This window comes from Myotis myotis, unplaced genomic scaffold (genome assembly GCF_014108235.1).
Source record: "Myotis myotis isolate mMyoMyo1 unplaced genomic scaffold, mMyoMyo1.p scaffold_m19_p_6, whole genome shotgun sequence".
In the NCBI taxonomy this organism is placed as follows: domain Eukaryota; kingdom Metazoa; phylum Chordata; class Mammalia; order Chiroptera; family Vespertilionidae; genus Myotis; species Myotis myotis.
In genome coordinates, this window is record NW_023416368.1 from 42,340,485 (window position 1) to 42,412,573 (window position 72,089).

Genomic DNA, 72,089 nt, shown 5'->3' on the forward strand with positions numbered 1-72,089 from the left:
AGACTACTTGTTTATATTTTTTTAAAAAAAGTAGGGAGAAGGCTTAAAATTTTGCATATCTGTATTTCTACCACTAAATGATTATGTTAGACTGCAATACTTCTTCCTCTAAATAATTATATATATTACATTATGTTATGTATGTTATAATATCATAAACTTATTTTCAACTCTGGAGTATTCAAACAGCAAACCAAGTAGTAGAAACATAAGACTGGAGACACAATGCAACAATTATCAAACATTTCCATGTAGTGCCTGCAAAGAATAATAATAGTCTTTCATGTGAGAACTAGCTGCACATATGGAATCTCATTTGATCCTCCAGATAACCCAAGGGGTACATAGGGAAGTTATTATGAACCTTTCACAGATGAGGAAATTAAAGCTCAGAAAGCTGTGATATATTCAAAGGCACCCAGCTAGAAAGTGAGAAGTAAGGATTCAAATCAAGTGTTCTTATATGGAAACCAGCATCCTCGCCACACATGCCTTCTAGGGCAAGCTCCAAATGTGAGAATGGAAGGTAATCACCACCCTTACGTAATTAAGAAGACACAAAAAAAGGCCTTCCTCCCCATCTCCCTGAGAATCCCTACCATCTCCACTACCACCACTTCTACTCTACTGATGAGTAAGCTCTTTTCTCCACTAAGTCTTACTTTTTATGAAAGCATTCCTGAGTTTCTAACAATTTAAGTTAATACTTTTTAGCATGAATTACTAAGACTTCCTAAAGGAAGTGATATCTAAAATGAAATCTAGAAAGTGGATAAGAGACAAATAGGAAGAAAGGAGCATGTGTAATATCATGAAAGTAAGAGAACATGGCACTAAAAAATAAATGTAAAGAACTTTAATATGTCTAGAGCTTAGAATAAAAAAGGTTGAGTGGTGAGTGGTGAGAGTAAAGAAGTAGACCAGGCCTTAAAAGCCATTCTTAAAGGTTTAGACTGTAACAGCAACTAGAAGTCACTGAGGGGTTTTAAACAGATGAAGAATATAATATGTGCATATGAATAGACTGAAAGGGAAAGAAGTGACATGGAGTAAAATAGAAGGCTCTTGTATTCATCCTGATGACAGATTGATGTCAACTTGAACTAGGAAAATACCAGTAGGGCTAGAAAGAAGTTGACAGATCAGAGAAAATATTTAGAAGGTGGAACAAATAGGATCCAATTACCTTCAGATATGGAACATGAGGGGAAAGGGCAAATGAAAAAAGATTTTCAGGTTGTGTCTTAGACTAACTGCACTATGCCACTTAATGAGACTGGAAATAATAGATGATAAGCAAGCTTGTGGGAAAAGATGACAAGATGTGTTGTTTTGAAATACCTGTGAGATAGCCAAGTGAAAACATCTAATAGGCAATTTTACAGACAGGAGTCCCCCCCCCCCCCCATCAGTTTTGCTTTCCACAGTTTCAGTTTCCTTCAGTCAATCACAGTCTGAAAATATTAAATGGAAAATTCCAGAAATAAATAATTCATAAGTTTTAGATTGCTTCCTATTCTCAGTAGCATGATGAAATCTTGTACCTTCCCACTCTGTCCCACCCAGGACGTGAATCCTCCCTTTGTCCCGCGTATCCATGCCCTAATGCTCCCTTGTCTGTTAGTCACTTAGTAGTTGTCTTGGTTGTAAGATCAGCTGAGTTGGCATTGTAGTGCTTGTATTCAAGTAACCCTTGTTTACTTATTAATGGCCTCAAATCACCGGAGTAGTGATGCTACCCATTTTGATGTACCAAAGAGTAGCTGTAAGGTGCTTGCTTTAGGTCAGTGATCAGCAAATGTGGCTCGCAAGCCACATGCGGCTCTTTGGCCACTTGAGTGTGCTCTTCCACAAAATACCATGTGCGGGCGCACACATACAGTGCGAAACTGACTTAAAACTTTAAGTAAAGTTTATTAAGTTCATTTTAGGGAACAATGTGGAGTGAAAGAAGATGTAGTGTCGAGGATTGAGAAAGGTATTTTGAGAAGGTTTGGGCATCTAGAGAGGATGAACGAAAGGAATTGACGAAACAAGTATACAAGACAAGTGTGGATGGGAGAGTTAGAAGGGGTTGACCTCAGCGAACGTACCTCAATCAGATTGAGGACCTTTTTAGCAAAGGCCAGCTTAGGAGTACCCTAATTGAGTTAATAACAATGTACCTACCTATATAGTTTAAGTTTAAAAAATTTGGCTCTCAAGAGAAATTTCAATCGTTGTACTGTTGATATTTGGCTCTGTTGACTAATGAGTTTGCTGACCACTGCTTTAGGTGAAAATATATTTATATGTAGGGAAAACACACAGTATATGTAGGGTTCAGTGCTATTTGAGTTTTAGGCATCCACTGGGGAGTCTTGGAACATATCCTGGTGGATAAGGAGGAACTACTGTATTGGTTTGGAGTTCAAAGCTGATTGGTGAGAAGGAATCAACCACTTGGGAATCATTATACAATTAATAATCATCATCATGATTAGTATTTTAAGTCATGGAAATTGGTGGTCTAGCAAAAGAACTAGAGAGTGAAAAGAGAAGGCAGCTCTAAGAGAAACTCCTCAGGGAAAGAGTCCTGCAAAGATGAGTAAGAAAGGACACCCAGGAGACATGATGGGAGAAACCAAGATGGCGGCATAGGTAAACACCAGAGATTGCTGCCTCACACAACCACTTCAAAAATACAACTAAAAGACGGAATGGACATCACCCAGAACCACAGGAAGGCTGGCTGAGTGGAAATTCTACAACTAGAAGGAAAGAGAAAAGCATACCGAGACTCAGAGGAGGTGCGGTGCGCAAGTAAAATACAAAGATGCAAAGGTGCATGCAGAGAGGGCTGGCGGCCGAGGTCACGATTGTCTTTTTCAATCGGGAGGGAGTCTCAGGCTCTGAGCTCCAGTTCTGGGTGAGTCTCTGGGGACCCAGACTCATACGGGAGAAACGGGACTGTCTGGCATCGGTCAGAACTCGAGGGCAGCTTTCTCTCGGAGGCACACGCAGCGATTGCTGGGGCCTCTGAGGACAGGACTGAGAGCAGCCATACTGCTCACTCTGCCCGCCCAGTTGATCCCCTGGGGCTCCACCTCGCCCAAGCCATGCACGGAGGCTTTTGCATATGAAAGGCCCAGCCCTTTGTAATCTGAAACTTACTTAACAAACTGCAGCTTCCCAAGGCCCCAGGGCAACTTGCATTGCTTTACAGCTGGCTTCTGCAGGGTAGCCTCAGGCAGAGGCTAGATTAGCACCTCCTTAGATCCAAGAGCCAGTGTACCCAGTGGTCAGAGTGGGACCATCTAATTATAACTCCGCAGATCCATAAGGAACACACTCAGGGGGCAGACTCAGTGAGCACCAAAGCCCCACTGAAGCAAGTCTTGCCCCATAAGGGTGTCTTCAGCACAGAAGTTCTCCCACCGTAGACACAGCTGATTCTCACAGCCAATTGGCCTGAGGTCAAATTCTCCCAGTGTTACCTACAACAATCAAGGCTTAACTACAACAAGACTGTGGACAAAGCCCACAAGGCGATGCACCAAGAGTGTCTACCTCAGGTAATTGGGGAGGCTGAGCCACCGGGCCCTATAGGACACTTAGCACAGAAAGCCACTCTATCGACACAGTGAAGCACAAAGAATGCCGAGACAAAGAAACAGGACACAAATGACAGAAATGGAGGAAAGCAAACTACTGGATATAGAGTTCAAAACCACAGTTATAAGGTTTCGCAAGAATTTTCTAGAAACCGCTGATAAATTTAGTGAGATCCTCCAGGATATGAAAAAGGACCAACTAGAAATTAAGCATACACTGACTGAAATAAAAAATATTATACAGACTCCCAACAGCAGACCAGAGGAGCACAAGAATCAAGTCAAAGATTTGAAATGCAAAGAAGCAAAAAACACCCAACCGGAAAAGCAAAATGAAAAAAGAATCCAAAAATACGAAGATAGTGTAAGGAGCCTCTGGGACAGCTTCAAGCGTACCAACATTCGAATTATAGGGGTGCCAGAAGAAGAGAGAGAGAGCAAGATATTGAAAACCTATTTGAAGAAATAATGACAGAAAACTTCCCCTACCGGATGAAAGAAATAGACTTACAAGTCCAGGAAGCGCAGAGAAGCCCAAACAAAAGGAATCCAAAGAGGGCCACACCAAGACACATCATAATTAAAATGCCAAGAGGAAAAGACAAAGAGAGAATCTTAAAAGCAGCAAGAGAAAGAAAGTCAGTTACATACAAGGGAGTACCCATATGACTGTCAGCTGATTTCTCAACAGAAACTTTGCAGGCCAGAAGGAAGTGGCAAGAAATATTCAAAGTGATGAATGCCAAGAACCTACAACCAAGATTACTTTAACCAGCAAAGCTATCATTCAGAATTGAAGGTCAGATAAAGAGCTTCACAGATAAGAAAAAGCTAAAGGAGTTCATCACCACCAAACCAGTATTATATGAAATGCTGAAAGGTATCCTTTAAGAAGAGGAAGAAGAAGAAAAAGGTAAGGATACAAATTATGAACAACAAATACACATCTATCAACAAGTGAATCTAAAAATCAAGGGAATACATAATCTGATGAACAGAATGAACTGCTGATTATAATAGAATCAGGGACATAGAAAGGGAATGGACTGACTATTCTTAGGGGGGAAAAGGGTGTGAGGGATGCAGGAAGAGGCTGGGCAAAAATCGCGCACGTATGAATGAGGACAGTGGGTGGGGAGTAAGGGCGGAGGGTGGCGTGGGAACTGGGAGGAGGGGATTTATGGGGGGGAAAAAAGAGGAACAAATGTAATAATCTGAACAATAACGATTTAATTAAAAGAATTGATTAATTAAAAAATAAATAAATAAATAAAATAAACCTTTCCTGCTAGCTATTTTAAAGTTATCATTCCAGCTTTTTAGAAGATGGTAGCTAATGGTATGGCAGGCTGCAAGATAGTGTGTGAATGAGAGAGCGAAAGGAGAGTGCGTGGACGTGTGGAAAGTGTCTGTATTTGTGAGTGAGGGACTGTTATATTCCACAAGACAGTTGGGGACTGGCAGAACAGGCTCCCCTGGCTGGGCAGCATCTACTATTGCTGAAATCTCTCCCGGAGCCGCTGGCTCTGCCACAGAGACCACGCCATCTTGAAGGGGAGAGCAGCTATGATCGGAAGCCCAGCCTTACCTTCAACCGGGGAGACCTCAGATACCTCCCGGGGCTCTACACCACAATGCCCAGGGACCAGCTGCCTCAGCCAAGAACTCACAAACACCGAGACTCCAGCCTCCCCAGCCATGGGTGCCTAAAAAGTTTCTCCAGGGGAAGACAAGGTGGTGGCTGAATATGTGGTCAGGTGCTACAGCTTCACAAAGTAGATAGAAGGAACAGCTGAATTGAATAACACCCACCTGGAATTGGTGAATTAAACACAGCTGGTGAGGCAATCTGTGGACGGAAAGGTTAGAGATCACCTGGAGCAGTGGTTCTCAACCTTGGATGCACATTAGAATCACGTGGGAATCTTTTTAAAATCCTGATTTCTGGGCCTCATCCTCCGGAAATTCTGTTCCTTTTTTATGGGGTGGGGCCACAGCATTAGTAACAAAGAAACAGAATTTCTGGAGGAAGCACTGGCCTGGAGAGAGTCAACGCAGGAGAGAGAGAACTACATAATCAGACACCCTGAGAGGAGTGAACACGGGGAGACCAAGAAACAGCCCCCATACAAAAGAAAAGGAGGAATCACTGGGAAAGGAAGTAAACAAAATGGAGGCAAGCAATTTGTCAGGAAAAGAATTCAGAGCAATGGTCATAAGGATGCTGGAAAGGATGGAAGACAAATACAACAATATGTGTAAGAATCAAGAGGAAATGAAGAGGAAATGAAGAATGACATTGCTGCAATAAAGGACATAATAGAAAGCATCAACAGTAGACTAGAAGAAGTGGAGAATTGCATCAGTGAGCTAGAAGACAAGGTAGGAAAAAATACCCACGCAGAGCCGCAACTGGAAAAAAAAACTTAAAGAACAGGAGGAGAACCTAAGGGAACTTTGGGACAATACGAAACAAAACAACATCTGCATAATAGGGTGCCAGAAGGAGAGGAAACTGAGCAATGAATAGAAAACCTGTTTGAAGAAATAATAACAGAAAACTTCCCTGATATTGGGAAGAAAAAACTCACACAAGTCCAAGAAGCTCACAGAGTCCCAAACAAGATGAACCCAAAAAGACTGACACCAAGACACATTATAATTAAATTGGCAAACACCAACAACAAAGTAAGAATCTTAAAGTCTGCCAGAGATAGATAGAAAGTTACCTACAAGGGATCTCCCATTAGAGTATCAACTGATTTCTCAACAGAAACACAGAAAGTTGTCAGTCCATCTGCGTACATCCCCAGCAAATAATCATTTTTTATTCAAGATTTCAAACTTAAATTATTCCTTTTTAATTGTAGATAAATTAACAAGTTAGGATTCTGCTGTGTTTGTTATGGAAAGGGTATACTTTGAGATGGGAAGGGGAAGGATATATTTCCCTTTTCAATGCCTACTTTGTTCTTCAAAAAGTAATTTATTTTTTTAAACATATTTTATTGATTTTTTACAAAGAGGAAGGGAGAGGGACAGAAAGTTAGAAACATCGATGAGAGAGAAACATCGATCAGCTGCCTCCTGCACACTTCCTACTGGGGATGTGCCCTCAACCAAGGCACATGCCCTTGACCAAAATTGAACCTGGGACCCTTCTATCCACAGGCCAACACTCTATCCACTGAGCCAAATCAATTAGGGCTCAAAAAGTAATTTCAATACTTCTTATAAACTCTCTAGTTATTGAAATAATCCAATCTAACCTAAAACCTAGCATCTTTAAGTTTTAAAATATAAAAGTAACTAACTGGCCCTAACTGGTTTATTCTGTTCATCAGATTTTTTTATTGACTTAATTTTTAGATTCACTTGTTGATAGATATGTATTTGTTGTCCCTTTGTTGTTCATAATTTTTATCTTTACCTTTTTCTTCTTCCTCTTCTCAAAGAATACCTTTCAGCATTTCATATAATCCTGGTTTGGTGGTGATGAACTCGTTTAGCTTTGTCTTGTTGTGAAGCTCTTTATCTGACCTTCAATTCTGAATGATAGCTTTGCTGGGTAAAGTAATCTTGGTTGTAGGATCTTGCTATTCATCAATTTGAATATTTCTTGCCACTTCCTTCTGACCTGCATGGTTTCTGTTGAGAAAACAGCTGGCAGTCGTATGGGTACTCCATTGTAGGTAACTAATTTTTTCTCTTGCTGCTTTTAAGATTCTCTCTTTGTCTTTTGCTCTTGGCATTTTAATTATAACGTGTCTTGGTGTGGTCCTCTTTGGATTCCTCTTATTTGGGGTTTTCTTTGCTTCCTGGACTTGTAAGTCTATTTCTTTCATCAGGTAGGGGAAGTATTCTGTCATTATTTCTTCTAATAGGCTTTCAATATCTTGCTCTCTCTCTTCTTCTGGCACCCCCATAATTCAGATGTTGGTACATTTGAAGTTGTCCCAGAGGCTCCTTTCACTATCTTCATATTTTTGGATTCTTTTTGCTTTTTGTTTTTCCAGTTGGGTGTTTTTTGCTTCCTCATATTTCAAATCTTTGACTTGATTCCTGGGATCCTCTAGTCTTTTGTTGGATCTCTGTATATTATTCTTTATTTCAGTCTGTGTATGCTTAATTTCTGACTGGTCCTTTTCCATTTTTTTTGGTATTCTTATTAAGATCCTGAAGGTCTCACTAAGTTCCTCAGAGATTTGTAGAAGATTCTTGAGTAACCTTATAACTGTGGTTTTGAACTCTAAATTCAGTAATTTGCTTTCCTCCATTTCTTTCATTTGTGACATGTTTCTTTGTCTCCGCATTTGGGGTGCTTCCCTGTGTTGATAGAGTGGCTTTGTGTGCTAGGTGTCCTATAGGGCCCAGTGGCTCAGCCTCCCCAATCACCTGAGGTGGACACTCTTGGTGCACCCCTTTGTGGGCTGGGTGCACAGTCTTGTTGTAGTTAAGTCTTGATTGCTGTTGGTATCCATGGGAGGAAATGACCTCCAGGACAATTGACTGCAAGGACCTGCTGTGTCTATAATGGAAGAACTTCTGTGCTGGAGACACCCTTCTGGGGCAGGACTTGCTTCAGTGGGGCTTTGGTGCTCACTGAGTCTGCCTCTTGAGTGTGTCACTTATGGATGTGAGGAGTTGAAATCTGGTATCTGACCACTGGGTACACTGGCTCCTGGATCTCCAAGGAGGTGCAAATTCAACCACTGTGTGAGTCCACCCAGCAGGAGCTACCGCAAGATCTGCAGATTTCTCCTCTTTGTTTGGGGTTTGGAAGTTTTTCAGCTACCTGACCCAGCTGCAGTTTGTTAGGTTAGGCTGCAAAAGGACAGGCGATTCCTTTGCACTACTGCGTACAGCTTCGGGGGTTGTAAATTGGGTGGGGCGGGGTCTCAGAGAATCACTAGGGCAGAGCAAACAGCAATGGCTGTCCATCAGCCGTTTCCAGGTCTCCAGGTCTCTGCGTCCCTGCGTCCCCGCATCCCCAAGTCCCACGCCCCCACAGTAACAATGATCCCTGCGAGCAGTTCTGCAAGAAAGCCACCCTCACTTTCTGACCCGATGCCAAACAGTCCAGTTTCTCCCCGTAGGAGTCTGGGTCCCTAGAGTCTCACTGGAAACAAGTTCAGTGCAGTCAGGAGCTTGTATGTCCCAGTTGAAAAAAACCACACACCCAGGTGCAGCCCAGTTCACACACCTCCGTACCTCTACTCTTGGCGCCTCCGCACCTCCTACCCAGCCTGAATGCGCTTTTTTCTTTCCTTCTAGTTGTAGAACTTCCACTCAGCCAGCTTTCCCGTGGTTCTGGATGATAGCCGTTTTGCCTTTTAGTTGTAGTTTTAATGTGGTTGTGGGGGGCGGCATGTACAGGTATATACCTTATGCTGCCATCTTGGTTGTTCCTATTCATTATGTTTTAATCCTAAGTAAGCCACCCTCCTCCTTTCCATAAACATTTATTTATGATTTGGCTGGAAAATTGGAGAATACAGTTTGTAGTGGTTCTAGACTTTTTTTTTCTTATAAGACTGCTCATATTAGTTCTCAAAAATATTACCTATATAAGGAATTACAGGCTAGTCTTCCCCCTTGCTTCCTAATTCCAATTCAATTTACGGATGAAGCAATGAGTCACAAATGGAACAGAATATGTACAAGGCAACAGAGTCTCTGAGTACTTAATGATGGTTGCATTATTTAAAAAGCTTCCCCACATATAGGCATGACTGAAAAAGAGGAAGCTTGATGCACCCAGGAGAGGTATAAAGGAGACAGTTGTGGCAGAAAAGCGGCCGGGAGAAAACATTTGAGAAAAGGGAGGAGGAAGGTGAAGAGTGCAGTCAAGTCATAGCCGTTGAATATTTGGAGAATTGGGAAAACGCTCAAATTAAACCATGAAGTATAAATACTCATACAGGAAATTGTATAAACAGCATAGCCCCAATTTTCTGATACAAGTGTGTCTGTTCTTGAAGAAAGCATACCAAATATTGAGGTATTGGTTTTTCCCTAGATTATACTTTTTATTTTTTTTACTTTTTCATTCTACTTGTCTATATATTTTTAACATAAATTGTGCCTTTTGAGACTGAAAAAGTACACAATAAGTGAAAATGTGGCTCTTTTTTTTTTCCATCTAACTGCTATCCTGTGGAGCTCTAGCACCCACTCTCTGTGGATCCTAGAAGCAAATGAGTGGATTAAGGTTAGTCCTCTTCTTCAGGTCGTAGGACACACAGTTCCAAGGTGGAACAGTAACTTCCAGGGAACCAGGGCCCCTTCCCAGCCCTCCAGCTCCCTAAGATGGTGACCCACGCAACTAAGCAGATGATGAATGCAGCGCCTGGCTGGCTATCTCCAGACCTGGGTCTCTATTTTGGGGCACCCCCTCCTACCCCCAGGACTAGCTGGGCTCACTTTTCCTCTCACTGTCCATAAATACTTGCCATCATTATCTATATACATAAAAGGCTAATATGCAAAGTGTCCCCGCGGGAGTTCGACCAAGAGACCAGGAGTTCAATCACTCACTATGATGTGCACTGACCACCAGGGGGCAGCGCAGAATGAAGGAAGGCCCCAGCCAGCAGCCAGAAGGCCCCAATTGGCCCTGATTGCCGGCCAGGCCTAGGGATCCTACCTGTGCTCTAATTTCATGCACCAGACCTCTAATTTAAAATACTTTGCCTTACAGTGAAAGGAATGGACCATATAAACATGATTTAAACCCAAGTAAGATGCTATATTACACGATTTGGCTATTTTTAGAAAATGTCACCCTAGAAATAAATAAATAAATCTACACTAATAAACGAGAAAGATGCAAATTGACCATCTTGCAACGCCCACCAGCCAATCAGGAGTGAGAATGCAAATTAACCAGACAAAGATGGCGTGTTTAATTTGCATGCACAGGCACCGAGCAGCCAAGGGCAGGGCGGCCGCTTGTGCACACGCTGGCACCAAGCGGCCTGGGTCCTGGAGACGGGCATCCTCAGGAACCAGGCAGCTCTGAGCCTATAGGCCAGCCTGTAGGCCTGGAGCAGCCAGGGTCCTGAAATGCCCCTGGCCACTCTGGGCCTACGTTCGCAGGCACCAAACAGCTGGGGGTGGGGCGGGAACATCCCCAGGACCCAGGCGCTCTGAGCTGGCGTGCATGCAAGCGGCTGGGGGTGGGGTGGGAACATCTCCCGCAGCAAGTGAGCCAACAGCAGACTGCGGGAGACTGCTTGGCAGCAAGGGGCAAGTAGTGTCCCACAGGGCCCCCACAGAGAGCAGACACCAGGGACCTGCTTGCCCTGTGGCGATGAGCCAGAGCGCAGACAGAAGGGCCCTGCTTGCTCCTGGCCCCAGCGGCGAAGGGCAAGCAGGCCCCCACAGAGAGCAGACACCAGGGCCTGCAGTGGCATCAAGCAGGCAGGTCCACAGAGAGCAGAGAACCACAGGGAGCAGGCCTAAACCATCAGTAAGACATCCCCTGAGGGCTCCCAGATTGGAGAGGGTGCAGGTCGGGCTAAAGGACCCCCCCCCCCATGCACGAATTTCATGCACCGGGCCCCTAGTAAATAAATAAACAAACTGTATACACTATTGGACATACAGAGTCCTGCATCCTATTAGACTGATTGTTGAGAGGGAAAGGGGGTAGGGGAGGTAGGAAAGGAAGAATTAAAGAATCTTGTTCACATAAACTCTAACTTGAGGGATGAAGGAGATGTGGAGGGGATGGGGCAGGTGAACTGTTGTGGAAGATGAGTTTGGTCAGAAAACAAAGAAATCAGTTTGGACAACTGATTTTTAATAGATTATCTTTTGATTTTATTCATTAAAAAAAAGGGGGGGCCCTAGCTGGTTTGTCTCAGTGGATAGAGCATCAGTTTGCGGACTAAAGGGTCCCAAGTTCGATTCTGGTCAAGGGCACATGCCTGGGTTGCGGGCTTGATCCCCACTAGGGGATGTGCAAGAGGCACACAATCAATGATTCTCTCTCATTATTGATGTTTCTATCTCTCTTTCCCTCTCCCTTCTCTCTGAAATCAATAAAGATATTTTTTTTTTTTAAAAAAAGGGGGGGGGGGGAGGGGGAGAACCCAGCACCTGGTCATTGAAGACTTTACAAGGCCATTCCTCATTAATCCAGGTCCACTTAAAAAGACCAAAGCAAGAACTCAAATTTAATGATCTGTAGATTTTTTTTCCTAAATAATCTACTATGAGATGACAAACATATAAAAGAGAAAATATGGTAAATTATTTGCAAGTTTATCAAACCAGCAACTACTTACTTCAAATGTTCTTAGGTTTTTATGTTGTATAAATGAAATCATAGTTTAAATGTTAACAAAGATGCTTCTTGATGCACTCACTGCTCAGTACATAGTCCTTCAGGAATGTTATTTTGAAGAGCAAAGCAATGCTTCTAACCACTTCTGTTAACTTGATTCCAAGATTAGCAGTCAAGTGGGAAATACCATCATGGGTGGAAGAAGAGCTTTCTCTTTAGAAATAATACAACTAAGGATGTCATTGAAGCTATTTCAAGTAAATTCTAAAGCACCTACTAAAGGCCCAGGTCACCCTGTGGGGGAGGAGGGGGGGACAGGGAAATGTGTTATATAAAGGTTAACAGTGCTTTAAAATCAATATAATGTAAATTTGTATTTCATAAATAGTGGTTATTGCATGTGGTGACTCAAGTAACACTCACAGCTACAATTCTAACATAAAATATTCCAGAGGGGAGAAACAGTGCAAAGCCTCAAGTCCAGAACACTGTCTTGAACTGGAAGGAAGGTAAATCAAAACATACCATTTTCATATTTTAAAAACTCCTAAAACTTAGATTTTCCTGTAACCAAGAGTATAAACTCCTGATCAGCTTATACACAGCTTTATATTAATTTATATTCACCTCCCAAACTCTTCATATTTGGTTACACTTTCGAAATGCCAGCACAAATCTTCACTGAAATAAAAAAATAAAAATAAAAAAATACCTTCCAAGCAGCTTTTCTTTCCAAACACAACTTCAAAACTTGAAGAGTCACAGTGCCCTCTAGCGACCACTGACAAGACCCACTTTTATTTGATTTCAGAGGACAAAAGTTTAAATGAATCTTATACATGAATCTTTTTCCCATAAATATTTCTAAATTCCAGTTTCTATTTCTGAGCAGGAAAAGTATAAGTTACAATTGGTTAACTACATTGCACACCAGAGAATGACTCCTTTTTTGATCCCCAGTTACATTGCATCTGGAGGGCAAAGGGGTTTAATTCCCATCAATCCTGTGAAACAAGATGTATTCAAATGTAAAATTATTTCCTTTTTAATCTTTTTAAAATTGATTTAGAGAGAGAGGAAGGGTGAGATAGATGGGGGAGAGAGAGAGAGAAACATTGATTTGTTGTTTCACTTATTTATGCATTCATTGGTTGGGTCTCATGTGTGCCCTGATGAGAGATTGAACCCGCAACCGTAGAGTGTCAGGACGACACTCTAACCAACTGAGCTACTCAACCAGGGCTCAAAAATATAAAATTCTTAAACAAGAACTGTGATGAAGACAAGTTTGTGGAGTTGTGGATTTGTATTCTAGTCCCAAATCTGTCAACGGCCGACATTAAGACCTGTAGCCAGAAACTTGATCTCACTGCACCTCACTTTTCTTCATCAGTAAATGAAGAAAGGTTGGCAATGTTGGCAAGTATGGAAGGAAATGGACTCAACACTTCCAGTGGGAGCACTGATGCTACAGCTATTCTAGTGAGAAAATTGGCAATAGCATGCAAACAAACAGGGGTTTCCTAAGCACACTGGCAATAACTCTCAAGAACCAGGAGTTTCCGAATGTTTGATGCCTCAGTGCCAGAATAATGGCCAACAGTTAACTCTTACCCTGTCCCATGCACTGTTCTAAGTGCCTTACATATATTAGCTCATTAAATTCTCACAAGTATCCTATGATGTAGTACAATAATTAACCCCATTTTACATATGGGGAAACTGAGACACTAATACTTGCCTAAGATAACACAACCAATAATTAGTTCACCCTGAATACAAACCCAGGCTGTATGATTCATAGTCATACTGCTAACCATTACACTATACTTCCAGAACTCATCTTCTAGGAATTTATCCTAAGAAAACAGTCAACGAATTTTCAATCAGGGTGTTAATCTCAGCATCATCTATAATAAGGAAAAGGAAAATAACCTAAATGACCAATTTTGTTAAACCAAACCACAGATTCTGCACCCTTAAAAAAAAATCTAATGACACCAAAAATTGTCCAAAATATATTAAGTGAAAATAGCAGATTATAAGCATTATTTACATGAGGGTACAATGTGCTCCCATTTTTAAAAGAACTATTAGTTTTTAAGAGAAAGGAAGGACAATTACCAAAGCATACAGAACAGTTATACTAGGTCAGGGGTGGGCAACCTTTTTGTGAGTGCGTGCCAAAACCAGCAAAATCTCTGACTCAAAATTCTTCTGCGTGCCAACCCTAATTTTTTGAAAACATGTTACGCCTACTTGATATCTCTTAAGGTGTACATACGTGAAGAGCCTTGAATAAATAATAAAATTCATTCGAGCGACAAAAACACAGTATATGATGATGAAAAATATATTTATTTTTAATGTATACATGTACACTGATAGTCCAACAGAAAACTTTATGACTCCGTTTGATATTATCAGTGGGACTTTTGCTGCTGCATCACTGGTGACAGAGATTTTACATCAGGTTTATATTTCGTGACCTTCAGAGATATGCACGAGCTACTACTTTCATCCGGCAGGCTACTCCTATTACAAGACTTAACAAAATTCATCACTGAGAACAAAGATTCACAATTGTAAATGGAAGATTATAAGAGAGGGTTTTGCGTGCCAGCAAAAGTTACTGGCGTGCCATGTTTGGCACGCGTGCCAGAGGTTGCCCACCCCTGTACTAGGTGGTAAGAATAAGGAGTAATGATTTTCCTGTTTTTGATGTTCATTTTCCAAATTTTCCATAATTCTAAAAAATATTTTTAATGGAAGTAGATGGCCAAATGTGCTCTAGGTTACATTCTAGCTCTAAATTACTATGTTTTTGAACATGAAAAACAGAGAATACTCATGGCATTTTAGAACGAGGGGGAAATTGGTTGGCATTGAGGCAACATGAATTGAGGGTAGCCGATGCTGTTGGTTTCATTGCTTGAGTAACTCGTCTGATAACGCTTTCCCCCAAGCAATAACTACAAACCCTGCTTCAATTTCCTTACCTGAGCTTTCACTCTGCTTGCATTCAATCCTGGAAAATGTTCTACTCAACACAGCAAGTATACACACAGCCCAGATGAACTATAATTAAGGTGGCAAGAAACCAAGGAAAAGAGCAGGCAGCATTAGTTCAATTGTTTCCTTTGCACAAGTAGCAGATGGACTCTACAGTTTAATAAGCCTTTTGTACCTCAGCAAACACTGACAATATATCATTATACTCAGATGGGAGCAAGAAGAGTGTGCCTAGCAACTTGAACTTGGAATGCCTGCACTTTTGTCAATTTACGTCATAATCTTAATATTAAACAGGCTTGCTCTCCTTTGCCAGTCATCACCTCATTTTATATTTTTCAAACACAAGAAGATTAAATACTCTTTCCTGAAAGTACTTTAGCCTCTTAGATATAGAACAGTAGTAGTATTTAAGAGTCTCCCCTTATAAATCCACACATAAAACTGCCATGAGCCTTGATGGAAATTATATCAGTAAGTTGGGGGGGGAGGAGGTCTACCATGGTAGTATTTTCATTAGCCACAGTATGCACATAAACCCAGGCTTTTGGGGGGAGGGAATTCAGTGGGATACTAAGAACTGTCCCTTGGGCTCATTTACTTTGTGTTCACGTGCTTTGTGTATATAAGAAATTATTAGAACTTCTATTTCTATTTATTGTTATCTTTTCTTTGTTTAATCTCTACTTGTCTGTATTTTATAATGCAAATAAAATGTATATTTGGGTTGTATATTATGGTGCATGCCCAGTTAATGGTTGATGAAGGAAGACAAGAAGAAAGCAATGCAGAAAGGAAGGAAAGCTGAGAATGAGTTGAAATCACCAGACCATCAGTGGACCACATGTCCTTCTTACAGCAAAGCACAGGGAGAGAATTCTACCAACAGGAGGATAGAAATGGCCACTTCTCACCAATATCCTACTGTGATGTCCAATTATGTCAATCTAGGAGGAAGACAGAGCTTGTTAATTTTTCATTTTACTCTGCAGTCAAGAAGACAAATATTGAGAAAAGTTCATTTCTAGCAGGAAACCCAGAAATGTTGGCTGGGGATATAAATAACATAGTCCTCAGGTCCCAGGTAAACAGCTTAACATATAGCTCACGTTCCCGACTTGCTTACTGAAGGTGCCAGTGAAAAGGAAGAAAGAGATCATTATGTAGACAACTAGAGGCCCGGTGCACAAATTCATGCACAGATGGGTTCCCTCGGCTTGGCTGGCGATTGGGGCTGATCGGGGCCAGCCAGTTGGGGAGGGACCGCAGGAGGCTCCAGGGCATGTCTGGCCCTCTTGCTGAGTCCCAATCTGCCGGAACCTAACAGCAAGCTAACCTACCAGAGCATCTGCCCCCTAGTGGTCAGTGCACATCATAGTGACTGGTTGAGCAGTCAACCAAATGGTCGACCGATTGGTCGGACACTTAGCATATTAGGCTTTTATTATATAGGATGAGTCCAACTCACCACTGCCAATCTTTTGAATAACAACAAAAATAAATGGAATGAAAAGAATGTTGCCAGCAGAATATATATGGTTATACATTTTTAATTAATTATGAAGAAAAATATATAACCATATATGTTATTCCTAACAGGATCCATCCTCCCCAGTAGTCATGGACACTGAGTGTATCAAGTGACTTCAAGAAGATGGAAAATCAGGAGACTTTATGGACCGTATAGTTCCCACCAAATTAGGGGAGAGGGGAAATGTTCTAGTTGAAGCCTGACTTGGTAGACAAAACATTTCCCAGCATTACATTGATGAAACTGGTCTAATATCCTATCTTCTCTCTTCTTCTCCCAGTGCTATACTCCTGCCATCCGGCAACCTCCAGAGAGAAAGGTTGTATCTATCACCTCCTGATCTTCTTCCCTATGCCCCTACAGTATATAACCACACACTTAGGAGATCTCAAGCTAAGCAAATGTCACAAAGGATAATAAAATGACACAGAAAGGGAAAATTGAGAAAAGCAGCTGTGTTGCAAAACAATTAGTGAGGCAGAGAAGAAACAGACAAAAAGGACTGGCACTGTAGCCAGGCCACTCAAGGCTCCTCAGTGGATAATGTCGTATTCCTGCTTCCGACGCAAAGCGGGGGTTGAATGTTTTCTTCCTTCGCTTTCAGAGCCATTCCGAATCTGCAGAAATATCGTTAGACCTTTCAAAATTTGTGTTTAACTTCTACAAGATCTAATATTTTAGAATTTCTTAGGAAAAGGAATAAAAATAGCCAAAGATCCTTCTCCAAGGTCCTCGTTCAGCTGGACAACTGACTTGCTGTGAAGCTTTGAGGATATGTTTTAACCTTTTGAGGTCAAGGCCATGGCTTTCTCATTGGTAAAATGGAGCTAAATTACCTTCCTTTACTTTTCTCAGAAATTGTTTTAAAATCTGCCCCCCCCCCCCGCCCCCCAAAAAAGGGAAATTTTTAAACATTTTGTTAATTTTTTTTCTTCCAAAGATAAAAAGGATCTTCCCTCCAATAAGGGAAACACATGAAATCTACAGGATTAAGTCATCTTTGATGCTTAATTGTACAGCATTCTTAAAAAGAAACCTCAGACATTCAGCCCCGGATAACCTCTCACAACTGAGCCACTGTTATAATATATTCTTATAATGCCAAGGTTTCAGAAAAGAGGGCAAAAATACCTTCTTTGGGCAATTTGTGTGCAAATGAAACAACAGCTTATTAAAGATTCCCTCAATAAGAATGTGTAAACACTGGTCTTGGCCACAAAGAAACAATTTCCTGGGGCAAACTTCATGGTCTGATTTCCCAGAAATACCCTGGAAATTGAACAGAAGGAAACGCCTTATACTGCTTTTTCTGCAGCCACAAATATACACATAGGGTCCCACCCAGCCGGGATTTAACCCCGTGCCCCCCAAAAAGAGCAAAAATAATACAATTCCCATAATGAGTCGATCGCACATGTAATAATGGTATCTGCACTATCTATACATGAAGGCAAATATAATTATAGTCCCGGAAGCCGAGTTTCTTCAGAGTGGAAATGTGAACAGGTCTCCCGTGATAAGTAATAGTCCTAGGCAAGAAACCATTTCAGTTACTCCTGCTCCCCTCAGCTCTACTTAGTTTGTACGCATCCTGGGGAGGGGTAATAAATAGGGTGGCACTTGCTAATATACTCAATTCAAAATATTTAGTGCACCTAAGTGAACATTTACAATAATACACTTATCAAATATTAATTTGAAAAAAAACATATTGTAATTTTGGATGTAACAGAGGACGGATTAGGACAAATCAGTCAGACAGGGAAAAGTCTATTCTTGCATTAACTCTATTTCTATCACCATCTGATATCCAAAACCAGGCTTACCAATGTCTTTCTATCCTATTCCGAATCCATCCAGTCAGGTTACTGCCAAGATTAGCTACTTCTGTTAGCAGATTAGAAACTCTAGAGCAGGGGTCCTCAAACTACGGCCCGCGGGCCACATGCGGCCCGCCAAAAACATTTATCCGGCCCGCCGGGTGTTTTTGTCGCCGCTGTGTGCATAGGAATTTGTTCATAGTTTGTTTTTTTTAACTATAGTCTGGCCCTCCAACGGTCTGAGGGACAGTGAACTGGCCCCCTGTTTAAAAAGTTTGAGGACCCCTGCCCTAGAGTCAGCATAGACTTCTTCCTCTCCTTCTCTCCTAGTATTCAACTGATCAGCATTCCTTTGAACTCTCTTGGAAATGCCTCTCCATTTCCTCTGCCACTGCCATGACCCAGGCCTTTGTCATCATGCTCTGGTTACTTACAACCTGCCTTTCCACCACTGGCTCTCAACCCTGGTGGCACTTTAAAATCACCTCAAATTTTTTGAAAAATACCCCAACCTTTCACACAAATATCCCTAGGATAAGTTCTTGTTGCTTCCCTGCGTCAGTCAGAATAATAAAAATATTTAGTGTAGAATCATATGGATTTTATTTTTAAATTGGAGTACTTTATAGTAATATTTGTGTTTAATTACCAAAGGACACACAAGTATTTCTGGTCCCTCATTGTAAAATGCTGGGCCATTTATTCTGTAGGTGAAATTTTTCTTCACCCAAATCACCCACAGGTTATGAGTAGCTGTAACTGAGTTGGGAATAGTTTATTGCTATTGTAAGATGCAACTGAAAGCGCAAAGGACAAGGAGATTTGAATTTTAGCTCAGGTTTTTGGTTAAGTTATTCATTCTGCTGAGCTGCATTTTCTTTTTTATAAATGGGAATAATAATATTGTCCCTGTGTACCTCCCAGAATTATTGTCAAGATTAAAGTGGTCACATTTGTAATACCTTAACTAATAATAAAAAAAAAAAAAGATTAAAGGGGTAATATACTATATGAAAAAGTATTAACAACTACAAATCCCAAAGCCCTCCTCTTGAGTATATGCCTTTTATTTCTAAACTTTCACAATAAATCAGTTTGTTATAGGTAAATGTTGTAAATTAAGCAATATCCTACAAAGCAGAAAAAGCATTTTCCAATGGAGCTATTGTCAGTGCTCACAGCTTACCAGAGGCAGCCCTCTCTAGGCAAAGAAACTGTAGTTGAGTGGATGTGAAACCCCTCTCAGGCAACCAGCACTTTCTCCCTCATCTGTAATCACTCCCCACTGTCCTTGGCAAACCCTCCCTAAATCTGCAAGCAATTCCCACCCCTTAATTTCAAAGACAAGAAAAAGCAGACCAGCCAGCAGGTAACTGCCAGCCATGTCTCGCTTCCACATTGGTTCATCAGGCCTGGTTATCCTCCAAACTCCCTGGTAAAGTGCATGGCGGGGGGGGGGCGGGGGGGGGGAGGCGAGGAATACAGACAGAGCCGCTGCTGAGGGTGAGGGAATTTACATCTGTGAGGATGCCTCCCTTGTGTTTGCCTGTGAGAGACACAACTGTGTCTAAATGGAAAGTAGCAGGATGGGTTTGAGTGAGTGCCAGGGGAAGGTGGAGAACCAAGCCTAGTGTCAGTCCAAAGCCACACTGCAGACATTCAGTCAGATTTAAATTGGCCTCGGTGCCCTGCTGGTGTGGCTCAGTGGTTTTGTGTCAGAACATGGTTATATTCCTGGTCAGGGCACATGCCTGGGTTGTGGGCTCAATCTATCATAAGGGGCATGCAGGAGGCAGCCAATAGAAATATATATCTCTCTCTCTCTAAAATCAATAAAAATATATTTTTTAAAATAGTAGTAAAAAAATAAATGGGCCTCAGATCCTAGGTCCACACTGGAAGGTGAATCAAGGCTATCTCCTATTCAGGATCCATAAGAATAATTCAAGAGACCAGAAGGGACATCTAATCATATCTCAATATACCAGATAAATCCCAGTTAAGTTTATATACCATTTTCATTTATGTTCTTATTCAGCGGATTACTTATTGAGAAGTATTTATTATGTTAAAGATGGTATTAAATTTTCAATTAGCAAAATACATTTTTTCCATCAAAGAATTTACAACCATTTGGAGTTACTGAATCTTTTCAAAGTCTAATGAAAGATACAGCTGCTTTTAATAGAAGTGCACAAATACTCGTACATGTAAAATTTTCATCAGTTTTAAGGACTGAAGACTACCTGATGCTCATTAAGATCTCTTAATGTTGAAGGAAAATATGAATGAAGATAATACAAAAGCATAACATTAAAGGATAAGATCTGCTATAAGAGCTTTATCTGGGTGTAAAATGCTCTGGTAAAGATTCATGATGGAGGACACGTTGGGGCTTTACCTTGAAGGATAAGTAGGACTGCGAAACAGAGGTGGGAAGAGGGGGCAACATTCAAGCCTACAGGAATGGCGTATGCAAAATAAGCAATTGCATAAATATACAAATATTAGGCATGTCCAAACAAGGAAATTTTTTAAGTCCCACTAGAAAGTTTGTATTTCATTCTATAAATAATGCCAAGCCATTTATGTGTTTCAAGCAAGGAAGGAAGACGCTGAAAATGGTGCATTAAAAAGATTATCCCTGTAACCATAAAGGATAAATTGGTGTGGTACAGATTGAAGATAGAGAGATTAGTGCAATGGTAACAGCGATAAGTAATGAGCCAGTGGCAGTCAGCTTTGTATAACATTTCAGAGGTAGAACCACATAAAATCGATCATTGATTAAAATGTGGAGGGTGCAGGAGGAGGGATTAGAGGTAATTATAAAGATTCTCTTTTAAAATATTAGTAAATTCCCTGGCTGGTATGCTCAGTGGTTAGTGTGTTGGCCCATGCACCAAAGGGTTTTGAGTTTGATTCCTGATCAAGGACAAGTACCTGGGTTGCTCTATCCTGGGCCCTGGTCAGGGTGCATGCAGGAGGCAACCAATCAATGTGAGAATCTCATATCAATGTTTCCCTCCTTTTCTCACTCTCTCTCTCCCTCTCTTCCTCCCTTCCTCTCTCTCTAAAAATCAATGAAAAAATAAATCCTCTGGTGAGAGTTAACAAAAATAAAACAAATGTTAGACAACATGGGAAATAAAGCACATTTTGAGTGAAAGATCAGTTTATTTGTAGGGCAGATTGAGTTTGAGCTATTAGTTATCCCAGAAAATAAAAGATTTTTACTTATGAAGCTATTTGTCAGAATACTATTAGTATTAATAACTATAATATTGAAAGAAAACAGACTAAAAAAATCATGACACTCTATCAGAAAATTATTCAATCCTCCAAGAGAATTTTCAATCCTTATTCAAACAGGTGGGAATTCAATGACCAGCTTGTAACTCATGTCACATTTCCAAGTCACAGCCTCTTTCATTGCCAGGAGCCGGTCCATCCTTGCTGTTTCAAGGGACCTGGCATATATGGCATACTGTTCTTAATATGTTTGCTCACCTTGTTGGCACTATGTGTTTTAACCAAGGTCACCTCTCTGAGAAAGGTTGTTTCCCCAGGTAGGGATTTTCCCCTGAAGTTAGGGAGGGAATAAAACCCCTTAACTAAGTGCCAGGTGGGTAATTAATCACTTTAACTATGAACAATCATGCTTAAACTACATAATCTTTACTCCCTGGAATAGAGATAAGAAACGCCCTAACCTTTGGAATAGAGATTGATAGGATTGGAATCAACTGGTATAAATACAGATGTAACAAGACAACAGGACACAGAACCTAGACACAGAACCTAGACACAGAACCTACAGACAGAAGAGCTTCACTGGAGAGAACATGGCAAAAGATCCTGGACAGAAACTGGAGACAGAACCTACACACAGAACCTAGACACAGAACCTACACAGAACCTAGAGACAGAAGAACTTCGCTGGAGAGAACATGGCAAAAGATCCTGGACAGAAACTGGACACAGAACCTAGAGACAGAGCCTAGCAAGAGAACCTGGCTGAAGAACGTAGAGACAGAACCTGGCTACAGAACCTGGATAGAACATGGCAAGAGAACCTGACTAGAACCTGGTGACCGAACCTGGTTGGAGAACCTGGACAGAACCTAGCGAGGGAACATGGCTACGGAACCTGGCTGGAGAACCTACAGAACCTGGCAATAGAACCAGGCAAGAGAACCCAACCATGCTGATCTACTGAACGCTGCCTCTGTGTCATTCCTTCTTCGCTGACTCCGTCCACACCTTTGGGGACCCCTGGACCTGCTGGGGTGGGACCCCAGCATTTCATTTCAGACTTTGCAACATGTGTAAAAACAGAAGGGGTGCCAATGGTCAGCAAGAAGCAGAAACAAGCAACATTGCCAACCTCATCAAAAAAGATTGATTTATTCCGAAGAGAAAGAATCTCGTCAAAAGAGCTCGGGCAATGGTTACTTGACAACAGCAGGCAGCAGAACTATATCAGAAACCAGCTTTCTGCCTCAGGCTCGGGCCTGCTGGAATAGCACATGGAGAGCTCAGTGGGACCTAAGAGGTCATCTTGAGTAAGCAAAAAAGCTAACATCCAGGGACATTCAGAAGTCAGCTTGGTAATAAATGACAGAACTGGAGCCAGCACCACTGTCTCCTGACTCCTACGTCAGGTTTGCTTCCCTGAGCCACGTAGATGTTCCTTTGAGTCAGAAATTGACCCAGAGGACTTGGAGGTAACCGAATGGAGTATTGGGGTTGCTTCCCGCTGTTAAGGAGAACCTCTCAGCATCTGGCTGAGGTGAGACATGAGTGACTACATACATGTCTGCTTAGCATGGAAAAGGTGGGAAAAGGTAACGGCTTCTTCATAGGTGCCTTCCTCCCTCCCTTTTCTGCATTTCTTTCCCAATTCTCTTGGCTGCCCTTCTCTCTCCCTGAGCCTCATGCCCCAAAACTAGCTATCCCTACTCCTTCCTTGAGAGAATGCTACTGTTGAGAAATCACTGTGCTATGGAACAGGCAAGCAATGAAATGAAAGCAGTCTTTGAACTTCAGAGTTTGAGAAGCTACAGTGAAACAACCCCTTCAAGACACTGTGACAGGAGCAGAAGAATAAAAAACAAACAAACAAACGAAATGCTTGATCAAAAGTGCCTGGAGAATTAGACTCTCTCAGAGCAGAACCCAAACCCAGAAATGTGACCAACAAACTCCCAGGGAATTCTAAAGCTCACAGCAAGGTTAGAAAATGTACATAGAATGTGAATGCAAATTGCTTTTTCCTGAGATTATACAGTGGATGGTCCATTTCAAAAGCTAATCTAACATGGAACAAACAGACATGCCTCAATGTGGGGTTGGGGGGACGAGAAAAGATAAACCAAAGAACTTATATACTTACTAGAGGCCCACTGCATGAAATTCATGCACGAGTAGGGTCCCTAGGCCTGGCCGGCGATCAGAGCCAATTAGGGGCTTCCTCTGGCAGCCAGCCGGGGCCTCCCTTTCCTGGCTGCCAGCTGCCAGCTGGGGCCTTCCTTCATTCCATGCCACCCCCTGGTGGCCAGTGCATGTCATAGCAAGTGATAGAACTCCCAGTCTCCAGGTCAAACTCCTGCAAGGACACTTCGCATATTAGCCTTTTATATAGAGAGATAGACATAGCCCATAGACACAGGCAACAGGGAAATGAAGACATGAGGAGGTGGGTAGAGGCTGGGAGGATGGAAATAAAGGGGGGAGGGAAGATATCTATAATACTATCAACAATAAAAAGTTTATTTAAAAAAAAAAATTAATCTAAGACTCTTAAATAGTAAAAAAAAAAAAAAAGCCAACACAAACCAGCTGGAGATGGAATGTGACAAAGCAAGTCCTGGAACTAGAAGGTATAGAGACACCATCCAGGGTCCTGTTTCTCCTGTGGAGAATGCTGCACACATTGCAGACACTTCCCAAGGTTGCACGCTCATGGCAAGGAAGATGGAATGTACTTGCTTATTTTTCCCATCTTTTTCTTTAAATCCCAGATAGAACGCAAAATTCAAAAAAAAAAAGATACCAATTTCAACTTAATTCCTGAAGGAGAAAAAAGAAACTAAATGTGGACAACACTTGATAACCAATTTACCCTCTGTATGCTAAATCATTAACTTGTTCTCTACTTAGGTGCCAAACAAAGATTTATGTGCCCCAAAATATTCAACTCGCTTGACACTTTACATAAGAAAAAGCAGCAGGCCTCTCAATTAGTGAGACTGCTTCATGGCTATTTATAATCAGAGTAGAATAACAAATCATTAGGACATGTTTGAGAGGGAGAAAGACATGAATAACTGCGGTTATTATATTTCATGTGTCAGTCTACTATCTCAGCATTTACAGAGCCCACAGGAGGAATTTTTTGATATTTCTTTTCAGTTAAAAACAGCTGGTAAAATTTATAATTTTTCTGGTTCGTAGAAAACCATGGCCTTTGTACGGAAAGGGTGTTAGGCTTCTAGTAAGTAGAGAATAAATGACATTACCAAGAAATATTACTTTTCAACTTATTTTATACTGGCTCTATGTCACAGTCTAATTTCTATGTTTATCCAAGACCTTCTAAAATTGCAGAAAAAGAAGTTATATTGGAAAATCGGATTCATCATATAGAATGAATAGCTCGAGGGGGGGGGGGAACAGTTTTGTGCATTAGATGAAGTTTCTTTTAGATAAAGTCAGTTTGTACCTGAACACACAAATATTCCTTAACAAGGCATTATATAGTACTTATTTAGCTGAAGTAAAGCTTACTCAACAAGATCTGTTATAGCATCTAAATATTGTCTACTATTTGGAATTTTTTTCCATGCAGTAGAGAGCAGGAAAATACAGAGAAAAGTAGACTAATTTGGATTATTTATCAAGTGACTCACTCAGCATAAGTTCCAGGACATTTGGCTGCCCTGAAATTATGCTTAGTGTGATGGGCTGAAGATTCTTACAGTGTGAGTGTTTCATGGGTGAGAGAGGCTTCTGGTGGACTGCAATGCTGTTTCTTAACCTGATCGGTTACTTTCAGTACACCATATTTTTTGTACACTTTTCTATACATTTGTTACATTTCACAGGTGTGGGGTTTTTTTTAAGTTAAACAAAAGAGAACATATCCCAACCATTCATTAATCTCTATTCCCTCCTGAGAACACATTAAAGTTACACTGAAAGGACTTTTTTTTTTACGTTACAAATCCACAGAACAAAAAGAATAGGATAAAATTGGAAAGAGAGATGTCAGCTAAACTTTGGAAGGTTAGAAAGTATGTGGACTTATAATAACTAACCTAGAAGACAAGAGAAAATGAAATGCCGGCAGAGAAACAAAGCAAGACCTTGAAGAACCAGGAAAAGGCTCAAGAGTTGGATCTACCAAGTACCCCTGAAGTTGGGGTACTAGGGGGGGACTGACAATGGAAGGATTGGATATCAGTCTGTATAAGATAAACCCATGGCCCTAACCCATTTGGCTCAGTGGATAGAGCGTCGGCCTGAGAACTGAAAGGTCCCAGGTTCGATTCCGGTCAAGGGCATGTACCTTGGCTGCAGGCATGTCCCCAGTGGGGGGTGTGCAGGAGGCAGCTGATCAATGTTTCTCTCTCATCGATGTTTCTATCTCTCTATCCCTCTCCCTTCCTCTCTGTAAAAAATCAATAAAATATATCTAAAAAAAAAAAAAAAAGATAAACCCATAGATGCCCTCCACCACCCCAGCGAAAGACTAAATAAGTTCAACCTTAGAAACTTTGGACTAGAAGCCATTGGGTGTAGCTAAGGGCACTGATGCCTTACTGAGGGAAACTCCAGACACTAAACATAAAGACCCTTTAGCCTAACCCTTACCCACCCACCCACTCCCAACCCCAACTTGGTTCTTGGGACGCTGGCAGGGAGCCTTATAACCCCTAGGTGAGAAGGGCAATGGGCAATTCTGAGAGTTTTCCACAGGGACATAAGGAAATTTTTTAGGGTGATGGGCGTGTTCATTATCTTGATTGTGGTGATGGTTTCATTGGTGGAAACATGTGTCAAAGCTTACCAAATTTTTTATTTTAAGTATGTAAAACTGTTTTATAAAGCTAAAAATCAAATAAATTCCCACGGAGCAGCCTCGGGAGGATGCCGAGCTGACAACCGGATGGAGTACTGGGGGTGTTTCCGGGAGTGACTACATACATGTGTGCTTAGCATGGAAAAGGTGGGAAAGGGTAACGGCTTCTTCATTGGTGCCCTCCTCCCTCCTTTTCTGCATTTCTTTCCCAATTTTCTTGGCTGCCCTTCTCTCTCCCTGAGCTTCATGCCCCAAAACTATCTATCCCTACTCCTTCCTTGAGAGAACGCTACTTTTAAAAAATCACTGTGCTATGGAACAGGCAAGCAATGAAATGAAAGTGGTCTTTGAATTTCAGAGCTTGGGAAGCTATAAAAAAAAAAAGTCATTTCTCAATCTGTCGCTGTCTGCGAACTTTGTTGAGGGCCTTCCCCTCCTTTGCAGGCCACCGAACTTTCCCTATTCAAAACACTGGGCAGGTCACAACTTCAATTGACCTTATGTGTCAACTGTTTCAACCTTACCACTCTCTGCTATCCTGAAATTTAATACCTGAATAAACCACAAAATACCTTAAAGGGCCATATGATTCATTAATATAGAAGATTCATTAATGAGTTTGCCTGGATAATAAGTTTTCCCCAGCCAGAATTCCCAGAGAAATATATCCATAATTTTAGAAAACAGCAGGCTATGTAAAGTGGTGATAAGAGAAATAGTGTGTTTTGTTAACTTAGTCCACCATCCCATCCTCAACCTTTCCCTCATGCACTTATTTGTTGATGAGTAGTAAATCTTTCAGATGTGGACATGATTTCTAATCCCAAAGCCTCCATCTTCAGTGTTATATGGAGTTAGTAGTATCTACTTTATAGGACCGTTTCAAGGATGAATTATGATCATGTATCTAAGTACCTGGATCATCATTAGCACCCAGTAAATGTAGCCATGATTACACTAAGACTGCTCTTCCCCAGCCCACTCTCCCTTTCAACCTGGCAAAAACTCTTCCCTTATCTTTTAAAGCTAAGTTTAAAAGACAACTCTCCCATAAAATCATCCACAAATCAGTGCAAGCCGATGCTAGCACATCACTGCTTCAACCCCATTTTCACCTCCAAAATACTAATCACTCTATTCATTTGACTTATACGTGTCTGAGAATATTGCGATGGGCTCAACACATGGCTATTTCCCACAATAAAATGTGAACCCCCTAAAGTCAGAAATAATTACCTAGGTCACCCATTTTTAACACAATGAAGGGTTTTCTTCTTAAATATTAAAACTTGCAACTAGGCTAAACACAAGTGATAAAGGGATCTGTCAAAGAAAAGAGAAATAATATTTTGACCTATCATAAAGAAAACTATCTTTTAAACTCACAGAAGAAGGAGGAAAGAGTAGAGAGATGCAGGAAGAAGAGGAGAGGTAACTGAGGGGAGAAAAAAGGTGCTGAAGAAGAAGCCTATAGAACAGCGGTTCTCAACCTGTGGGTCGCAACCCCTTTGGGGATCAAATGATCCTTTCACAGGGGTCGCCTACGACCATCGGAAAACACATATATAATTACATATTGTTTTTGTAATTAATCACTATGCTTTAATTATGTTCAACTTATAACAATGAAAATGCATCCTGCATATCAGATATTTACATTACGATTCATAACAGTAGCAAAATTACAGTTATGAAGTAGCAACGAAAATAATTTTATGGTTGGGGGTCACCATAATATGAGGAACTGTATTAAAGGGTCACGGCATTAGGAAGGTTGAGAACCACTGCTATAGAAGATTTGGAATATAGCAATGCCTTCCAATATCACTCCTTTGCAAAGTAGTTCAACTGTACACACCATATGAATTTCATCAGTAGGTTTATAGAAAGTGCTATATTTAAATCAATATGTATCTGTCACTGATTAAAGGCAAAGTGTCAGTCACCCTTTATTATTAATTTTATGTAAAAGAAAGTTAAAGTGGGTTTTCTCAACAAGTCATTGTGAAAACACACATAGTGAGAAACTTTACTGACATATGGAAACTTTCACTTCTTGGTGAAATTAAGTACTTAATTAAAATGATCTTTTATGGGCCCCCTGTCTGTAACACTCATCTTTCTGAAAAGGTGAGTTTTGTAACACCCATAGTGTGAAAGCCAAATTCTGCAGTCTAAAAATATTTCAAATTTGTTTTAATGATTATTTAATTTAAAAAAGGAGCATATGTATGATTTGACATTTAAATAAAATATGGTTTAATCTTTAAGCAGGTTTTCATTTTCATCCTAAATATTTTACTTCTGAATTAAAATAAGACATATTATTTTTATGTAATATGTCTGAATAATGTTTACCCTATTCCCTGGTGGTAAAATCATTTTTAAAATTAAAAATTAGTATTACTTTATGCATTATTCTTCTTTTAAATATGTTCTAGTTATCTATTTCTACCAAAAAAAATCACTCCAAATTGGGGTGGCTTAAAACAATAATGATCAGTTTCTTATTTCCCATGGTTCTATGGGCCAAGAATTTGGGAATGGCTCACCCAGGTGGTTCTGGCTTGTGACCTCATGTGTTGCAGGTATTATATGATGCCTCAGAACTTTCTGAGGTCTTATGAAGAATATTCTAGTCCTATCTATCCTTAAGATCTTTGTCCCCAAACCCTTTTTTAATTTAAGAATATTTACTGTCTGAATAGGCTGCTCTGAATCCTTTGCATTTTCTAGGAATCCCATTCGGAACAGAATGCTTGATTCATTAGTTTATCACTCTCCTCTGTTAATGTATTATGGGCAGCAAGAAGTAACCAGATCACTGAGTTCATTAGACACACATCTATGTTCCACATCACACAGGCAAGAATTGGCTAAACTTTCTTCCACTACATAACAGGGGTCCCCTTCTCCCCAACTCCCAATTATGTTTTCCTCACTTTGTTCTGAGCCCTCACTGCCTTCTTGAGGCCCTGTAGGCTTCTGCTAACACTCTACTCGGGTTCCTTCCCCCTTTCACTAACATCCTCCCTCGGTGCCTCGGGATCTCACTCACCGTCTCTTCCAAAAGAATTCTGTCCTTTGCCCAGACCAACAACCAATGCCACAATAGGTTTTCATGTCAGCACTCCATTTCTGCATCGAACTCTGTTCCAGTTATCTAGTGGTGCATGATAAATCTCCCAAATATGTTGTGGCTTGGGTGATCTTTCTGGATTTCTGCAGGTGGGGAATTCAGAAAGGCTCAGCTGACGGTCCTGGCTGGGAGTCACACAGTAGCCGGCCGGGAACACGGAGGAGCTGGAGCAGCTTGGGGTGGCTGACACATCTCTCCTCCCAAGCAGCTCGGTGTTTCTCTATGTGCGCTCTCCACGTGGGCCGATCTGGGCTTCCTCACAGCACAGCACAGCAATATTGGGGAGTTGGCCAGCTTCCGTGGTGTGACTTCCTCTCAAGCCATCATCCCAAGAGAACCAAATAGAAGTTTATGACTTGCTCTCAGCTAGTATCATAAGTCAGGCAAAGTGGCCTCAACTGCATTGTTTGTGAAGCAATTACAATCCCACCCAAATGCAAGGCAAGGGAGAGAATTAGACTCCATCTCTTTTTTTTTTCTTTTTTTTTTTTTCTTTTTTTTTTTTGTTAATCCTCCTCCAAGGATATTTTTCCATTGATTTTTAGAGAGTGCAAGGGAGATGGAGAGATAGACAGAAACATCAGTGTGAGAGAGACACATCAATTGGTTGCCTCCTTCATGCACCCCAACCAGGGCCGTGGAACCTGAAACAAAGGTACATGCCTTGACTAGAATCAAATCCAGGACCCTTAGGTCCACAGGCCAACGCTCTATCCACTGAGCCAACCCAGCTAGGGCAGACTCCATCTCTTGATGGGCAAGTGGCAAGGTTCTAAAAGTTATTTTGCATCCATTTTTCAAAAATACCATCTGTTACGTAATAATAGTTCTAGACTTGGTCCATATGGTTTTCTTTCTCTAGCTATTTTTAAGCAAGAAGTAAAACAAAGCATCAGCCATTGGAACAGGATCTCAGGTGTGGCTGGAAGAAGGGGATGTCATTCAACACTAGGTAACCAAGCAGTTTGGGGACAACCAAGCAGTTGTCCTCACCTGAGGACATATTTTTATTGATTTTTAGAGGGAGAGGAAAGGAGAGAGAGAGGAAAATACCGATGTGAGAGTAAAATAGCAATCAGTGGGGAATCAGAATGCAACCTGGGTATGTGCCCTGATTGGGAATTGAACCTGCGACCTTTCAGTGTATGGGACAATGTTCCAATCAAATAAGCCACACCAGCTATGGCTAACCAGGTGTGTGTGTGTTTTTTTACTGTGAATTCACACCTGTAAATTCAAACTGATGTTGATGGCCAGCATAGGACTTGCTAGAGATATTAGCATGGAAGACCTGTAGTTGTGGGACTTACTTTCTATATCTATGTTTCTTTTTTCTTGAAAATGTGTGCTTATAATACAATTTATGTTTTCTTCTTCTGTGAAATGCTAGAATATATTGCTATTGTGTATCTCAATTCCTTTATAAGGAATGGTGTAAAATACCAAACATTTCTTCACTTTTTTCATCCATGCAGCAATATATCTAAAGCTTTCTTTTAAATAACATTACCAATACACCCAATAGCAGCAACAGTCATATCTGCTGGGTGAGGTTGAAAGTCACTTTGATTTTTTTCTGAACATTTTTATATTGACCAAATCTTCTATTTTTATGATTGGAAAGGAATCAAAACTCTTTACAATTTAACTTTATCTCCTTGCATAGTATGTTAACATGCTGGAGAAGTTAAGAAAGATTGTCTTTTCAGTGATTCAAATACCTCAAGTATACATTTCTGGCTGTAAGCACATAATTAGGAGAAAGACAAATATATGAAAATAAACTTTAATAAGCAGTTTAATAACTAATACCATATATAGATATGTACATAACTCACTCCTGCTTTAAAGGAGTATTAATGAAATGATATTGTACTCCCTAGAAAGAGGGGATGTGTGCTTCTGCGGCATTTTGGGGAAGGAGGCCTTCATCACTCCTACTATCCACACAACCCCATCCGCCTTTACAACTGAGCAACAGACAGAATCAGACAATGTGACTATTCTCGTCTGTCTCATTTAGAAATAAACATACTCTGGACTTTTTGAACAGTCCAATTCCCTTGTTGTATCTCATATGTATCTTTATATGTCTTAATTTTCGATGGAGAAAATAACCCACACCTGCAGGTCTTCCATGTTAATATCTCTAGCAAGTCCTATGCCAGCCATCAACATCAGTCTAGGTGAAAAAGTAACTTGGCAGCCTTGACATGGAAAAAGCACGGATTTTTTTAGTCAGAAAGAGCAGTGTTCAAATCTCCAAAGGCTCACATATTATCTCTGGGATCTTTAGCAAATTCTTTCTCTCTAAGCCTTTGTTACTTTGACTGAGTGATGGTGTCATAGGTGTTTGTAAATGTTCAAACTCATCAAAAATACTCATCAAATATTTGAAGTTCTCTGCATATTAGTTATACATCAATAAAGCTGTATATGGTATAAAAAATAGCATATGGTATAATATACCTACCTCAGAAAATAGATTTGGGGAATCTATACAAGAATATAAAATGCATGCTGCATGAGTAGCCTGGAAGCTTTTTTTTTTTTTTTTTTGGTAGCATTTTAAGGTGTAGGTTTATTTACTTGGATCATTGCAGGATTTTAAGAAATATCAAGAGAAAAGAGGAGGAAGTGGAAGTGAAACTGGACTAAAGAGAGGGTCTTATCTTAAAATAACATTACTTCCTTTCAAAAGCAGTAGAATTTATTTCCCGAGAAACAGAGACTGCTAAGTCAGGCTACTAAGGGAGCGTTGTCACTTTAGTTCTTTGAGAGCAAGGCCTGGATTCCAACGCTGACCTCTGTACAGCTGACTAGTCAGGGTTCACAGCCATTCGAATGCAAACACATGAAAACAATTAAACAGCCAAATTCCGGCCTGGCTTCTCAATACCATGGCTTATTTAGCTCTTGGTGGGGGACCCTGCTGTGGCCAAAAATCCTGGTTTGTTACAGAGTGGTTTCTACAGAGAAAGTAAAATCTTATCAGCAGGTTTGTTACAAATCCCATCTTGGCAACAGAAGAAAGCCTGACTACTCATTTGGCAATGTGTATGACCACATCTACCCTAAAAGATTAAAGTGGGAGATTAAAAATAGCCTAGATAACTTATAATCAAATCCGCTATGTATTCTTGGAGAAAAACGGTGATGGTTCTAACATCTGAATAATATGCATGCAAACATTTGAACACCCAGTTTGCATTTATAATTACAGGTAATTTGATTATTATATTTACAGGAAATTGTCTAACTTTCCACTGTCTTTTATCCGTTTGAAACAGCTCAATATTAGAGATTCGGCAGAATCAAGATTTTCCAAAGACAGTCCACTGGTTCAAACCTTCACATTTAAATCAAGCTAAAGAAAGAACTAGAATTATTTTCATTTCTATAAACCAAGATAGGACTCCTTTTCTAAAGGTGCACCATTTGGAGGATCTCCAGATAATCAAAATGGCAACTCATTTTTAATCATATAAAAACTATGCATTTCACATCTAGCTATCATGGAGAAATTGAGGTAAAGTTTAAGCCTGCAGAAATAATATGAAATATATCAAATATGAAAATATATCCTAAAGCTCTAGGTCATGTGTATGACTTTTCATTCATTATAAAAATGCGTGTGGTATAAGTAAAGGCAATTAGTCTCCAGGTTATGGAAAAAAATGTACTTAATAAAAACAGAAATGGAAGGAATCAAATACTATGACAGTTTAGAAAATCAGTAGGACATATCCCCAAACTTTTATATTTAAAAAAGAAAGAAGAAAGATTCTTTCCTTTGGAAATGTCAGATTATGATAGTTCAGCGTATGCAAAACTATGGAGACCAATGTATTGCTGATTTCATTATTCATGTCATAATATTTACAATTAAGTTACTTTTCAAATTATTTAAAATATTTCCTAAAATAAAATAAGTTCCCATATTATTAGAGATTATACTTGCTAAAGAGAAAAGAATGAATGAATAAGTGAATAAATTTCACAATCTATAAACATCAGGACTTGAAAATGGAAATGAAGAAAAGAAACTCTCTCTCTCTCTCTCTCTCTCTCTCTCTCTCTCTCCTCTCTCTCTCTCTCTCTCCAATTTAATAACCTAAAAATCCTTGCTCATAAAACAATAACACAGAATCCTTTTCCAGGAACTTTATATAAATCTTTTCTTATAGAGAGTCTTGCTTCTTGCCTCTGCCAACATATAAATCACCAATCCATTGACCTTCTTGTTTATCCAGAATTCTTATATGAGGAGATGGGCCCTCCTTTTTACTTTTTGGAAAAAAAATATGGTAAAATATATATAACATAAAATTTGCCAGTTTCACCATTATTAAGCATACAATTCAGTGGCTTTAAATACATATACAATGTTGTGCACTATCACCACTATCTGTTTGATAGGCCAATCTTTGCACAGAGGAACATAAGAAGAGCCAAGATTTTTCTTAGAAAATGGTTCTGTAGAAATCAGCACTGAATGTTGATGTTTTTCTTCACTTTCCAAGGCTCCCAAAGCTCTGCTGTCTGGGTTAATGACTTACCTAACTACATGTTCATAGAGTGAGGAACATCAGGCTTCCAAGACACACCAAATATCACTCCCAGTTTCAATTAAAAAGTGGTGTCAAAAGTCTGAGACCCTGGGAGATCTGTCTGAGTCAGAGGTCAGAATTATTTTCCCCAGCAATCCTTAATTCTTTATAAAAAGAAAATGGTGATAGAAGAATATTCCTTTTTCTTAAAAAAAAGGGGGGGGGGTTGTTTTGTTAGAAGACTAATATTATGGTGATCATGCATTCATGTAAGAAAGCTGGTTATATTTTCTCATTTTTGCAACAGAATTTCAAGCAACATTCTGCTCTTTTTTTTCCAGGAGATTTCTAAGTATATAAATCTGCTCTTAATCAAGAACACAGAACACATGAACTTAGGTTCCTTGCCAGAAAATGCAGCCTCAAATTGGCTGGTGACCAATTTTTATCAAAAGTCTGGTTGCAAAAAATAGCATTACTAAAAGGACATACAATCCATTCATTCCATGAGAAGTTTGAATTTTATTCCCCCACATCAAGATACTATTTGGAGATATTAAACCACATTTCTATCATCCCACAATTTTCCAGCACTCTGCCTTCAACATTGAGAAAGCAGCAATAGCTTTCTATAAGAACTACCCTTCAGCTAGAGCAGGTTCGGAAAGAAAACTGAGTCAAATTCTTGGCTTTCAAGTTTGTAAGAGGACATTTATAAATCTATGGCATAGTCTTGGCTCTCAATTGCACTAGTAAGGTTACTGAAAGGTGCATGAAAGTAAAAGGGCACCTTGAATTAAAAATAGAAATAGCTTTCATTAAAATATCAAAAATCCAGAACTATATATATATATATATTCCATATATAGAGAGTATGGAAGCATGTTTGATAACATAAAATCAGATTTTTGTCACCCAAAGTGATAAGAATTCAGTGAGAGTGAGGAAGACAAAGATCAGAGATTATGCAACCAGGTATTAGATGCTAGTGGGTCTATTAGAAAGGACTGCAGTCTTCTGCTCCCCATTCATGGTTGAATCTAGGAGCCCAGCACAACCAGTTGCTGGTAGTAGAAGGGAGCCACTGAATGGAAGAGTGTTGACTCCTTGGAGCTAATGCCTCTAGCTTACAGCAAAGGATCTGGTAGTGGGCCCAGCAGTGCTCTTGGTCAGTAGGATGGAGAGCTGGGAAAGAGAGCTGGAAGTGGAGTGGAGAAGCAAGAGACAAACTGGAACCTGCTGGCATCTTGGTATCTAACCAATAAGCAACTTTCCAAGTATAATGGCTGATGCTTTCACTTATGTCTCCCAAATCTCCTGCAGCTTCACTTATGGCCAACTTTAACCTGGAACCTCACAGTGAAACGTAGTTCACAGCATAATCAAGTTCACAACAGAAGGATCCAGTACAGAGGGTTAGACTACTGAAGGACAAAGTGAGAGTTAAAGAATGAGTCAAGCAAGAACACATGGAAAGGTAAAAATAAGATAAAGCAATAGAGTGACCAAAGGCACGAGAACAGCAGTACAGAGGCTGCTGGTCACTAAGGGGAGCCGTGTGACGGGAGGGCACAAATGTCAATTGAAGTTTACAAATAGAGCAAATGCTTATGGAAATTACTAACACTATAGAAGTTAGGGCAAGATTAACATAAACTTAGCATGCACAATAATTTAGAGTGAAAATAGGCTCAAAGGGGTCACCACTGATTGCTGCTTTGAGATCATGAACACATGGACAAGGGCAATGGCAATGTGACAGAGAAGAAAGAAAGAAATTCAAAGACTCATTAATCAACAAATCAACAGAGTTTAACGCCAAACCAAAAGGCAGAGCTCGAGAGGATGAAACATTGGATAGCAGGTTAATAAAAACAATGCTTTCGATGATTTATTCAACTATAAAAATGATTGGGAACCATGACAACTGACTTGAGATGTATGCACTAGAAGTCTTCACCACCAACTCTACTGAAATATATAAAGTTACTGAGATTAAGCAGCTTCCCAAGGTATCTAGACTGGCCCATTGTTCAGGATGGTGTTTGCTCAGCCATATCTGCCCTAACTCAGCCTCTCAGGGACACGTTCATGTACTGGTGTAGAAATAAATGAAGGTCAACCAAATGAGAATAAACAGAAAGTATGTATCCAGTTTGCTATATCAAGGGAGTCAGTCATCATCTTTTGTGTTTGGCAAAGACTCAATGGCAGACAGAGGAATGGGGAAGCTTTACAGTGAAAAAGAAAAGGAAAGCCCTGGCCAGTTTGGCTCAGTGAATAGAGTGTCAGCCTGCGGACTGAAGGGTCCCAGGTTCAATTCCGGCCAAGGGCATATGCCTTGGTTGCGGGCACATCTCCAGTGGGGGGTGTACAGGAGGCAGCTGATAGATGTTTCTCTCTCATCGATGTTTCTGACTCTCTGTCCTTCTCCCTCCTCTCTGTAAAAGATCAATAAAATATATTTTAAAAAGAAAAGAAAAGAAAAAGAAAAGGAAAGGCTTAAGTTCTGATTGGAGATTATGAGCCCCAAGGAAGCTGGAGGTGGGGTATCTACCGTAGAAGCAGGGCACAGGATATTACTGGTTTGGAGAACATAGTTGGCTTTCTTTGATTGGTCCTGGTTTGGAAGTAGTGGCAAAAAATAGGGAAACTGGCAGCCACTGACCATTCTGGGCCAATTGCCACAGAAAGGTGTGGTTTGGCTTCCTGGGCTTCCAGGCCCAAGTTCTATTGTCATATATGGGCTGGTCAGTATCCATTCTCTCACTGGTACTCACCTCAAAATCCATGACCAAAAAAAAAAACCTGAATTCATCAATTTCATTGTTGTGAAAAATATGCTTCTCCTTTCTCTCCTTTCTTATTTTCTATTTTGTTTATCCAATTACCTAAGCCTAAAATCTAGGAGTCACCTTAGTGTCTTCCCATGCCCGCATTTACTTTATTCTGTAGGCAAAAGAGAGCTTCTGAAAGATTTTAAACAAGGAGGAAACAAAATCAGATTTGTACTTTAGAAAGATCTATAACAGCAGTTCTCAAAGTGTAACCCAAGAAGCCCTGGGGTCCCCAAGACCATTTTAGAAGGTTTGCAAGGTCAAAAATATTTTCATAATAATATTTCACTCTTACTTTTTATGAGTTTTTAGTGGAGGCTTACAGAGGTTACACAAAATGTGATATTGCAACAGAATGAATGTAGAAACAGATATATGAATCCTTCTGTCCTCTATTAAACCCAACATTAAAAAGACTTGCAAAAAAAATAAAAACAATGTCACTCTTTTCACTAAATGTTATTTTGTTTTATAAATTATATTTTTTTCTAAAAATATTTTATTTATGTTAACATGTAACAGGATTATTTTTGTCTTTCTATTTTTAATTTAATTTTTAATTTTCTTACTGTTAATTTCTAATATGGTCAACATTTGCTACCACTCACATAAGCAAAAGTTTTTGGTGTCCTCCATAATTTTTGAGAGTGTAAAGGAGTTTTGAGACAAAAGAAAGAAAGGAAGGAAGGAAGGAAGGAAGGAAGGAAGGAAGGAACTTATCTAGATGACAAGCTACAAGGTAAATATTTTCAGAGTATCAGATTATAGACAAGAAGATAAATAAGAAGCAATTGTATACTTTCAAAGTCAATGGTGTGCTAACAATAAACAATGGTAATGTGGATGGACAGGAAGAGATGGATAAAAGAGTTGTTAAGGAGATAGAATCAATAAGCCATAAGGACTAAAAGTATTTGTAGAGGATAGAGGAATGGGATGCCTTTTGGGTTTCTGTCTTAGGAAATTACCCATTTGAAAAAAGCACAACTTATCATTAAAGGCCAATGTCTTCTGTGAAGTCTATTGACTTACCCAAGCTTGACCTACCCCATGGCCTAAAATCTAACTCCACTCCTATACCTGCCCTACTGATTACAATCACTCATCTAATCAACCTGTACCCTCTAATGCAGTGGTTCTCAACCTGTGGGTTGCCAACCTGTGGGTCTCGACCCCTTTGGGGGTCGAACAACCCTTTCACAGGGGTCGCCTAAGACCACTGGAAAACACATATATAATTACATATTGTTTTTGTGATTAATCACTATGCTTTTATATGTTCAATTCATAACAATGAAAATACATCCTGCATATCAGATATTTACATTACGATTCATAACAGTAGCAAAATTACAGTTATGAAGTAGCAACGAAAATAACTTATGGTTGGGGGTCACCACAACATGAGGAACTGTATTAAAGGGTCACGGCATTAGGAAGGTTGAGAACCACTGCTCTAATGGATTTGAGTTTCCTGAAGTTGGAAACTAAAAAGGATCTTTTCTTGGTCTGTTAGCTTCCTTTCTGCTTTGGGCCATTAAGATGAGTTCCGTTTTGCCAGAAATTCCTAGATTTTGAGAAAGAGAGGGACAATTGGGAAGACAAAGAAGAAGACACAGTAAAACACATAGAAGCAGGTTTGGGAAAGAAATATAGGAAAGAAGAGCTTCTGAAGTGTCACTAAGGGTTACAAACTTGTTCATTTAATGTTATTTTAAAAGCCCAAATAAACGTGGGAATTACTTTTTAATTACTTCTGGTTGCTAGACTGTTTCTTTAACATGGTACTGTGCCAAGACTGGACCATATGGGGCCTAGGAATTTATTTGGATTAGAAATGAAGTATGCATGCATGAACCAAGTTAGTATGGGCATCTTCCATTAAAAGACTCTGTTTCATAGTATTTTGTGTGCGTTTTTGTTAAGCATGGGACTTTGGTTTCGGCCAAAGTTATTGCTTCTGCTGGGATTCAGACACGACTGAGCATGTCTGCTAAGGTAGTGGCAGCCCACAGGTGTCTGTTATACAAATTGATCTGCCCAAGGGTGCAGGGTGGCTGCAGGGAGTAGGGCTTTTCAAGGCACAACATGAGAGACACCTGGGATTGGAAGGGACCATGTTGACTATCCTGCTCAGGACCCGTGGACTCATGTTTGAGCTCTAAAGGAGAGGTGCTACAGGCCAAAATGGAAAGAAGAAAAAAACAAACAAACAAAAACGGTTTTCCCAAAGGAACTTAGGAGACACAGGCTAAGACCCCCTTTGTGTGCCTGCTGACAAAATGCATTCTCTGTGGAGCACTGCTTGTTTCTGAGTCAAGGTCAATTGCAGGACATATGACTGCCCTTGGTCCCCCCAGCTTGTACCTTTGGGGAGCTCTAGGGGTGTAGGGACAGCAGGCACTAACTACTCTCAGAGATTTTCTCAGATAAGGGGACAACCACTGAGCAGAGGACTATTTAGGAGTTCAGAGGAAATACCCCCAAAGATACCCTAAAAATAGACTTGGTAGGGAGTTTTCAGGAGGTGAAGGCTCTCATTAGTTGGTAAAATTTGAATTGTTAGAGTGAATGTGACCTCACAAATGACGGCAGAAGCCTTGCCCAGTGCTCCGATATAGCCATGGCAAGTATAAATACTTGCTGCATTGATAAGTAGATCTCTTGATCTTATTTAGTGAGTAAATCCTACCTCATTTCAGGAAGGATTCGGACAGTTGGATAGTTTTTTTAATAGCAAGTTACAACATGAAGCTATTCAATTGAAAGAAATAGTGGGGGGGGTTCTTTCTAAAAATCTAAGAGGCCCCATGAAAGCCTATTTGTTGAGCATTTACTCACTGTGTTGTTACACTAAAGCTCTTCACCAAAAAAGCTTCACAAACATGACCCGTGTTGTTTGAAATGCTGCAGTATGAAATGGCCTGAGAACTCACTCAGGAATGGAATGCTGAAATTAGAAGATTCTATTTATACAGAATGAGAAAAAGGAAAAATTAGCAGCCTGGCACAGAAGCAGGTGTGTCGTATCACGAATGTTGTGTGGAATACATGTTTTTGTTTTATTTCAAAAAGGGACCCTATAATCCCTGGCTGGGTGGCTCAGTTGGTTAGAGCATTGTCCAGATATGCCAAGGTTGCAGGTTCAATGCCTGGTCAGGGCACATACAGGAAGTAACCAGTGAATGCATGAATAAGTGGAACACAAAATGATGTTTCTCTCTCTCTCTCTCTCTCTCTCTCTCTCTCTCTCTCTCTCGCTCTCTCTCTCTCTCAAATCAACCATTAAAATTTTTAGAAAGGGACCCTATAGAAGCCCCTTTCCCCCTTTACATTGCCCATTACCACCATTTTGCATTTTCATAGCATATGCACCCAAAAGGCTCACAAATCTCTTACTAAAAGATATTATAAAGTAGAGGATATGTGCTATTTTGTTTTGTTGGTAGTGAAGCTGTGCTAGTCTTTGAAAGAATAATTGACTCCCACAGATGCCTTTGGGTTTCATTGATAACCAAGTGAGAATGTTTCAGAGATGAGATGACCCGCAAAGAACTATATTATAATCTTTAAATAAAGAACAGGAAATGGATCAAAATAAGCCTTCAGAAGTCTAAAAATATGAAATATCATGGTTCCTTTTCTATTTTCCTTCTGCACAAGTACTTTTATACTTTCTCAAAAAAAAAAAATTCTTTCTTCGTTTTTAGGAAACCCAACAAACACAAGAAAAATCTATAAAGCTATTGGTTTCACTTTTTCTTTAGAATTCCTGTATACCCTAATAAAAGATTTTCCTTGACGCTAATGCCAGCAAAGGGGATCTGAAATTTGATCCATTTCTGGTAGTAAATTTAATAAAGATTTTTAGACACTGATCAAATCTCATTCTGCTTCACAGATGTCACAATGAAAAAGTCAAAACTTGTTACAATTTCCAACTGGAAAACAGCTCCTTCTCATTGCCCAGCTTGCAGCTAAACACGGGTACCAAGATAAATGTAGAGATACAGAGCGTCCGGCCATGGTCAGACATTACACAGGTGTCCTTCATAAATGTCAGAGGCAAAATCAAGTATTCCTTGGAGACTGGAGTTTTCAGGGCTAAAGCTCTAGACACATCCATCACAGGAGCCAGCAGGATGCCACTGCCCCAAAGCAGGGCCAAGCCAAGCCTGCTCAGTTACATTAAGATCTCGCAGCACATTCAGTAATCAGGGGCCCTCAAATGGAAACCCAAGCACTAGAGCAGAAAAGTCATCATGGGGAGTGAAATCACAGACATTCAGTTTCAACTTGTGGAAGCTCACGGTAGAATTGCAGTCATTTGCTCTGGACTTTCTACAGCAAAAGGAAATCAAATTAGTCCAGGAGGAAAGTATGCTGTGGTTTTCTTTTCCGAGGAAAACACAATTTGCTCTCTCCTATTATGTTTGACTGAGGTCAGAAATGACATTGTTGCCAGTGTGTCTGCCGTTAAACGTCTTGAATAAGCCTTTAAATAATGGTAAGTAAAATACTGAGCAGACACAGAAAAACCCCAAAGGTTTTCTTTTTGAAGCCAATATGAATCATTCATTTATTTCAGTAGCTTGAGACACTTACGTATAAACACACTTAGGAGAATTAGTGATACTATACACAACATGAGTCATTTAAAACCTCATCTTCTTTCATTAGGAAGTCCAGTCTTGAACCTGGCTCAGTTTGAGCAAATGTTTCTTGATTTGACTGTACATTATTTTAATCTTAAGTCAACAACTTAGCTTCAGTCTGAATGTTATTTGACCTAAAACTTTAGCTTCCTTTAAGGCATTTGGGAATTTCTCATTAGAAACATTTATTCAAAAAGCCAATAGAATTCAGGAAGTTTATGCTAACCGAAGCATAAAATTCTTAGAGAAATCTAGGACAGTGATTAGTGACAGTTTAGGTTAAGCAGCTATAACAAAGACTCCCAAAATGCAATAATTCAAACAAGATGGGATTTTCTTTCTCTCCCGTGAAACAATTCGGAGATAGATGGCTAGTCCACAAAGCCATCCATGATCCGGATTCTTCATATCCTTTTACTTTGCATCCCCTAAAGTGTTGTCCTGGCTATGTGGTCAAAACTGAGTCACCAGCTAGAAGGGAAAAAGATAGAAAGTAGAGAGCAAGCCACTTCCTTTAAAGAACTAACACAGAAGCTACCCACATCACTGCTGCTCACATTCTACTGACAAAAACATATTCACGCAGCCACGTCTGGTTACAAAAGAGATGGAAAATGTAGTCTTTTAGCTGGAAAGCCATGTGCCTAACTGAAATTCAGAGGTTCTCTTACTAAAACAAAAAGAGAATGGACACGGTGGGACAACTGCAGTCTCTACCACAGACAGTGTACCCTGAAGTGTATTAAGGAAACGCTAGTTCCATGAGATGTCAGCAGGCTTACTAGAACTCAAGTTCTTTACAGCTGGACTTCTCAGAGCCTAACGTTCAAATTCTTTGAGGAAGGAACAGCCTCGCTACATTTCCTAAATTGATTTGACCATGGAACCCGTTTTTCAAAGGTCAACTCTTAGAGCTAATACTTTGTGGAACACATTTTGGGAACTGCCACCCTAAATGTGCCACTCAGTAACGCTGGTGACCTATCACAGTTTACCCAAGTGAAAAATGAAAACACTGAAAGGGCTAAATATACCAAAGATTGCGTATTTGAATTCTCACAGTGACTCACAAAGATTATTCTGTGAAACCATCTTACTTTTTCCTTAAAAAGGGAGAAAGGGTATTTCTTTATAAAAGACAAAATGTATATATAAAAATAGCTCAAAGGTGTTATATGCAGCCACACTTATTAACTGTTTAACTTATTTAATGACATTCTGCCATTATTACATGGTTTCTCTTATAATTCTTCTTGGTATAAAATTTCAATTACCCTATATTCACAGGCAATATGTTGTAGCAGTTAATATCAGAAACCCTGGAACCAGACTGCTTAGGTAAAAGCAGCTGCTGGGTGTGTGCTGTGGGGCCTCAGTTTTCTCAGCTTTCAAATGGGAACAGTAAAAGTGATTTCCTCACTGGGATGGTAGGACTATAAACTGACTCAATACATGTCAAGTGGTCAGACATGTTCTTGGTACACAACGACTAGAGAGACATTATTATTTCTACATAATCAGTGTTCTTTTGTCCCTTGCTCAGCCTCATCATCTGGAATCACTTCCCAATGCTAGCGATGGAGCATGTCTCTAAAGCTACAGTTCTCACCTTTGGCTGCATGCTGGAATCACCTGGGAGCTTTAGAAAATTCCGATGCCCCAGCCCAACACCAGAACAATCAAACCAGCATCGTCAGGTGTGAGGCCAGGCATCAGTAGTTTTTAAGTCTTTTTAGATCATTTCAATTTTAGCCAAGACTGAGAATCACTGCTCTAAAACTTCCTTAACACCCAGGGATGCAATCTCAAAGATTGGCTACTTAAACTTAGTGACTGAAGACATCAATTTTATGGACTTCCTTTGCAAAACCCAACTAGGAACACTTTCTCAAATAAACAATCTATTTTTCTTGTTTGAACTCTGCGAAGCCAGAATGATGCCTACCTTGTCTACTGTTGTACCCCTGCCCCTATGACAGTATCAATGTATTGGTATGTAGTAGGTCCTAATAGATATCTAATAAATGAATGCATGACTTAAATTACAAAATAAGAGTGTAGTGAGAGGGACTTTGGAACCTACCAGCCCTGGGTTCAAATCCTGCCTTCAGCACTTCCCAGCTATGTGACTTCAAACAAGCTATCTAACATGAGCCTCAGTTTCCTTGTCTATAATATAAAGACTATAATATCTACCTCATTAAGTTTTTGTGAGGATAAAATTAGGAGTTGTATTTAAAGTACCCATCACAGTGGCTGCTATATAATAGAGGTCCTAAAGATATTAGTTTTCTTCCATTCTTACCACTCTTTCCCAGGATAGTAATTAAGATAATGGGTGATGGAGACATTAATAACTAAATTTTACTCACACTCTGCCTCTTAGTAGCTATGTGACCTTGAGTCAGTTATTGAATCCCTTCAAGTCTTTGTTTCCTCATCCATAAACTGAATACTAATAGTTCTTACCTTACTGTATTATAAAGGATGAAATGTAATATGAAGAAATTGGTACAGTGGCTAGAATACACTGTATTTCACCTAAGACTTTATCAATTTTAAGGTGCATCCTGATTTTAGAGATGTTTACATATGGATAAAAAATATGTACCTCTTGGAATTGATAAAATATGGTAGTGAGAACTTAATACATTTTTGGTGTTGTAATCACATATAAGTCATTATTTAGGAGTTTCGTGTGGAGACCCTGGAGTTGAGCTGACAGAGAGATTGGGAAGATCAACTTAACTCCTATAAAGCTAAAGGAAATTAGGAGAGTTAACCTTTTGGCCACAATATAGTGCGGTTAAGGTAATAATAGAGGTATATCCGTGGTGTGGCGATACTAGAGAAGCTGCAATAAACTCTGACCTAGGAGTTGGGGCAAGGAATGGGGAAGCGAAGATGGAAAGCAAGAGCTTCACAAAGAACTGATTCAGAAATAAGGTTTGAAGAATGAACTAAGTGTCTAATAGCTTGGAGGGGACATCCAAGACAGAGGGGAACACAACTAAAACTTCCCAAATACTGGAGAAACAGAAGATAGCTCAGCATTACTAGAAGGTAAAATGCTTTCCTACTGGATGAGAGAGTTCACACGAGTCTAAGAGGCCCGTGAAAATAAGCCCTCTTCATTCCCTGAAGGGATGGATGGCTTTTAAGTAGAAGAATTTAAATCCATTCTGAGAGGAAACATAATAAAATAAATGTACCTAATCACCTAGCCCTGCAGGATAATACAGGAAAGATGAGTGAAATCTCTAGCGCACAAAGATAAACAGACTTGGAGTTTCTATTTCCTAAGAAAAGTATGTACTGATCAAAGAACAAACAATGACAAATTTGAGTAGCCTTCATGTTTCCAAGAGACTAGTCCCAAACAAGTCCATTAGAAAATAGGTCATTCCTTTAAAAAAAAAAAAAAAACATAAAAACATTTATTTAAGCATATTTTATGTCCATTCTAAATTTTAAAATTTACTCTTAGTATAATGACCCCCTCTTTTTGGTATTCAAGCTCACTGAGTCTTATTCCAGTTCTCGTGCTAATAACAGTTTTTAAAGAACAACAATTGGATTTTGTATATATTTGGAGGTACTACATCTTTTACAAAGATGTACAAGATAAACTCTGACTACCACATTATTTAGAATCAGTAGATAGTTGATGTTCGATACAAAAATTCCCTTCAGAAAGGTCAAGATAAGAACATATTCTTATATGAAGAAAACGAATAATCCTCATGCAGCTGTTTACTGTGGAGGATATGGAACCAACCTCCCTGAGTTTCTGCTGCACTCTTGAAATAGTACGTGTTCAGTCTTTTACATATATCCATTTCTGACCACTTTGCATATATAATGAAATTCTGAAGGACTAGGCAGAAAATGGAAATTACTAATCTTATGCATATTGACAAATGCTTTTGGTTTTCAAATATTTTGTTTGGTGCTGTGTAATAAAGGATATACTGTGATCCTCCCGGAGATCTGGCCAAAGGCCGCATGTATGTATACACAGCATGTGCTACAACTTAGCAGGGCTCCAACAATGAGCACAGCAGACATAAAATCTTGCTGTCAGGAAGCATATGTAGACTAAGTCAAATAATAAAAACTAAAAGCAACAAACCATGAGAATGAACCCCACACTACGGGGTTTATTCACTACTTACAGGTAGGTCCTTCCAGAGGAGCCAGAATTTGAGAGACTCCCATTGGAGCCTGCCTGACCTCTAAAGTATCGAAACCAAAGGTTGTACATAATCAGTGTCTGAGTTTGGACCTACCAGTCTGTTCCTTTCATCCTCCCTCCCCAACCATGAAATATAAATACCCAAGTGGACCAACACTATTTTAAACTGCAGTTGACTATCAAAATCTTAGCTGGAATTATTTGATCAGTCAGACTCAGGGAGGGTCAGAAAGGAAGAACAGGAGATGCACAACAAGGGAGACCCTTGACCAGCTCAGCTAAAGCTCAAGTACTTTCCACTCCGGACTTCTTTTGTTAGTATCATGACTCCTTTGGAGACTTTCTCAAAATAGTCATTCTCCTTTAAAAAGCAACATCTGCCCCTTGGTTCCCTAATCCAAAATCACCTGTTAAGCTTTTTCCACTTTAGTTCTATCCCCTGCTCTTCTCTGAAAGAATTTTCTCAAATTCCCAACACCCTCCTCTGCTGTGTTTAGGTTCCTTAGCAATCAGTAGGGGGCAACAGCTAATGATTTACAGCTTTTCTGCTTTCTTTGCAGACTATTTTAAGATAGAGAGGGAGATTTTCCTGTCACAAAATTGAGCTGTAACAGAAATAGCACAAGGGAAAGAATTTAACACCTTCCCTTACACCCTTGCAGCTCTGGCTCCCTGAGCATGGGGTGGCAGTTGTCCTGGGCTCTCTCTCCCCAGAAAAACCCATAGCCTGGGCACGAGGAATTAGCAGAGAATGAGTAATAACTAACATTCTCCCTTGCCCCAATCATGCTTTGTCTTCTAAGGGCACATACATGGCTTAGAAAAATGTTTTCTAGAAAGTGATTGTGCATTCAAAGGAGAGGGAGGGAGGGAGGGAGGGAGGGAGAGAGAGAGAGAGAGAGAAGAAAGGACATATTTTAAAATTTTATATTTCAAAGGAGTAGTAAGTATGCACAAAAGAGGTAACAATGAATAAGCACAGAGGAGATGGAACAAGGGGGAAATGCAGTGGAGTCCTGCTCCACAGAGGTGTCTCCAGCACAGCAGCTCTCCCACTGTAGTCACAGCTGGTCCTCACAACCAACTGGCCTGAATGTCAATTTCACCCAATGACACCAACAGCAATCAAGACAGTGCTCACAGCCCACAAAGGGGTGCCCCAAGAGTGTCCACCTCAGCTGATTGGGGAGACTGAGCCACTGGGCCCTATGGGACAAAAACTACACAAGGCCACTCTACCAACTCAAGAAGACATAGTAGCTCTATTCAATACATAGAAACAAACACAGGGAAGCAGCCAAAATGTGAAGACAAAGAAACATGTCACAAATGAAAGAAATAAAAGAAAGCAAACTACTGGATATGGAGTTCAAAACAATAGTTATAAGGTTACTCAAGAATATTCTAGAAAGCTCCAAGGGACATAATGAGACTTTTAAGGATCTTAGTGAGAAAGTAAAAAAAAAGGAAAAGGACAAGTCAGAAATTAAGCATACACTGACTGAAATAAAGAATAATATACAGGGATTCAACAGATTAGAGGATCCCAAGAATCAAATCAACAATTTGAAATACAAGGAAGCAAAAAACACCCAACCAGAAGAGCAAAAAGAAATAAGAATCCAAAAATATGAAGATAGTGTAAGGAGCCTCTGGAACAACTTCAAGCATACCAACATTCGCATTATAGGGGTGCCAAAAGAAGAGAGAGAGCAAGATATTGAAAACTTATTTGAAGAAATAATGACCGAAAACTTCCCCTACCTGTGAAAGAAATAGACTTACAAGTCTGGGAAGCACAGAGAGTCCCAAACAAGAAGAATCCAAAGAGGACCACACCAAGACACATCATAATTAAAATGCCAAGAGCAAAAGACAAAGAGAGAATCTTAAAAGCAGCAAGAGAAAAACAGTCAGTTACATACAAGGGAGTACCCATACAATTGTCAGCTGATTTCTCAACAGAAATTATGCAGGCCAGAAGGGAGTGGCAATAAATATTCAAAGTGATGAATAGCAAGAACCTACAAACAAAATTACTTTACCCAGAAAAGCTATCATTCAGCATTGAAGGTCAGATAAAGAGCTTCACAGACAAGAAAAAGCTAAAGGAGTTCATCACCACCAAACCAGTATTATATGAAATGATGAAGGGTATGTTTTAAGAAGAGGAAGAAGAAAATGATAAAAAAAAAAATGAACAAAATGGCAACAAATATATACCTATCAACAACTGAATCAAAAAATCAAAATAAATAAATAAGAAATCTAATGAACAGAATAAACTGGTGATTAAAATAGAATCAGAGACATGGAAATGGAGCAGACTGATGATTCTCAGAGAGAAGGAGGTGGGGGTGGGAAGAGATTAAACAAAAATCTTATATGCATATATGCATTACCTATGGGAAATAGGGTGGTGAAGGCCTGGGGTGGGGCGGGAACTGGGTGGAGGGGGACAATCGGGAGGAAAAGAGAAACATCTGTAATAAAGATTTTTTTTAAAAAGAAAATGTAGATTTTTATTAATTCACTTTAAAATAAATATAATAAACATTTTACATGTTACCATAAGTAATAGTTTTCTTTTTAAGGATAACTATATTTTCCAAAACAAAAATACCTTGTGGGAATATGGGCATTTCTCTTTAATTTTTTGCAAATTTATTTGCAAGTCTCTTTAATGTCTTGATTTATAGAAGACAATGAGGTTATTATAGCTACATTCTCATCCCATCTATGATGATAAGGTATATAGTTTCTGGATAACTCCAACACACACTCATGAAAGAATAAGAGTGGAAATGCCAATATCATCTTAGTATCATTATAAAGATAGTTTAGACCTCAGACTATACATTGGAAACAGCTGGACTAGACCATGAGTGGCTTGTGGGTAGAGAAAGGAAAGGAGAGAATAAACCACTTATGAGTGTCTACCACATGGTAAGAATTTATTAATATTAAATCACTTCACCTAGAAACAATTTAAGGAGATTGTCATTATTTCTTTTGTCTATGCAGGTGAGAAAACAGACTCAGAAGGATGCCAAGTTCAGACAGCTGGTGAGAGGCAGAGCCAGTCTGAAGCTGATTTATAAACATCAAGCTATCTTAAGGAACATGTTATCAATATTATATCACTGTATTAATTTTCTATTGCTGCATAACTTACCACAAATTTAGCAGCTTAAAAACACCCACTTATCCCCATAGTTATGAGTTATGGAATTTGAAGTCCTAGAGCTGCTCAGAAGGATTCTCTGCTCTAGGTTTCACATTCAAGCTTTAGCCCACCTGAGTTTCCATCTGGAGGTTCTGGGTATCAAAGTGCTTCCAACCTCACTGGAGCCATTGGCCAAATCCATTTATTTTCTTGTAGTTATAAGGCTGAGGTTCCCGTTTTCCTGCTGGGTGCTGGCCGGGGTCACTCTTGGCTCCTATAAGTTATTCTCAGGTCCTGGACACCTGGCTCTCTCCACCATCAAGCCAGCAATGGGAAATCTCCTTTGCATATAAGAACCTTGCCGTCTACTTGCCTCTTTTTTCATTTCCCCGCTTCCCCAGAGCTGAAATATGTGTACTGACCTCTCTCTGTTCCAAGAGGAATGCATATGTCTGGGGTCAGTTGCTCGGTCCTGTCCCAGGTGTACTTCATGGAGCCCAGCAGATAAAACCCCTGTTTCACAGCATCTGGGTGTATCTCCTTGCACCGTCTAGACTAGACTCTTGAATCTAGATTCAAAAAATTAGGCAGCCTTGGCTCTCCCCCAGACCCATGGTTCCATGTCCCCAGTTTTCTATGAGGAGGGGAATCCATTTCTACAGGTCACAATGCCAACCCTCTTTCACCTCCTCTCAAAATGTCTTTCTCCTCGGTCCTTTTCTTCTCACAAAGATAATTCCAGACATTCTGATGTCACTCTTCCCACCTGTTCTAAATTTAGAAATCAGCTCTATAGAACATTGCTCCAAAACAGCTTCATTAAGTGCACAGTATATGCTTTTAGGATTAAAGCCTTTGGAATTCTACAAATTCTGGTCAAAACATTATTAAATATTAAACAGAATTAAAATATTTCTTTTGTTTAGAGAAATTTATAAGAACATTGCAAAATCCTTTAGAATAACTGAAAACCAACTCCCTCTCCTCCTTTCCCCACTGGGTTGCTGTAAAATTAATGCCATCCAAAAAGCATGGCAGGCTTCATAAGCAAACATTTGTTTTTTGTTTTATTTTTGGTTATGTAGTTTTTCACTTATAAATATTTGAAAAGAAAACATTCCGAGAATAATAGCACTCATTGCTTTCCACATGCAGCCATCTATTGTAATATCTGTGGAACACCATGGAATTAGCACAGAGATTTATGAATTGCTATAATAGTAATGACAGAGTGTGGCAGGGTCAAGGAGGGAGAAAAGAGGAGATGGGAGGAGACAGGAGGGAAAGGGAAGACAAGGCAATAAGAGCCATGAAGAAGAGGGACAGACAGACATACAGAACATGATCATGCCATTAAAGAGAGGCAATGATAACAGCATCGTTATGCCTTGACTAATTAATTAATATTTGTTGGGCAGTTTTAGGATCTTCTGTTTGTGTATCCAGGGATATGCACAAGAAGTAAATACAACTGTCAATCTACCAGTCAGAGCTTTCAGAAATCCACATATCCAGGCCTGAGTCACTGGTCTAAGTCCCATGATTTTCACCTGAGGATCCAAGAGTAAATGCAATAAAAGGAAATGTCTGAGTCCACAGTCAACGTGGAGCTGCCTTTTTTGATTTATATCCATGCGTAGGTAACAGTAATATTCTAAAGAATAGAAAAGCATTTTTTTAGGACACAAAAAAAATCTGTATGGTTTGCTCACATGGTAATGTGATTATGGTTACTGAAGAATGAAAATTACACAAGGTCAATGCTATCTTTTTGACAGCCCTGTACCCTGACTATTCTCAGAAGCTAAAAGTATAGACACTTTCTTTAGTATTTTTCTTTCTCTTTCCAATCACTCATAGGTCTCTCATTTTTCACAAGCCTCCTGCATCCTTTTGGTGTAGGTTTTTTGAAGTTAAGTTTGCTGGGTTGCCATTACAAAGTACTGCAGGCTGGATGGCTTACACAACAAAAGTATATTTCCTCACAGTTCTGGAAGCCAGAAGCCCAAGATTAAGAGAATGACAGTGTTGATTTCTTCTGAAGGCCTCTATCTTTGACTTGTAGATGGCTGTCCTCTCACTGTGCCTTTACGTGATCCTCTCTGAGTGTATGTGTCCTAATCTTCTCTTCTTATAGAGATATGAGTCAGCCCTGGCCAGTGTGGCTCAGTTGGTTGGAGCGTTGTCCTATACATCAAAAGCTTGTGGATTTGATTCCCAGTCAGGGCATATACCCAGGTTGTGGGTTTGATTCCCAGTCCCAAGCAACCGATCTATGTTTTTCTCCCTCTTTCTCTCCCATCCCCTCTTTCTAAAATCAATTTTAAAAATTGTCCTCGGGTAAGGATTTAAAAAAAAAAAAAAAAAAGAAGAGCTATCAGTCATATTGGGTTAGGACTCATCCTAATGATTACATTTTATGACGATTACCTCTTTGAAGACCTCAACTCCAAATGCAGCCACATTCTGAGCATTGAGGGTTAGGACTTCAACATATGAATTGGTGGAGGGCTGCGGGGGGAAGGGGGAGAGAGAGATACAATTCAGCCCATAACACTGATGTTTGAGAAACTTTGCTTTTATAAAAGAAATTTACCAGTGGTTATTAGTCATCTTCATCAATTGTTGCTGCCATCTTTAAGGCATCTTTTCAATTAAAATGGAAATAAAACCCACCAAGGTTTCCACAAGTAAAAACTCTGAATGGAGGTTTTTTCAGAACAAGGGATGGACAAGCAAAGCCTCATTTCTTCCCCTGAGTTTTATCTCCTATTTGTGACTTTCTCACTTTCATTCTAACTACCACCATGCCATACATGACGTAAACATCCTGTTTTCATTTGGTTGTTTGTTTAAAGTTTTATTTATTAACTTCAATAAAAGAGGGTCATAAAATATTGAAAAATTGTGGAAATCATAGCTGTAAACTCAGGCAAGCCCTAAAAAGTCCAAAGTGATGGATCACTGGAACTAGTGTCTAAAATCATACCTCTTCCATTCATGTAATGCCAGGCCACCTACTATTTATTTTACTTTCTTAATCTCTGCAACAGGACCCGTAATTGCTCTGTGGGGACATTGAAAAGAACATCCAAACCTGGCTGGTTCCCATAGCTGACATTGGCCCACTCCTGCCCTCTGGTGGCAATTTTTAGAAATGTGTAGGCAGTGGCAAGGGCAAAAATAAAATAGGGAAACTGAAAAAGAAACCTTTCCTTATAATGCAGACTAGCTTTGAAATTGTTCATTTTCTTGCCTTTTCAGTGCTTTTTCTTTTCTATAAGTAGTTCAAAACAAACAATGAACAAAATTTCAAGTCACTTACCCCAGGGAAATTACAGTATACTTTTTATCTTTATTTTTCCTTTGTCCTCTAAATCACAGGGATTTTTAGCAGATATCCATTCTTGTATCATTAATGAGGCCTCTTTTACTATGATACAATGCACATAACATAAAATTGACCATCTTAACCCTTTTTAAAAAGAGTACAGTTCATTGGTATTACGTACATTGACATGGTTGTGCTAGTTGAAAAGAAAACAATTTTATAGTGTTTTCCTAATTCAGAAAATAATTGCCATAATTGTAAATAGTTCACAGGGATTTTAAAAACAGAAGTAGCCCTAACTGGTTTGGCTCAGTGCATAGAGCATCAGCCTGTGGACTGAAGGGTCCCAGGTTTGATTCCATTCAAGGGCATGTACCTTCGTTGCGGGCACATCCCCAGTAGGGGGTGTGCAAGAGGCGGCTGATCGATGTTTCTCTCTCATCGATGTTCCTAACTCTCTATCCCTCTCCCTTCCTCTCTGTAAAAAATCAATAAAAAATATATTAAAAAAAAAAAACAGAAGTAAATATTACCCCAAATTCTACCAGCAAAAAAAAAAAAAAGAAAGAAAGCTTTTTTATTTTCTTTTAATCCCCAACTTCCATGCATATCTATGCAACTTCCATGAAATCCCTGTGACTTGTGAGAATCACACGTTTGGACTCTAACCCTGAGTGGCCTCCTTCTCCACCTCCATTCTGTGTTTTTCTGCATAATGGCTGTGCTGGCCCCTGCCCTACCCCTTCATAATGCAAACTACTTCCTAATGAAGGCAATGTGTGTAGCAGAAATGACTATTGCTCAAGACAACAGAGAAAAGACATCAATGTAAATTTTCACCTTATATATCCTGTTCTTTTTTAAAAAAGTCCCTCAGCCATTTCTACTCCAAGGAAATTTTCACATACTACATCTTCCATTTATACCCTGCCGCTATATATACTCCCTTGCACCTCCCTTTACCACCCTCACCTAGCATCTAATCCCAAAATGCCACTCAATTTCTTATGTGGCAAAATTCAACTTTCTCTTTATCCCTCCCCTGCCGATCCCAGGTATCTCTAAAGAGCCTCACCTTTTTTTATTTTTTTATTTTTTTAAAATGTATTTTATTGATTTTTTACAGAGAGGAAAGGAGAGGGATAGAGAGTTAGAAACATCGATGAGAGAGAAACATTGATCAGCTGCCTCCTGCACACCTCCCACTGGGTATGTGCCCGCAACCAAGGTACATGCCCTTGACTGGAATAGAACCTGGGACTCCTCAGTCCACAGGCCGAACGCTCTATCCACTGAGCCAAACCGGTTAGGGCAAGAGCCTCATCTTTATAGCAAGCATGACCATCTAGCACAACCACTGTTTTCTCCCAGACAATTCTGAGGTCACCATATATATAGACTAGGGCAGTGATGGCAAACCTTTTGAGCTCAGCGTGTCAGCATTTTGAAAAACCCTAACTTAACTCTGGTGCCATGTCACATATAGAAATTTTTTGATATTTGCAACCATAGTAAAACAAAGACTTATATTTTTGATATTTATTTTATATATTTAAATGCCATTTAACAAAGAAAAATCAACCAAAAAAAATGAGTTCGCGTGTCACCTCTGACACGTGTGTCATAGGTTTGCCATCACTAGACTAGGGACGCAGTGCACGAATTCGTGCACCTTGAAAGGAACTGTGGGCCGCGAGGCTGCAGTGGGCACAGGGGCAGGTCTCAACCCATTCTCCACACCCCTGCCCGGCCCCTCCTGCCGTGGCCCCCGATCCCCTGTCTGCTGGCAGCCCCACTCCTGCCACCGCCTCTCCCGTGCACTGAGGGCACCGGCCCCACTCGCACCTGCTGATGGCACTGAGCGATTGGGGCCTGGCACCGTCAGCGGGTGTGAGCGGCAGCTGCTGCCCCGATCACCCCTCAGGAGCAGGGGGAGGTAGAGAAGCCCTCAGGGGTGATCGGGGCCAGCAGCCGCAGCTCACACCCGCTGACAGCACTGAGAGATCAGGACCAGCACAAGGCACCGGCAGCAGGTGCAAGCAGTGGCTCCAGTATGAGCAGCGGGTGTGAGCAGGGCCAGCACCGGCAGCAGGTGTGAGCGCCGGGTGGGACCACAGTGCGTGGGAGCCAAGAATTTTCAGTAACCATCAGAGGCTCACCCTGATGACAGTGACCAGCACCCCACCTTGGTCTGGTGCCCCCACTCACCAGCTCCATCATCCCGCCGTGGCCGACACCCACCATGTTCTGCGCGCACCCCCTGGTGGTCAGAGCACGTCATAGCAACTGGTTGTTCGGTTGTTCCGCAGTTTGGTCTATTTGCATATTGGGTTTTATATAGCGATTTTTTACAAAAAAATAAAAGAGTCTCACACTATTAGGGCTGCTACACTTCAGAATTCATTCACATCCCAGTCTATGTGGATGGGACCCTGAGGTTATGTCTCTCTCAGTGCATGAAGAGACACTCAATACTATACTTGTATTTTGTAATTCCACAGTGCCATGGATATTTTCCCCATCACTTAAGATGGTTATATATCATTACTTTTAATAGCTGTGTAGTATCCCACACTATATAATACTCCACTGTCAGCAGCCAAAATACTTAACCAACCCCTTATTTCTCATTATTATAAACTCAGCCTGGCCTGCGGGATTGGATGAAACTGTCTCTCTGACATCCCCTGAGGGGTCCCAGATTGCAAGAGAGCACAGGCCAGGCAGAGGGACGCCACCAGTGCATGGTCAGGGCCAGGAAGGAATGTGGTAGGTTGGCCAACCAGGGAGAGACCGCAGGAGGGCTCCAAGATGTGTCCAGCCCATCTCACTCAGTCCCAATCAGCCAGACCCCAGCAGCAAGCTAACCTACCAGCAGAGCATCTGCCCCCTGGTGGTCAGTGCACATCATAGCAAGCGGTTGAGTGGCCTTAGCATATCATTAGCCTATTATGTTTTGATCGGTTGAACAGCTGACCTGTTGACTGGACACTTAGCATATTAGCCTTTTATTATATAAGACTAGTGGCCCGGTGGATGAAATTCGTGCATGGGGGAGGGGGTGTTCCTCAGCCCAGCCTGCACCCTCTCCAATCTGGGACCCCTTGAAGGATGTCCTACTGCCAGTTTACAGGGATCAGGCCTAAACTGGCAGTCGGACATCCCTCTCGCAATCCGGGACTACTGACTCCTAATCACTCACCTGCCTGCCTGCCTGCCTGATTGCCCCTAACCACTCTGCCTGCCGGCTTTCTCGCCCCTAACTACCCCCCGCTGCTGCCCTGCTTGCCCCCAATTCCCCCTCCCCCCCCCCCCGCCAGCCTGATCACTCCCAACTGCCCCCCTGCTGGCCTGCTCACTCCAAACTGACCCCCCTGCTGTCCAGATCACCTCCAATTGACCCTCACTGATGGCCTGCTTGTCCCCAACTGGCCCCCCTGCTGGTCTGCTTACCCCCAATAGCCCCACCCCACCACCAACCACCCTGATCACCCACAACTGCCCTCCCCTCTTGGCCTCTAACTGCCTCTACCTTGGCCCTGCCACCATGGCTTTGCCCAGAAGAACATCCAGAAGGTCTCCTGGAAAGTCTCCAGTCTAATTAGCATGTTACCCTTTTATTAGTATAGATAGTTCTGTAATTAACTCCTTGAACAAATATTTGTGAAGATAGCAGATTCTAGCCTTAGAATAAATTCCTAGATATAAAATAAAAGATAGGTACATTATGTATTTTTTACACATGTTTTAAACTGCCCTCTTAAATAGTACCAGTTTTTATTACAAGTTTTTTTTCCTATACCAATTTCTAACCATAAGCATCATTATATTCTTTCTACTTTTTTAATATAATATGTGAAATGACATTGTAATAAGTTTTTCTTTCTCTGATTACAAGCAAAGTTGAACATCTGTTTTATATATTTATTGGCCACTTTCACTTCTCCTTCTATGAATAACATCTTAATTTTTGGTCCATTTTTGTATTGATGGATTTATCTTTTTCCTATCAATTTATAAAAGCTATTTAAAAATTACTAACATACTTATCTACTAGTAATGCCAGTTTGTATTTTAAATTTTGGAAATTCCCTTTTACCTCAAGGCCATTCCACTATTAAAAGTAGGCCATGAGAATGAAATATTGCTTCAATAGAGTGATAAATAGGAAGACAAAAAAAATTTAAATTCTTGACTTTGAGTTCCAAAATAAGCACATGACATCTATAATAAAGGAGGCAATCTCATAAGTCAAAGCCTTTAACTGCAAAAATAAAAATAAATTTCCTGGTCAATATCTGTCATATACCAGTATGTTGCAATTTTTTCCTAGGTAATTTACCTTTCAGACTAATGGGGGGGTTATTTGTTGTTTGCTTTGTTGTTGCTGTTGTTGTTATTGTATTATAGATCTTTGTTTTCTGGATTAGGTGTCATGCTTTTGAAAGGTTTCCACAGGCCCCACATCATAAAATATTCAACTATATTTTTTCCATTATTCTTTTGGCTTCACTTCTTGTAATTAAATCTTTGATGCATCTATATTCATTTAAATGCAAGAACTAAAAGAAGAAATCCAGCCTTTTTTTCCAAATTATCATCAGTTTTTCCTAATTGATTCATTAAATAGTTTATATTTTCCTTGTTATATTTAAAGAAAGCTGTATTATACATTTATTATTTATATGTACAAAAGTTTATATCTGAATTCTGCTTCATTAACACATATAGATTCTATTATACCAGACTGCTAAAGCTTCAGTATATTTTAATATGTGAGTGACCAAGTACCCCCTCATTAACATTTATTTTAAGAAATTTCCTGGATATTTTCACATATTTCACCTTTCAGATAAAATTTAATTTTGTCAAAATTTACCCAAAATATTCAATATAATTTTATATTCAATAAAATTATAGATTATTACACTATTGTGACTTCCTATTCCAAAAAAATTATGAATTAACATATGGAAATTAATAACCTTCATAATTATTAATAATCAATAATTAATTAAAGGATGTAAGGGTAGGGGGAAAACCCATTTAAAATAACAATAAAAAAATTAAAATACTTGAGAAATTTTACCAAGAAATATGGAAAACCTGCATTAGAAAAACTTTAAATCACTCCTAAAAGACATAAAGTAGACCTGAATAAAAAGAAAGTCATGCTTTGTTCTTGGATAGGAAGACCTGACATCTTAAAGATGTCAGTTGTCCCTAAGTTGATTTATGAATTTAATAAAATCTCTCAATGAAAGTACCAACAAGCTTCTTAATGGAACCAGACTAAATTGATACTAAAAATGTCATTTCAGTTCACTACAGACAATTGACTAAAAATGGCATTTCAGTTCACTACAGCAAAAATTGACTTTTTCACAAGTGGACCTGGAACAACTGTTTAGCCATTTGAAAAAAAGGATAAAATTAGATCCATACCTCGCAGTACACACACATGCATACACATACATACACACACACACACACTTCCAATGGAATAGAGAGTTTAGTGTAACAAATAAAACTATGCAAGTATTAGATGAAAACATGGTGGAGTTCTTCATTAACCTGGTATAGGAAACAATTTCCTAATCATAACTAAAAACACAGAAGCAATTTTTTAAAAATTGACAAATTTGACTCCATAAATTTAACAACTTTATTGAAGGGAAAAAAAGGCAAAGTGAAAAACAACTGACAAACTGAGAAAAAATATTTAGGGTATATATCACAGATAAAGGGCTAATACCCCCAATGTATGATGAACTCTTAAAAGTTGAAGGCTAGAAGATCAAAAACATAATAGAAAAATGGGCAAAAGACTTGAACAGATAGTTCATACAAAAATTATATTAAAAAATGGCCCTTAACTATATGAAAAGATGTCCAACCTCACACAAGATAAGAGAAATAAAAAGGAAGACAGCCACTCTCCTGGCAAGGTGTACAGCCGCTCTCATATAGTGCAGGTTGGAAAGCAAACACAACAGTTAAACAAGAACATGATAGGAGAATAGTCCAGTGTTGAGCCCTAGCAATAAAAATGAGTAAGACCAAAAAAAAACTTTTTTAATGAATAAGACACACTCCCTCTGGAGGGTAATGGGAGCTGGGGTGGGGGGAGAGAACTGGGGAACATCTGTCAACAATAAAAAATTTTTTTAAAGACACACTCCCTGTCCTTGTATGTGCAGTCTCTGTCCCCATCTTTGAGAAGAAAACAGTGCAGGAGAGTTAGACACATCCTATCTAATAAAAGAGAAACATGGTAATTAGCCGTACCTCCGCTACCCTTCCCATTGGCTAATCAGGGCGATGGGCAAATTAACTGCCAGCCAAGATGGCGGCCGGCAGCCAGGCAGCTTGAAGCGAACATGAGGCTTGCTTGTTTCAGTGACAGAGGAAGCCAACGTTCCCTGCCTGCCTTGCCGGCCTCTGAGCTTGCAGTTTGAAACATTGTTACAAATATAGAAGCTAAACAAAACCCCAGAAACCTGCTTTCAGCCAGCCAGGATCTCAGAGCTGGAGTTGAAACAGTGTTTCAATTATAGAACCCAAACAAACAAGATACCTACTTTCAGCAGCAGAGGCCTCAGAGCTGGAGCCAAGCCTCAGAGCTAAAGCTGGCCCAGAATTAAAAAAAAGAAAAAAAGGAGCAATTGCGAGCTTCAGTCACCCGCCAGCCTGACAACAGCCCTCAGCCCCTCACCCAGACTGGCCAGGCACCAAAGCGGGACCCCCACCCTGATCCAGGACACCCTTCAGGGCAAACCAGCCGGCCCCCACCCGTGTACCAGGCCTCTATCCTCTATAGTAAAAGGGTAATATGCCTGCCAGCACCGGGATCAGCGGAGCCGCGAGGCCTCCCAGCACCGGGATCAGCGTGACAGGGGCAGTGCCCAAACCCCCTGTTCGCCCTGCGGCTCTGTGTGTGACAGGGTGCGGCACCCCAACACGCCCCCCCCACGGGCCCTGTTCTGTGTGTGATGGGGTAGAGCCATAACCTCCCCATTGGCCCTGCCCTGAGTGTGAGAGTGGCGGCACCCCAACCCCCTGATCAGCCCTGCTCTGTGAGTGATAGAGGGCGGCGCCCCAACCCCTCCTCCAAAGGCCCTGGTCTGTGTGTGTTGGGGTAGAGCCATAACCTCCCCATCAGCCATGCCCTGAGTGTGACAGGGTGCAGCGCCCCAACCCCCTGATCCGCCCTGCTCTGTGTGTGACAGGGGGCAGTGCCCCAACTCCCCTATCGGCCCTACTCTGTGAGTGACAGGAGGGAGCTCCTCAACCCCCTGATCGGCCCTGCTCTGTGCGTGACAGGGGGGAGCTCCCCAACCCCCTGATGTGCCTTGCTCTGTGAGTGACAGGGGGGAGCTCCCCAACCCCCTGATTGACCCTGCTCTGTGCGTGACGGGGGTGGCACCGCAACCTCCCCATTGACCCTGCCTTGAGTGTGACAGGGGGCGGTGCTTCAACCCCCCAATCGGCCCTACCCTGAGCGTGACTGAGGGTGGCATCACAACCTCCTGATCTGCCCTGCTCTGTGCATGACAGGGGGCAGCGCCCCAACTCCCCAATCAGCCCTGCTCTGAGCCCGACCAGGGGCTGCACCTAGGGATTGGGCCTGCCCTCTGCCACCTGGGAGCAGGCCTAAGCCAGCAGGTCGTTATCTCCCAAGGGGTCCCAGACTGCGAGAGGGCACAGGCCGGACTGAGGGACCAACCCCCCCCCCCCCCGAGTGCACAAATTTTTGTGCACCGGGCCTCTAGTCCATATATATAAATGCCTAAGTGACTGTCACAACCAAAACAACTGAATGGACAACCGAACAGGCTGTGTGGGGTGACCAGGTCGGCAGGGGGAGTTAGTGAGGGACAACCAAATGACTGAGCAGCAGGCTGTATAGGGCGACCAGGCCAGCAGAGGGGGGCAGTGAGGGGTGACCAGGATGGCAGGGGGTGGGGGCAGTTGGGAGCGACCAGGCTGGCAGGGGGGGGCAGTAAGCGGCACCCAGGCTGGCAGGGGCAGGGGGAGTTAAGGGTGACCAGGCCAGCGAGGGGCGGAGACAGTTGCAGGCGACCAGCCGGGCAGGGGGTCGCAGTTGGGGGTGACCAGACCATCGGGGGGGGGCAGTTAGGGGTGATCAGGCAGTCAGGCAGGTGAGCAGTTTGGAGCCAGTAGTCCCGGACTGTGAGAGGGTGCAGGCTGGGCTGAGGGGACCCCACCCCAATGCATGAATTTCATGCACCAGGCCTCTAGTAAAATATAATTTCAGTGTATTCTGCCAAGTGCCAGTCATGACAGCAAGAGAAGGGCACTTGACAGATGACAAGGGGCGGGCTCCCTGGAGGAAGTGATGCCTAAACCAGTGCAAGTGAGCCAGAAGGAAGGTGCGAGGGAAGGGCAAGGGCAAAAAACTTGCACTTCATCACATCAGCAAGATAGAGCCACTGGGGTACCTTAGGAAAAGTGGCAATGTTTCCTTCCCCAGCAGATATAACCCTGCCAATGGGACCAGAATACCTGAAAGCCAAGAGGCCATCCCTCCTCAACCCTACAAACTGGCCTGTCACTCGCCTTTTCTAGCTTCCAGGACTGTCTAACATTCTCCATGAGTGAGTGGATACATTCAATCAGATTGCAGTGAAGTCTGGCTCTCCTGGGGACCATATGGATTTTTACAATCTGATCTTTCTGTGTTGGTATTAGAGTCTCCCTCCTAAAGTGTAATCTGATTCCCCACCTCTTGGGTATCACCTCACCACAGAGCCCATCTCAGGGAATAAATGGTCAGGTGTGCATTCCAAATACATATATCATTCTCTCTGTAATGCACATAACAGATTGCAGAGAGCAATGATGGCCCAATATGGAAGCCAGGTAGTAGAATATAGAAATAGTCTAGCAGAGAAATGATGAGGGTCCAATGAGGGCAATCCTAATGGGGATGGGGAGGAGGTACGAGAGTTACCTGAAGTCCCAATCCTTCTCCCACATACAGAAGAATTAATTACTTCATTATAATGCTGAAGCCTAAAAATATCTTAATCTAGTATTTAATTAATATGATCAAAAATCACCTATACAATAGGAAGGCTTTATAACTTCATTTTTATTGACCAGTTCAGAATTTGAGCACCGGTTTAGTATTTTTCTTTAAAAAACAAAGGCAGCACTTGTGATCATGTTTATTGAGGTGGAATTTACCTGGCATCATACCTGTATAGACCTCATGTCATTCATGTAATTGTAGCAATGAAAACACAATCACAAAAGTGGCAGAATTAAAATAATGATCAGGTCTCTTATTATGAATGAGCCTCATGAAATGAAATTAGCCACTTCTCCAAAAATGGCTTTTAGCACTTGTTACAGAGAAACCGGAGGAGCAGAGTGCAGCACAGAGCAAAATCAAGCATTTTTTGTTTGTTTTCTGTCCACTGTGCTATTTTCCAAAAAAGAATTTTCTCTTTCCTCTTATCTATTTCTTTTTCTTGACAGTAACCTATCAACATTACTTACTGTAATAAATTTTAACTGCTTTATATTTACATCTGCTTAAATTAGTTCCGTTAGTTCTTTTTAGATGAGAGTCTTCTCTTTCACATCATGCTGTTCTCCATACAAATGTGTGTCTACATACATATATGCATGTACACATATGCACATCACAAAAAAAGAGATCTTTTTTTCTATGACTGTCCAGCAGCTTAGGGAGGTGATCTTTGCAAAAACTTGAGTTATAGAATCAATTGTTAGGTGGAGATTGCAGTATCATTAGCTTACTTCAACAGCAAAGTAAGATGAGAGTCTAATCAAATTTGCAAAAGTTTTCCTTTTAGGAGAGATGTACATTTAAAAAATTTAGCTATCTGGTGTTTTACAACTTGCTTGAGAATTGCTTAAAGTCCTACACCACACAGGTCTTTAAGTTTAACATATTTGCCTCTTACCGAATGCCATCTGGTGTAGATCAGCTTATTATATATAGCATCATCCCCAAAGAATTCTCTGTGTTATATATAAATATTATAATATGGGTTGTAATAAGTTATGAAAAAAATGCAAACACATCTGGAGGTCATTTAACAAAAATCAATAAACCTTTATGAATTGAAGCATTATTCATATGTTAATCTGATTGGCTCACTAAACATTTCCATGGTTTCACTAAACATTGCCAGTTTGTGCAAATAAGCCTCAGAGTCGATCAAAAGACTCAGTGGCTACATAAACACTAAGTTCTTCATAACACTATTCCTTAGAAAGCTATAATCCTCTCACATTGGAGAATCTCTATTTAGGCAATAGAAATTCGAACACTTCCAGCTATACCAGCAAGGGAAATATAGTCATGGAGAATTGCAACTGTCTATCATCTAGGGAGTCTATATATGAGAAACTACTCGTTAAAGATTACTTTGCTCTAATTTTCTAAATCATTACTTCAAACCTCAATGTCCCTTTGTCTATGCCAATATAACTATTAGATATTCCCATAAAAGGAGTCCTTATACATTTTCAGACCACCAAAACCACAGTCACACATATTTATAATCCCAATGGACTTGCCCTTGCAAAATTCCTACTGATTTCAGCGTGACACACCCATACCCCAGAGTACAGTCAGTTTCTCATCTACTCTAATGAGAGAAAACATGTTATTAATAAAGCAGGTGGCAACCATTACAAATGTCTTTTTAAATATTAAATAGTGGAGGATTTCTCTGAGCCAAGAAACAGTAATAGGCAATATCCATTATGTGCACTGTACTGGCAAAGTTCCTCTTTTATAGACTCTTACCAGGATTGAGTGGTTTAACATCTCACCCTAAAAGACAGAAAGGTCACTGTTTCTGACAGCCTACCTTGTGCCAAGCACAGTACTGGGCACGTTATATGCATTATTATTTTTATAATGTATATACAGAGAAGTAACTGAGGTTCTTACAGGTCACAACAAATTACCTACCAAAGGACACATGATTTTGAAGAGTCAGACTGACTTCAAAGCCCAAGCCCTTCCCAGTGTACCACACTGCACACAACCCTAACTATGGGCATAAAACACTAAAATGGAAAGGTGTTCTCAGTTAACTCACAGATCAGCCCAAGTGTATGGAGAGAAAGTAGCTCCCCCATTTGGAAGTTAATATGGTTTTTCTCATGAGTCCCTACACTCTCCCTCTGGACAGTAGGAGCAAAATTACTAAATGTCAAATCTGGTTCATCCAGGAGTTTGCACTGTCTCCACAGGTGGCATCCCCTGGTCCCTCTGCCACAGAGCAGCAAGCCTCATGTTCTAGATGGCCAGGCAGTGGCACCTACCCCACGAGTAAAATGCTCTAAATTTGCTCCCTCATATGGAAAAGGGGGTAAATTCAGGATTTTACAAAACCCTTTCTTGCCAATAGCCTGGTTTGCAAGACTATGATGTTGGAGCACATTTGAACTCATGAGCTAGATTCCAGCCACACCTTCCTTCTCTCCATCCCCACCCCAAGGGAATGGGTTTCCAGACTGGACGAAGCTAAGGTTATATATTCAGAAGGAGAAAATAGAAAAGTATGTTAATAAATTTCAAACTATGATTTTATCAATCATATAAGCATAGTTGGATGCAGCTAGTACAATAGAACCCCAACTTGGAGAAATTATTTTTCATTTGAAAATATAAACTTTTTTTATTAATACTAGAGGCCAGGTGTACAGCTTCATGCACCAGTGGAGTCCCTCGGCCTGGCATGTGCCCTCTTGCAATCCGGGACCCCTTAAGGGATGTCAGAGAGCTGGTTTCGGCCCAATTCCCGGAGGGCCTCTAGTATGCATATAAGAGCTTTGGTTAATCTCTTCCCACCCTCCCCCTTCACCCCTTCCCTCTGAGATTCATCATTCTGTTCCATGTTTCCATGCCTGTACTTTGAGCGTCTGCCCCCTGGTGGTCAGTGCGCATCATAGTGATCGGTAGAACAGTCAGTCGAGTGGTGGAACAGTCGAATGGTCACTTTGGCTTTTACTAATATATATATAGATATTGTATACATATTTTTATTATACATATTATTAAAATAAGTGATGGATGATAAATTGTTGCAGAACCTTTTAAAAGGGTTTCCCCCCTCAATTTCATTTAACTATTAAAAAATTAATGCACAAAATAAATAAAAATATATAAAATCATAATTATTTCCCTTGCACTCCACTCCCCAAGGTAACAGGAGTAATATTACCTGGGGTCAGTGTGTACTTTTCCACATCTGCACCCATGCTCATACAAACAGACAGACAGACATATGAATAGGGATTTTTGTATCATTATATACAAAATCTACACACATTACTCTGTACTTGCTTTCCTCAGTTAACACAATTGTTAAAACCTAATTCTCAAAATGGTTAAAACAAAGTTCCACACAAATATAATGGCCACATGTCAAATTTTTATTTGACTCATTAACGAGGAATTCAGCAGAAAGACAATATTGATTCAATTTGGATATGAGAAACTTGGACTTATATAAACAGTGAAAAAAGGAATGCTATAAATAAGGCTGCTAGATTAAATATAAAACTGGTCATTGTCCTACAGGGAAATAAAATCATGACCTTTGGGGTTATCTCCTTTACTATACAGAGAGAAAAAAAATCATTACACCTTATTAGATTTCTACAAGTTAAACTTTAACCTTACAGACAGTCCTCAGGTTACGTCAGACTCGACATACGTCGTTTTGTGGTTACGTCGCCATCTCTCATTTATTTATAAAAAAAAAAAGTTCCGTCATTTCAATGTATGCACATATGTGCTTTATGTTTTTTATTATTTATTTACCACAAGTAAAGGTCAGTAATTGTTATTTTTCTTTTTTTCTTTTTAAAATATATTTTATTGATTTTTTATAGAGAGGAAGGGAGAGGGATAGTTAGAAATGTTGATGAGAGAGAAGCATGGATCAGCTGCCTCCTGCACACCCCCTACCGGGGATGTGCCCGCAACCAAGGTACATGCCCTTGACCGGAATCGAACCTGAGACCCTTCAGTCGCAGGCCGACGCTCTATCCACTGAGCCAAACCGGTTAGGGCTGTTATTTTTCTTTTAAATTTTGTTTACTGTTTCACTTCATTACTGGGTGTACGTGCTCCATGTGAGTGACATAGGTGCTTATGTAAGTGGGTTCCGACTTATGGCAAAAATCGAGTTATGTCACGCCGTAGCAACGGATCTCCGATGTAACCGGAGGACCTACTGTACTGAGATGTAAAATGCTGGGCCCTAATCAATTGTGATCATTAAGTCAAGCCAAGACTCTCTAGCTGACCCTCAGACTGGTTTGTTAGAAATTGCTATAACAGAATATAAAGATCATGGAATCATCTTTTTTGCTTTATTTCCAAGTTTTGGAAATTTATATCCATCCAGATTAATAGATATGCCTTTAATTCATTTTTAATAACTGTATAATTAATCCACAGCATAAATGTTCTACAAATAACACAACAATCCTCCTATTGATGGACATACAAGTTTTTTTCAACATTTTGACCACTACAAATAATGTTACTTTAATATCTTTGTGTATGTTCTTTGATATGGATGCTTCTACTTCTAAAATAGAGTCCCAATAACAGGGGCATCGAATTCAGAGAAAACAGACATTTTAATTGAATAGCTATTGCCACACTCCTTCATGATATAGCCTCCAAAGTATTTTGTGGCTGGCCATCAGCATGTAATTACAGCTTCCCTTTAGAGCCAACATGAGAAGAATCAGGAGGAAGAGGTTGTGTCAGGCCAGTTGGTGTTGCTCAATGGTTAAGCATTGATCTATGAACCAGGAGGTCACAGTTCGATTCCCGGTCGGGGCACATGCCTGGGTTCTGAGCTCGATCCTCAGTGGGGGGTGAGCAAGAGGCAGCCAATCAATGATAATCTCTCATCATTGATGTTTCTATCTCCTTCTCCCTCTCCCATCCTCTCTGAAATCAATACAAATATCTTTTTTTTTTAAAGAGGTTGTGTCAGGGACATGTGTCTTTGCAGCTTCCTCCACTTAACTCTACCCTTTCTTTAACCCAGCTCTCATCCATCCGTCTCCCAAAATACACATCCGTAACTATTGCATTTATAAGTAGACATTTATTTTGATTACACATTAATTTAACCTGTGGAACTATAAACTCCTCCAGGCCAGAGTTTGGGGTTTTTTTCACATACACTTCCCACACTCGGTGGTAGAAGCCTTGAGTTCTCACCAAGTACTTTCTGATTGAACATCTAATGAGGCTCTAGCTCTGGTTTCAGGGAAATAGTTCCAAACTGAGGAAACAAAACCTCTGCCAGCACAGTGGCAACACCCTGCCTAAGTAAACAGAGAGATTGTAGTGTTTCACTCCTCTGATCTCTTCTGGTTTTGATTTTTTTTAACAAGAGCACCACTTCAAAAACAATCCTAGTGTGGCTCCACTCAAATAACTCCAGTAGGAGGCAGTAGCCTCCCTCCATGAAAACCAAACCAGCACTCAATCCTTTTGTTCCTAGGTCACAGATAAGATCCAAAATCTACCCAGAGTGATACAGGCCAGAAATATAAGCCAAACACAATGCCTTCTCTCAAGACTTCTTCCTAAGTGTGCTTCCTACTGTTAAAAAAAAGATAAACTGAGGCATGTTTTTAAAAGGTTTAACAGTTTATTTGAGCAAAAATGTATTCAAATTGAGCAGCGCCAAACCAGAAGTGGTTATGAGTTCTCCACCAACAGCAGCCAAGGACAAACTTTCTATAAAAGATGGAAGCAGCCGAAACCGGTTTGGCTCAGTGGATAGAGCGTCAGCCTGCGGACTGAAAGGTCCCAGGTTCGATTCCGGTCAAGGGCATGTACCTGGGTTGCGGGCATATCCCCAGTAGGAGGTGTGCAGGAGGCAGCTGATCAAAGTTTCTCTCTCATCGATGTTTCTAACTCTCTATCTCTCTCCCTTCCTCTCTGTAAAAAATCAATAAAATATATATAAAAAAAAAAAAAAGGATGGAAGCACAGTAAGGAAATTACTGATTGGCTGTAGCTTCAGGCCCAGTTGGCTATTTGTGATTGATTGTCCTTAGGTTTTAGTTTTGTAACCTTGAGGCATTTACAGGCTTAGATTTTGGGTTGCTTATGTAGGCCATCATACCATTAGAGCCACCTCAGTGAATGGGCTCCTTGTTTAATTGTGGCTTTGAGAGAAGAGGCCTGAATATCTAAATAGAAGGTTCTAACAGTAGAGTAACTGATCAGTAGTAGTCTTGAAAGACTTTTCACAAACTCTCAGCTGATTTCAAAATACTGGCCCATAGGTTACAACAACGTCCTCAATATATATGGATACTGAATACTAATTAGAGGGAAATGTATGCTTCTGCTCACAGCTATAAATCTGCACTGGGATGGTCAGGAGGAATTCCCCTCCTGCTTCACTAAGTGGATGACATTGCCCTTCTGCATTTAAAGTAGGAATGATCAAGATTCATGTATACTATGCAATTAAAGAAACAATTATATACATACACACACACACACACACACACACACACTAATAAAAGAGAAACATGCAAATTGGTGTCACTCCACTATGCCCACCAGCCAATCAGGATAAGTATGCAAATTAACCCAACAAAGCTGGTGGTTAATTTGCATATGCAGGCACGGAGCGAAGACTGAAGGCTCCATCTGAGCAAAGACTGAAGACGACTGAAGACTGAAGAGGCTTGCCTTCTCTGCTACGGTCGGAGCAGAGAAGCCTCCAGGCTTGGCTTCTCCGCTGTGGCCAGAGTGACGCCTGGGTCCCAGGTGCCAAAGGAAAACTGGTGCTGGCAGCCAGGAGCCAGGGGAAGGAAGGCCTATTGCGTAGGCCTCTAGTATGTATGTGTGTGTGTGTGTGTGTGTGTGTGTGTGTGTGTGTGTAATAAAAGGGTAATATGCTAATAAAAGGGTAATATGCTATAGACCGGACATCATTCTGGATGTCCTGCCTGACAAAGCTGGGGGCATGGTCAGCCTGCAAACTGCCCACAACCCCTCGCCCAGGCCGACCCCACCCCCCAGCAAGGACCCCCCACACCCCAATCTGGGGCCCCCTTCAAGGCAGGCCAGCTGGCTCCCACCAGTGAACCAGGCCTCTATCCTATATAATAAAAGGGTAATATGCAAATTGACCCTAACAGCAGAACGACTGCTGGACCAGTCGCTATGAGGCACCCTGACCACCTCTTGGTCCCTTTCCCTGGTAGGCAGGCTCCAATCGCCTGATGGCCACCCACAGCAGGGGTGGGACCAGCGAGCTGGCGGGAACAGCTGACTTCTTGGTCCCTTACCCCGACCATCAGGCACCAATCAACCGATGTGAACAGGGAACCGGGGGGGTGGGGGGCGGGGCTGGCTGCAGGCAGCTGGGGAAGATAGCCCTGATCACAGGCCAGGCCTAGCGACCGTACCCACACACGAATTTCATGCACCAGGCCTCTAGTATACATATATAAAGAAAGAAAGAGAGGGGGGAAAGGAGAGGGGGAAGAAGGAAGGAAGGAAGGAAGGAAGGAAGGAAGGAAGGAAGGAAGGAAGGAAGGAAGGAAGGAAGGGGGAAGGAAGGAAGGAAGGAAGGAAGGAAGGAAGGAAGGAAGGAAGGAAGTCCAGTAGAAGCAAGGCCTTGAATAGCCAGTAAAGATATCCATGTGGGCGTGGAGCAATTGCACTGTCACATACTCATCTCTTCTACTTCCTCTACTACTTTCTCCAAGCTAACAGAAACTGCTGCCCTTTCTCTTTAAGCTATATTTAACCAATTTTCTGAGTAGCCAACACATGCAAGAACCCAATTTAGAATATTGGTCAGATGAAATACTATGGAGTAGTAAAAGCCATCTGTGCCCTTCCTGTATGCCCTCAGGCTGGGCTTTATCACTCCTGTGCCCTTGGCCTGACCTCCAAATCTAGTGTCTGCATCTCTTTGCCTGAAGGCTTTCTCACACTCAGAAAGGAAGTATTAGGGAATTAACACCCTATGGGGAAAGTCTTTGTGCAATGATGGATAAAAGGTGATGTATAAATACCCAGTTCTTTGCGCCTCGGGTGAGATCACTGTTCTCCATTGGGATGAAGCTCTAGTTTTCCAGGAAGATAACTTGCCTTTTACTGGCCACTTCCCTTCCCTGTATCACATCCTCATTTCCTTAGTGGTATTTACTGAGATCATGAAAGTCAAAGACATCTGAAAACCACCCAAATGTCTTTCAATGAATTAATGTTTAAATATCTATACATGGAATACTACTCAGTAATAAAAAGGAATGAACTATTAACACACACAACAATGGATAACTCTCTAGGGACTTATGCTGAGTAAAATGGGCTAATCCCCAAAGAATATACAGTGTATGATTTAATTTATATAACATTGTTGAAATGACAAAATTTTATAAGTAAACAGATTTGTGGTTGCGAAAGTTTAGGAATGGGGGAGACACAAACCTACACGTGATAATAAATTTCAGAGAAGTAGATATACAACACACACACACACACACACACACACACACACGAGTACAAGGAAATCTAAGTAAAATCTATGGATTTCTTGTAATATTAACTATAATTTTGCAAAATGTTGCCATTAGGGAAAACTGGGTAAAGGATGTATAGCATTCTCTGTATTATTTCTTACAACTGCATCCAAATCTATAATTATCTCAAAATAAGAAGCAGCCTTTTAACAATTATCTTCAGATTTTAATCATCAAAATCATGCAATCTACTGGAACTAACTCTTAACCCATAAAAAGCTTTCATGAAGTTGGGACAAAGACCCCAGGTCTAAATCACTTCGCTCAGTCTTGGTTGCTGCATTAAGCAGCATTTTATTATATGGTTACAATCAAAAGAATTTGGATCACCTCAGTTGGGATGTATGCTGCTGAGTAGGGAGCGTGAGGAACAGAAGGACAAAGGACAAGAGAAGCATGTGTTCGCTGCCTCAGCAATCCTCCCTCAAGCAAGTCAATAATTAGAAGGCAGAAGAGGTCATTGTCTGCAGTCGAACAATGGCCTATTCACAGAATAAACCAACACTGTAGAAAACAATTGGGTTGGGACTGTTGTTCACCATAATGAAAAGCCACCCCTAGTTTGAATGACCTGGGCAAGGACACTGTTCTGCCGCTCCTGATGCCCATGCAGCAATGTGTATGCAAATCTGGCAGTTCCCTCTTTAGAACAAGGCCCATAAAATCATCATTTTATCCATCCAGAAACCTAAGGGCAGAAGTGGGAAGTGAATTGCCAACAACATCTCAGAGTTAGTAAATGACAAAGCCAGGATTCAAAACCAAGTTTCCTCATTCTAAGGCCAGGATTCCTTCCAAGGCCAGCACGGCTGCTCTGGCTTTAGACAGTTTTTAGCTAATAATCCTACTAAACATTTCAAGTGGTGGAGGAAGAGCTGCCTGATTCAACTGAACATTCTTACCTTTCATCATATGGATTGTGAATGTTAGTTGGAGAGATAAACCTTTGGGTTCATATGCAGACAAAATTGTTGCATGTGAATATCTCATTTCATTAGTAGCATATTAAATGTGTTCGAGTACACTTGATCCTCACACAATCCTATAAAATAGGTAGGGCTGGCTTTGTTATAACCATTTATTAAAGGGCAAAAAATGAGGCTTAGGGAGGCTGACTTGCCAAAGATGACATAGTTTTTTCTATTAGAGGTGAAGCTGAAACAAAACACATTCTTTATCCGCAAGACGTTTTTTTACACTTTTTTCTATTTTATTTTATTTCAATTTTATTTTATGCACAAGAGAATATATATTATAATCAAGCACTCAGTTTAAGACCTGAACCTCGCCAATGATGTTGAAGCCACTGTAATCTCCTCCTGAAAGGCCACTGTTCTTCACAAGTCCAGGTTTCCTCATTCCCATACACTTTATAATGGGAAGGGTGCCCCTGGAGTTGAGTGCCAGGCAGCCCTACCCCCATCTCATCTCTCCCTTTGGTCCTGAACTGTGTTTATCATTACCTTACTTTTCTTGATAATCCACCATATATCTGTATTGCTCTAAAAATGTGGTGTTGAAACAAACAAAATGGAAACAGACTCATAGATACACTGAACAGACTGACAGTCATCAGAGGAAAGGGGTGGGGTGAGGAGCTGAGTGGAAAGGTAATGGAATTAAGAAATACAAATAGGCCCTGACCGGTTTGGCTCAGTGGATAGAGCGTTGGCCTGTGGACTGAAGGGTCCCAGGTTCGATTCCGGTCAAGGGCATGTACCTTGGTTGCGGGCGCGTGCAGGAGGCAGCTGATCAATGTTTCTCTCTCATCGATGTTTCTAACTCTCTATCTCTCTTCCTCTCCCTTCCTCTCTGTAAAAAATCAAAAATGAGTATGATTCTCCATCTACATAAGATAATGAGCAAAGTGAAAAATAAGTTGAGGTGGTTTGCAAATGTGATTCTGTAAGAAATGGAACGTAAGATAGCCAAACAGTGGACAGACGGAGGAACTACAGGTGTCTTAGAAGGTTGGAGAGGCCCCTGCTGCACACAGGTAACACTGTGGAACTGGCAGTGAGACATTTAGACACGGACTGCAAAATGAGGTCAACAGAAGAATCATTATGTATCACATGTCTACACAAAGTAAAGTGGATGTGTTTTAGAGTTCAACGTCCCCAAAATCATAACCTGCAGACATCAACACACGGGCAGAATGAATGAATCCATCTTTTTCCCCTCTGATAAGCAGTTTGAGCTGCAAACAGCAGTTGATGTAGGTAGAAAACTGTTTCCACTAAGTTCTCCCCATTCTAACACACTTTGTGTCTACATGGATTTGGGGGG